Consider the following 72,089-nt stretch of genomic DNA (forward strand, 5'->3'; position numbering starts at 1 on the left):
AATTAGAGTTTAGACGGAAAAGTTATGCATGAAATACGAATAGGTGTCGGTTTTGGTTCCCGGGCATTTTCCTACGACAAAAAATTACCAAAACTTCATAAATAGTGCAATAAAGTTCAAGAATGATGATTTTGGCACTTTATTAAAATATTGGACAATTTTGGACATTTAATTAAAAATATAAACGGTAAACTCGGGTTAAACGTCCAATTACGCAGTTTCAGTGCGTAATCAAGGATGCATACAGGTGAGTATAGGGCTGGTTTTTCGGGTTGCTACCGGTGTGGTAGTATAGGACACCGGATATAAGATTGTTGCGCAGTACTAAACCACATGCCTTTGCAACAGTAGTATGGAGGAAGTAATCAGGCGACTAGAGGAGGTCACCAAGGGGGCACCGCGCAGGCGCGGGTGTACTCATTGGTGCCGGGGGATGTAGAGAACGTCGACAATGTGGTGACAGGTGCGATTTCATTTATGTCACATAATGCTATTATACTGTTCGACTCAGGGGTTACCCACTCATTTGTAGCTCAGAGATTTTCTAAAGTATATGGAGTTGACACCCAATTGCTAGGGGTCGAGTTAGGAGTAGCTAAGCCGACGAGGTCGGTTATTGTGTGCAGTAAGGTGGTTAAAGACCATCCGATAAAGATTCAGGGGAGAAAGTTGTCTACCAATCTCATTGTTCTGGAGATGTAGGGATTCGATATTATCTTAGGGATGAACTGATTTGCATTCAGCTATGCGAGCATAAAGTGCCAAAAGAAGGAGGTAGTGTTTAGACCTTTGGGGGAGAAAGAGTTTAAATTTGTAGGGTCTTGTGTGCACTTTGCACCACAGATCCTCTCAGCGGTGCAGGTAAGAAAGTTACTTCTGGACGGTTGCCAAGGGTATCTGGCATGTGTGAAAGCAGTACCAAAGGAAAGACTAAAGCTGGCGGATATTCCAGTGATACGAGAGTTTCCCGATGTCTTTCCCGAGGGCTTACCAGAGTTGCCTCCAGATCGGGAAGTGGAGTTCGCTATTGAGTTAGCACCAGGGACGACACCAATCTCCATGGCGCCATATAGAATGGCTCCAGCATAGCTAAAGGAGCAATTGTAGGAACTTCTGCATAACGACTTCATTAGACCGAGCGTATCACCCTGGGGAACGCCAGTGTTGTTCGTGAAGAAGAATGATGGGTTGATAAGGATGTGCATCGACTATAGAGAGATAAACAAGGTAACTATAAAGAACAAATACCTGTTACCATGTATTGATGACCTATTTGATCAACAGAAGGGAACTCGGGTTTTCTCTAAGATCGATCTGTGATCCGGGTATCACCAACTAAAGGTGAAGTCAGATGACGTATCAAAGATGGCTTTTCGAACCCATTATGGCTATTATGAATTTTTGGTTATGCCGTTTGGTTTGACGAATGTGCCTGCAACATTCATAGACTTGATGAACCGGGTATTCCACCAGTACGTGGATTGGTTTGTGGTAGTATTTATAGATGACATCCTGATCTATTCAAGGAGTCCTGTAGAGCATGAGACTCATTTGAGGCTAGTACTTCAGGTACTTAGAGAGTTGAAGTTGTTTGCTAAATCCAGGAAATGCGAATTCTGGCTTGAGCAAGTTGCATTTTTGGGACATTTAGTGTCTAAAGGAGTATCAGTAGACCCGGGCAAGGTAGAGGCAATAGTAAACTTGGTGAGACCGAGGAACATTCACAAGGTCAGAAGTTTCTTAGGTCTGGCAGGGTACTACCGCCATTTTATTAAAGGCTTTTCTAGGCTGTCAGGTTCGTTGACATAGCTTACAAAAAAGAATAGTAAGTTTGACTGGACTTATGACTATGAGCAGAGCTTTTAGGAGTTGAAGCAACGTTTAGTCATGGATCCAGTGTTGACCATTCCATCAGGGGATGGTAGTTATGTGATTTGTAGTGACGCATCCTAGAAAGGACTCGGGTGTGTTTTGATGCAGCAGGGTAAAGTTATCGCTTATACTTCTCTCCAACTCAAGGAGTACGAGAAGAACTATCCTATGCATGATTTAGAATTGGCAGTAGTGGTGTTTGCACTAAAGATCTGGCGGCACTACCTTTACAATGAAAAGTGCGAGATCTTTACTGACCATAAGAGTCTCAAATACTTCTTCACGCAGAAGGAGTTGAATATGAGGCAACGTAGATGGATCGAGCTGATTAAGGACTACAACTGCACCATTAGTTATCACCCGGAAAAAGTTAATGTGGTGGCTGATGCATTGAGCCGAAAGTCAGTGAGCGCATCGGTTTCAGCAGTTGTCCTATAGCATCAGATCGTGATGGATCTGGAAAGGTTGGGGGTTGAGTTGGTGGACAAAGATCCACAGGTGTTCATTGCCAGTTTAGTTGTTCAACCAACCTTGCAATAGAGAATCAATACAGCTAAGAAGGAAGATGTGGAGATGGTAGAGGTCATGAAAGGAGTGCACAATGGATTGAAGCAAGATTTCAACATCTCTGCTGATGGGATGTTGAGATTCCATACCCAGATTTGTGTGCTAAAGGGCGTCGATATTAAACAGGTTTTCTAGAGGAGGCTCATCGCTCTCTCTTTATTGTTCATCCAAGAAGTACAAATATGTATAAAGACTTGCAAGAATCATTCTGGTGGAGTAACATGAAGAGGGAAATTGCTAGATTTGTGGAGCAATGCCTAATATGCAAATAGGTTAAGGTAGAACACTAGAGGCTAGCAAGACCACTATAGCCACTTGACATTCCCAAGCGGAAGTGGGAGCACATCTCAATGGATTTTGTATCAGGGTTACTTACAGCACTGCATGGATAGAATGTCATCTGGGTTATAGTGGATCGGCTGACGAAAACTGCACGCTTCATTCCTATTAGAGTGAGCTATTTCATGAATAGGCTTGTAGAGTTATATGTGTAGGAGATAGTGCAGCTTCATGGTATTTTTGTTTCTATAGTTTCAAACCGAGAACCACGATTTATCTTTCGATTCTGGAAGGGCTTGCATGATGCCTTGGGATCGCAGCTCACTTTCAGCACCTCGTTTCACCCGCAGACGGATGGACAATCAGAGAGGACCATTCAAACCTTAGAAGATATGTTGCAGACGTGTGTGCTAGACTTTGGGGATAGTTGGATTTGGTATCTACCACTTGTGGAGTTTGCATATAATAACAGCTACCAGATCAATATAGAGATGGTAACATATGAAGCATTGTATGGTCGCCGGTGTTAATCTCCGCTATACTGGGATGAGGTAGGAGAGCGGTAGGTGTTGGGATCCAGCAAGCCTCCAAAAAGGTCGAGTTTATCAAAGAAAGGGTTAGAGCAGCTCAGAGTTGGAAGAAGAGTTATGTGGATACTCACCGACGGGAGTTAAAGTTTGAGATCGAGGATAAGATATTCCTAAAGATTTCCCTGATGAAATGGGTGATGAGGTTTGGAAAGAAAGGGAAGTTGAGCCCTTGATACATCGGGCCATTTGAGATCCTGGAGAGGATAGGTCCAATTGGTTACCGGGTAGCGTTGCCCCTAGCACTATCTAGAGTTCATGACACATTTCACGTATCTGTGCTAAGGAAGTACGTGTCAAACCCTTCACACGTGCTTAGTTATGAACCTCGGGAGATCAGAGACGCATGATCATATGAGGACGTACCGGTTCAGATTCTGGACCAGAAGGTATAGCAGTTCTGTACTAAGGAGATACCATTAGTGAAAGTACTGTGGCGGAACCACACAGTAAAGGAGGCTTCTTAGGAGTTAGAAGCTGAGATATGCCAGAAGTACCCATAGCTCTTCGGAGAGGGTTAGCTCTAGACAAGTAAGGCAGGTTGTGTGATTATTAGTTATTTTCATGTAATTGAGAGAGAGATTAGTATAAAAGTGTGATGTAATGGGACTTTATCTTGTATCACTCCGCCATAAGCGAGGGTATGTAATAATTTTGGGTTGGAGCCGCTATGTGGGTGGCTGCCGACTTTTCTATAGAGATGAGTTCTAATTTAGAGTACGCTCGGTATTAGTTAGAAAATTTCAAGGACGAAATTCTTATAAGGAGTGGAGATTGTAGAGACCCAAACTTGTAAAAATAAGAAAAATATAAAAAAGGAATTTTGCAAGCTTCGTCGACAAAGCCAATGTTCTCATCGACGAATGCCCTTCAGTGCTTCGTCATCGAAATTGAGAGTCTCGTCAGCGAAGAGATACCGACCAACATGAAAAATATCAGGCTTGGGTTCGTCGACGAAGGAAGAGGTTCGGTGACGAACAGTCTTCTATGTCTCATTGATGAGGGACCAATTCGTCAATGAGTCTGACTGTGACAACCCCAATAAAAATGGAATTTAGATAATAAAAGAGGAAGGGAAATGAAACCAGTAACAGAAGGAGGAAGTCAACTTCGTCGACGACATCGCACTTTGGAAGGAATAACCGAGGAGGGGATCATCAGGGCTTCGTCGACGAATACAGGGGATTCGTCGACGAGGGCTTAATAGAATTCATCGACGAAGATTGAATTTCGTCGACAAAGAAATATCGAGAGGTGTTTTGAGCCGATTGAATTTCGTCGATGAGGACTGAATTTCGTCAACGAAATTAATGAAGGATTCGTGGACGAATGACGTGGCTCGTCGACGAATCTAGTTTTATAAATAGAAAAATCTGAATTTTTAACTTCATTATTAAGCAAACTTTTCCCTCTTTTTCTCCCCTTCGGCCCTCTCTCTCTCTCTCTCTCTCTCTCTCTCTCTCTCTCTCTCTCTCTCTCTCTCTTTAATCAATTTTGGGCCAAATTTATGTCGGATCGACAATCCGATGTCACCACGACGCTCCTGGGGAAGTTCTTTCCAAATTTTCCGGAGCGGATCGTTTATGAAAGCAAGTTGGAAATCATCCCTGAGTTGAGGTAAGACTTTTTAAGTCAAATTAGGTCTTATGGTATTAATAAGGAATGATGTACACGTAGAAATACTGAAGTATAGTACTGTGAGTTTTCAGTTTTAGGGTATTGATCAGGAAATCCTACGGGGTTAGACCAAGATATTTTAGGAGCTTTCTCAGTAGCTAGATAAGGGAATAAACTAAAGCAATTATTTTCCATGCAAATTATTATTAATTATGAGTAGATCTATTTTCAGAAAAGCATATGTTATATTTATTTATTACGAATGAAATGTACGATTGAGAAAATACTACTATGATGTTAAAATATATATGTATGAGATGCCAGAAAATCATGATTTTAGAATATAAAGTATGACTTTAAACAGCACATGTGTGGCATGAATATTATTTTACGTGAAATATATTAAGATATGAAAGATTTTACGAGTAAAGCATGTTTTCAGGTATTTTGAAAAGATGAGTTATGTTGTGATGATTTTTACAAATATATGATAAATGATTTATTTTCAAAATGTATATGTAGCGACCCTCAATAAAATATAACATAATAAATCAAAAGTCAACCCGAACCCGTGGGTAACGGGGACACCTGTCAAACGCAGCAGAAATTTACGCAGCAGTAAACATAAAATTCAAACATCCATCATAAAATATAATACCAGAGTTATTTACATTCCAAAAATAGTGTATTTATTTACAATCTTCAAAAAGTCAAAAATGATACTAGAACCTTACAACGAAAAGTCTCCTAGTCCTAGTTCAACGCTCACCCTTCTAGTAGGGAAGCTCCACTCACTCAACGGTGGCCTTGACCCGCCAGTTTCTCTGGGTTTCCTGAAAAATGTGTTAATGTTGGGGGTGAGACACTTCTCAGTAAAGAAAAATAAACTAAATACAGTTGTGTGACAACATGAATATTTAAAGTGCTTATATAAATGCAGTACATTTCGTAATTCTGCAAATAATCATAATATCATACTAGATAATCATATACTTTCATATTTGCTAATACATCATAACATTCATAAGCATCTGTTATAACTATAATACTGAAAATATACCCAAGATAAATAGTTAGCTGGTGTCATGTATTACCCCCCATGACGGGCTGTGCAGCCCGAAGGCGAGACCCGACAATGGCTGGCCGACCACTGCCGAATCAAATATATCTGTAAGTACAATGGGCCCACCACACCCTGGTCCAGACTGCCAAGTGGACTTCCACACTCTATTGAAAGCCACATCGACTATCCATCTTCCATCCCCTCGTGGGATGGTTAGCACTAATCTAACGTAGATATCTAATCTACACAAATAGCTATGGTACCGAGCCCTGAACTGAACTAAACTAACATCCTGGTTGTAATAACATATAATACATAAACATACATAACATCATCACGGCCTCGTGCCAAAAACATAGATACGGCCTCGTGTCGAAATCGTAAATACGGCCTCGTGCCGATAATATAAATGCATGGTCTCGCGCTAGATACATTTCAGGTATTTATATTCTAAAAATAACTCATCTATCATATATTCGTCAAACTCAGTATAGCATAACTCATCTTTTCAAAATACCTGAAAATATGCTTTACTTGTAAAATCACTCATATCATGATTCACTTCACATAAAAATAATGTTCATGCCACACATATGCCGTTTAAAGCCATGTTTCATATTCTAAAATTATCATTTCTAGCATCTCATACATACATATACATTTTCATCATAATAACAGTATTTTCCAAACATACATTTCATATGTAATATACAAGATAGCATAGGCTTTTCTGAAAATAAATGTGCTCATAATTAATAATAACATGCATGTAAATAACTGCTTTAGTTTATTCTCTTACCTGGCTACTAAGAAAGCCCCCAAAATATCCTAGGCTAACCCCCGTATGACTTTCTGATCAACACCCTGAAACTCAAAACCCTCAGTACTAAACATCAGTATTTTCATGCATACATCAATTTCTAAAACTATCATAAAGTCTAATTTGGCTTAAAAAGCCTTACCTCAATTTTATGATGATTTTCAACTTTGTTTTCCTGACGATCCGCCCCGACAGACTTGTAGAGAACTTCACCAGGATCGTCGTGGTAGCTTTGGATCGTCGATTCGACGACTGGTGGGGCTGTAAACGAAAAGAGAAGGGAGAGAGAGTCGTAGAGAGAGAGAGAGAGGAGAGAAAGAGAGAGGCTTCTTAAAAATGATATTTTCCCCAAATTTTTCATACTTATAAAACAGAGGATTTCATCGACGAGCCCGACCTTCGTCGACGAGTCCTTCACAAATTTCATCGACGAAATTCAGGCTGCCTCAGAACCACTCTCGGCATTTTCTCGTCGAAGAAGCCCTGTATTCGTCGAAGAATTCTCTTAAGCCTTCATCAACGAAACCCTGTGTTCGTTGACAAAGTCTACGGCCTCCTTCTGTTCCTGTTTCTATTTCTCTCCCTCTTAATTATTCAAATTCTATTTTATTCTGGTTGTCACAGTATATACCTAAAACGATTCTGCGGCGAGGCCATGTACTTATGTTATCGGCGCAAGGCCGTATTGATGTATGTTATCGGCACGAGGCCGTACTTATGAAATTATGAAAGATGCTATATTACCATATACTATATGTTATCAAAACCTGAATGTTAGTTTAGTTCAGTTCAGGAGCTCGGTACCATAGCTATTTGCAGATCAGATATCTACGTTCAGATTAGTGCTAACCATCCCACGAGGGGATGGGAGATGGATAGTCGATGTGGCTTTCAGTAGAGTGTGGATGTCCACCTGGCAGTCCGGACCAAGGTGTAGCTGGCTCACCGTACTTACAGACATATTTGATTCGGCAATGGTCGGCCAGCCATTGTCGAGTCCCACCTTCAGGCTGCACAACCCGTCATAGGAGGATAATACATGACATTAGCTAGCTATTCATCCTGGGTATGTTTTCACTATTATCAGTATAACAAATGTTTTATGTACGATATGATTTATTAGCAAGTATGAAAGAATATGAGAAATTCAGTATATTATGATGAATGTCTACTGATTTATGAAATGTACTATATATGTATAATTGCATTAAATGTTTATGTTGACACATAACTGTATTTAGTTTATTTTCTCTTACTGAGATGTGTCTCACCCCCAACATTAATTAACTTTTCAGGAAACCCTGAGTGACCGGTGGGTCACGGCCACTGTTGAGCTTACTAAGTTACCTTACTAGGAGGGTAAGATTTTGTGCTAGGGTCCGAATTATTTTGTGTTGGATCCTAGAGTTATTTTGATGTTCTGGAGGATGTAAATAAATATAGTATTTTGGGAATATAGACAACTCAGGTATTATGTTTTATGGTTGGATGATTGAGATTTTATATTTGTTGCTGCTTAGGTTTCCACTGTGATTGACAAAGTGTCCCCGCTACCCACGTGTGACAACTCGAATAAAAATGGGATTTGAATAATTAAGAGGGAGAGAAATAGAAATAGAAACAGAAGGAGGCCGTAGACTTTGTCGATGAACACTCCCCATTCGTCGACGACATTGCATTTTGGAAGGAAAAACAAAAAGGGGATCATCAGGGCTTCGTTGACGAATCCCCTGTATTTGTTAACGAAGGCTTAAGAAAATTCGTCGACGAAGACTGAATTTTGTCGATGAAGAAATATCGAGAGGGGTTATGGTGCCGACTGAATTTTGTGGACGGAATTAGTGAGAATTCATCAACGAAGGATGCGGCTCGTCAACGAAGTCCCCTGTCTATATATGTGAAAAATCCGATTTTTAACTTCATTTTTAAGCTTCCTCTCCACTCTCTTTCTCCCCTTCGGCCCTCTCTCTCTATCTCATCATTTTTGGGCTAGTTTTATGCTGGATCAACGATCTGAAGTCACCACGACGCTCCTAGGGATGTTCTCTCCAAATCTATCGAAGCGGATCATTGGTGAAAGCTAGTTGGAAATCATCCCTGAGTTGAGGTAAGGCTTTTTAAGCTAAATTTGGTCTTGTGATAGTTATATTAAATGATGTACGCATGAAAATACTGAGATTTAATATTGAGAATTTTTAGTTTCAGGGTATTGAGTAGGAAATCCTACGAGGGTTAGGCTAGGATATTTTAGGGGCTTTCTCAGTAGTTAGGTAAGGGAATAAACTAAAGCAGTTATTTTCCATGCAAAATATTATTGATTGTGAGTAAATTTATTTTCAAAAAAGCATATGTTATATTTGTTTATTACGAATGAAATGTACGATTGGGAAAATACTGCTATGATGATTAAAATATATATGTATGTATAAAATGCCAGAAAATCACAACTTTAGAATATGAAGTATGACTTTTAACAGCACATGTGTGACATGAATATTATTTTATGTGAAATGTAATATGATAAGAATGATTTTATGAGCAAAGCATGTTTTTCAAGTAATTATGAAAAGATGAGTTATGTTATGATGATTTTGATGAATATATGATAAATGATTTATTTTCAGAATGTATATACCTGAAATGATACTGGCACGAGGCCATATTTATGTTATCAGCACGAGGTCGTATTATGTTTTTGGCACGAGGCCGTATTTATGTTTTGGCGCGAGGCCATATTTATGTTATCGGCACAAGGCCGTATTTATGTTTTGGAGCAAGGCCATATTTATGATTTCGGCACGAGACCGTATTTATGAAAATGATTGGCAGGAGGCTGCTATTATATCATGTATTATATGTTATCAGAACCCAGATGTTAGTTTAATTCAGTTTCAGGAGCTCGGTACCGTAGCTATATGTAGATCAGATATATACGTTCAGATTAGTGTTAACCATCCCACGAGGGGATAGGAGATGGATAGTCGATGTGTCTTTCAGTAGAGTGTGGACGTCCACCTGGAAGTCTGGGCCAGGGTGTGGCGGGCCCATCGTACTTACAGACATATTTGATTCAGCTGTGGTCAGCCAGCCATTGTCGGGTCCCGCCTTCGGGCTGCATAACCCGTCATGGGGAGTAATACATGACACCAGCTAGCTATTCATCCTGGTTATGTTTTCAGTACTAGTAAGCTATAACAGATGTTGTAACGACCTGCTCCTTTTTCACATATTTTTTTTTTATATAAATAAATTATCATCACATCATACATTCCAACTCAGCAGGTCACAATCCACCTGGGCCTGTGGGCACCAGGGATATAACAAAACATACAGCAAAGCCTACGCAGCAAAAAGTATAAAATCATATACATCTCATCATAATGTGCATAACACATACCAGAGTCACTACAATTACTATCTCATAGTATATACATCTCAAAAATGAAATCTAGGGACAATCCCCACAAAACCTAACTGTCCCTACCAAAAACTTACCCTTCCAAAGAGGGCAAACAACTGATCTAGATCAGCGGGGCTTTTCCCGTTCTCCTATCAGGGGCTCCTGAAAAATGTATAAGATTTAGAGGTGAGACACCTCTCAGTAAGGGAAATAAACTAATACCAGTGTGTGACAACATGAGTATTCTGTGTTCTACATATACCATACATAACATATTCAATACTGTTTATCAAATCTGGGAAAACATATGCATATCAAAACATGGCAGAACATACTGCATTTTCATAAACATTTCTCATCTCATATCATAATAATAATAACATAAAAACAATCCTGGTAGGTTAACTGGCTGTTATCATGTATTACCCCCACATAACTAGGTTGTGTGGCCCGAAAGCGGGACCTGATAATGGTTGGCCGACCACTGCTAAGTCAAATAATAGTCTGTAGGTCCGATGGGTCTACCCAGACTGGTCCATACACTAAGGGCGATAACAGCACCCTTCTTGAAAATAACCACATCGACCATCCAATCTCACACCACTCCGTACAACGGCGTTAACACAAATATCATGATCACGAGGACCGTGGACACATAGCAATGGTACTGTACAAGTGCTAGCTTAGACCAAGCCAACCAGGTTCTGATATCATATACATATACTAAAATCGTGATACATGGATATCTTATATCAATAATTATCAAATTAATCATATCATTTTTCACATATACATATTTCATGAAAATCATCAGCCCGTACGCCGGAATTACACATTTTATCATAGCTCGGCCCGTACTCCGGCAAATCATATAGCACAGCTCGTACGCTGGCAAATCACATAGCTCGGCCCGTACGCCGGCAAATCACGTAGCACAGCCCGTACGCTGGAAAATCTCATCCACATAGCACGGCCCGTACGCCGGCAAACATATCCACTTAGCACGGCCCATACGCCGGCAAATCACATATATATATATATATATATATAAATATCTCCGCCCGTACGCCGGTTTTCCATCATAGAAATCCATATCGTCCCCATTCCCAGAAAACAGTATTTCACAACATTTTTTATACTCATGCCACAGTAAACAAATTTTCCACGTATTCAACATATCATCATTTAAACAGTATTTTTCAAATATAAATCATATATATAAATATATTTATTTTTCCTGAAACCAGATGTTACATATATATACATGCATTTTCTCAAAACAAATTAGCTTAGTTTATCCCCTTACCTGATTCCTGAAAAGTCCCTAAGAAAATCTTCCCCGTACCCACAAGGTTCTCAACTCAATACCCTGAAAATGAAAATTCGCAGAATTAAAGTTTAGTATTTTCGTACGTACAACATTTTCTATAACTACCACTAAGTCAAATTCGACTTAAAAAGTCTTACCTCAACTTAGGGATGATTCCCAACGTTCCCAATCAACACCCTTAGAACTGAAAATTTCCAATATTAAAGTTTAGTATTTTTACGCGTATATCACTTTCTTCAACTGTCAAAAATCCAAATATTGAATATAAAGTCTTACCTTAGATTTGGGATGAAATCCAACTTCGTTTCCCTGACGATCCGCTCTGGCAGACTTGTAGAGAACTTCGCCAGGAGCGTCGTGGTGGCTTCGGTTTGTCAATCCGGCGTAAATTTAGCCCGAAATCGAAGAGAGAGAGAGAGTCGTAGGAGAGAGAGAGAGAGAGAGAGAGAGAGAGAGCACTTCCAAAAAATCTAAGCAAGCTTCTTGAAGAAGCTTGAGTTATATTTTATATATAGTAATCATCAATTAAAGTAAAGCTTCTTGAAGAAGCTTTCACACTTTCTATATATACCTTTAACCTATATATTAAATGCATATCATAATAACTTACTTATATATATATATATACACACACACACACACACACACATATATATATATATATATATATATATATACATGCTTCAATATATATATATATATATATATATTTGTTCCTTATCATACTATTCATTTTACTTGTTAATTTAATTAATTAATTTTATTTTATTATTTTATTATTATTTTAATTTTATTTTTTTTTCGGTTACTACAGATGTTTTATGTATGATATGACTTATTAGAAAATATGAAAGCATGTGATTATTCAGTATGATATGATGAATTTTTATGAAAATATGAAATGTATTGTATATGTATAAACGCCTTAAATGTTCATGTTGTCACACAACTGCATTTAGTTTATTTTCCCTTACTGAGAAGTGTCTCACCCCCAAATTTAATTAATTTTTCAGGAGCCCCTGAGAGACCGGCGAGTCAAGGCTGCCGTTGAGATAGTGAGGTTACCCTGTGAGGAGGGTAAAATTTTGTAATAGGGTCAGAGTCATTTTGTGTTTGACCCTAGAGATATTTTGATGTATATGAGGATGTATAGAAGTACAGTTTTATAATGTTATAGAAAGCTCTAGTGTTATGCTTTATGGATGGATGTTTGGATTTTATGTTTATTGCTGCGTAGATTTCTACTGTGTTTGACAGGTGTCCCCACTACCCACGGGTTCGGGTTGACCATTTTTATTTATTATGTTATGTTTTATTGAGGGTCGCTACACCACGGGTACAGGTTGAAATTGTTATTATTTATGTTTCATTTATGTTAGATTAAGTAGGTCGTTACACTGACCGGGTCGAAAGGCCTATAAATATTATTTTTCAATGCTTAAGGGTTAAGAAACCCAAATGTATCGACTCAAAAAATAATGATATTTAAATATTAAAGAGAGAGGGAAATGGAAACGGAAACGGAAGGAGGCAACAGGCTTCATCGACGAACTCATAAGTAGGCCTTGTCGACGAAGCCACGCCTCGTTGACGAGAAAATACTGAGAAGGGTTTTTGGGATAGTCTGAAATTGGTCAACAAGGGAGGAAGTTCGTCGACGAAATTACTAAAGGACTCGTTGACGAGGTGACGTGTCTCGTTGACGAATCCGGCTCTATAAATAGTGAAAACCCAGATTCTAGATGAAATTCAGCGTAGGAAATTCTCTTCTCTCTCTCTCTACGTCCATCTCTCATTCTCTCTTCGATTTCGAGCCTTTTTCTCACCAGATCGAAGATCTGAAGCCACCACGACGCCCTTGGCGAAGTTCTATGCAAGTTTGTTGGAGCTGATTGTTGGTGGAGTTGGCTTGGATTTCATCCCAATCTCAGGGTGAGGCATTTTATTCAGTATTTGTCTTTCCCTCAGTTATAAGAAATACAATACACGAAAAAATACTGATGTTTTGTTCTGGGAGAATTGATTTTCAGGGTATTGAGTGGAGAACTCTGCGGGTATAGGGTCAGAATTTAGGATGAGCTTTTCAAAGTTAAGGTAAGGGAAATATGCTATGTTAGGGTTTTAAGAATATTAACAAAGTTTTCATAGATACTTATATACTAGTTATTATGCAGTTTCTAGAGAACGAATGTTTTAATGTTGTGTGGCCTGAGTAGATATTTGCCTGATGTAAAATTTATACAGTACTTCAGCATATCATGTTATATAGCATGTATATACAGTTATTCATTGATGATTAACAGACAGATTTATATAGATTTTATTCAGTTCAGTATATCATAGTTTTTACAGAATGCTATGTTTTCCTGAATACCATAACACACAGTTTATAAAGATAGATTATACAGTTATAGCATCGAGATGCTACAGTTACTCAGATTTTACAGTACAAAATTATAGTGTTATGGTTATTTTGGAAACATAATGAAAACAACAAAGGTATATATATATAGATGTACTTATATAATATCAGATCCCTGTGGAGTTATTACAGACAGATTCAATTTACATAACACGATACCGTTGCTATATACAGATAAAGTGCAACCACATATCTCAGATAGTGTGTGGGTATCATCTAACCGTGCTCAGAGAGGATGCAGCTCCCCAGTACACTGGGTAGAGGGGGCCGATTAGACGAGGTAGCAACTAGTCCCGCACTTAGGAGTGGATGCAATTTAGCCAGGCTGAGGTAGTATAGAGTATGATGACTTACCTGGAGGGCCGACCAGGTTAAGTCCCGCCTACGGGCCGCACAACCCTGTTATGAAGGGTCAAATCATGACATACAGAGTCCTAGGGAAAGAACACAGTTATATATAAATATATATATATATATATATATATAGTTTTATAGTTTTTATTGTACGTAGTATGTTATAGCAGTATGAATGATAGAAAGTTCAGATGATACAAATGTTTTAAGTTTTTATACATGTGTTTTTATAGATTTTCCAGATCATACAGTTTTAAATATTATTATTATAATTTTATGACTCGGTCGCCTCACACTAGTAATAGCATATTTCCACTTACTAAGCATCGACTCACCCCATTACTTTAACATTTTTCATGTGAGCCAACTAGGCGAGCAAACCAGGCTCGCGGATAGAGATCACTTGGTCACCCTAGTTATAGGGTAAGTTTTGTGTAGGATTTTGTATTTTTGGGTAGTTGACAGTGGAGATTGAGATGTATTAAGTAGTTATGGTTGAAAATACTGAATTCTTGTATTGTATATACATGTATATGTGGTTATGTGATTTATGTTTTTCCACTGCATAGGGGTGCCAATTACATGCAGGTATTGGAGTAATTTATTAATAAAAAAAATGGTAAAAATTTTGAGAATGTTACAAAAACTCTCTCTCTCTCTCTCTAAAACCGGCGAGTTCAGTCTCTCTCTCTCTACCGTTCTTTGTCGTTCGTCACCCATTTCGACGATCGAAAGTTACTATAAGGATCAGGGAGCTAGGATCTATAGTTCTAGGGGATTAGATTTTTGATTTGGTGAAAAGGGTTGGGATTTGGTTTTCGAGCGTTTCGATTTCTATTTTGAAATCAAGTAAGGGGATTATGTTTAATGCAGTGTTGTATCATTTTTGAATCGATAGAAATGTTTACAGGATGAGTATGTTATGTTTTCAGTTGAGATTTTCATAAACCAACTTTTCAAAAAGGCTCATTTTTTAGCATAGGATATATTTTGAGTAGAAATGAATAGTGGAAAGATTGATTTGTTTCTACGAACCATTTATATAGTGTTTTCATGGTTGCCTAGGGGCTATGTTTTTAATATGGAAAACTGTGAGGCAGGTGAATATTATTTTGAGAATTTTGGAAATACCAGAATGGGTATGTTTGTGTAATACTGAACTGTTTGCGAAATAAATTGGAACTGTTTTAAGAAATGCAAGGATTTTATGAGAGGGCCGAGGCCCGAGTGTGCATTAAACGGTTGAGGCCGAGATTTATAAAATAACAGAATTGTATCCAGAGGCTGAGAGCTGAGTTGTAACAAAGGGGCCGAGGCCCGAGTTTGTACTTTATGAGAGGGTCAAGGCCTGAGATTGTATTAAATGGCCGAGGCCGGGTTTTATGAAATGAGTTTTAAAGTACAATTTTATTTACTTAAATTGCACGATATGCTTTAGGAAACCTATGAACACAGTTTTGTGAGCACGGTACTATTACTAGAGAGAGTTTCACCATTTGACCGTGTGCGCCCACATTTACGAACGTGTGGTGTTGGGTGGTCCTAACTGATTGACCTAGGCGCAATCGAGCCCATAATCGAGCTTGCAGAAGCCTGCTGATGTATATAGCAAGGAGTTGACTTGGCTTGGGTTGATCCCCTGGGTTTTTGTCCAACCTTCGGGCCGCACAACCCTGATCATGGGGGTTTATACATGGCGAGTAGTTTTAGGGCGTATCTTTTATGCATATCTGTATATTTATGTAATGATGTAAATGTTTTCCAGTATTGATATATGTTATGAGAAATGAGAAATGAATAGGCATACTATGTTCAGTGAAAGAGAGAAGTATGATTCTAGTATACACAGAAAAGCATGCTACCACACACTGTCATTAACTTAATCTTCCTTACTAAGAGGTGTCTCACCCCATTGTACAACACAAGTTTGGCAGGATCTAGGGGTGGATACTAGTTTAATTACCTTTTATGAGTGTCCTCAAGTGTTGGGAATAAGGAACAAATTCCTGAAACTTGTGAGAAACAAAATAGAAGAAAAATAACGCCAAAGAAAATCAATCTCATGCACAAGACAATATTTACGTGGTTCGGCAATTTTGCCTACGTCCACGGAGTTCCAGGGATTTCAATATTATCAGGAAGAAAACATAGAGAGTGTGGCGATACAATGTTCTCCCTTTCGCTCTCTCGCAGGTACAACCACGCAAAAAACACTAATCACCCGAAAGTAATCCCCTTTATATGTTGCGCCTAGGGTTCCGTTCCAAATGGGCTCCAAAATTTTTTAGCCTTCGCTCCATGGACTAAGCCTTAGGATAGAAATCTCTAATTAAATAAGGATCGGGTCGGCACCCAAATTAAAACACAACCAGGCTCCACAAAAGCCCAACATCAAGAACTCTGATATGAGTAGTTATTGTAGTAGGCCTTCGGGCTTGTATTTATGGTTGTGTGGACCGAGTTTGCTGACTTATTAGATTGAGATGTAATATGAGTATGGAAAGACCTGGATGTATGTTGAAATTTTGACTCTGATAATAGATTGTGGAGAATGTTTTATTTATTTCGCTGCATATTTTATATGTTGAGATGGTATCAGGTACACAGACGTCACAAAAGTAGCACCCTGGGCCAACGTGTCGGGTCAAAGCATTACAATATCAACAAGGTGCACCTTTATTTTCGGGAGCCTTCCTATAAGATCTCCACGGTTAAGCATGTTTGGCTTGGAGCAATCTTGGGATATGTGACCTTCTGGGATATTTTCTCAGGAAGTGTGTGAGTGAGGACAAAACACACTGAAAATGACACGTGTTGGTCTGTGGGGCCAGTCATTAGTCCAATAAGGTTAGGCCCCCTGTTGTATGATCCAGGTGGAGGAGACGAGACGTAGTGCTCCCTGACAGACCCAAGTTGGGGCATTACAAAATGGTATCAAATCAATTACCCAGTCGGAAGTGTGATGAGATTCACATCTCTTAGGTTTGGAAATGTAGGTTCGCAACGAGGACATTGCATTCTGTAAGTGGGGGAGAATGTGTTACCCCATGGAAGAAAGACTTAAAAGGATTAGATGTTACTACCTATATCAATAAGGTGCACCTTTCTTTCCGGAAGCCTTCCTATAAGAACTTCACAGTTAATCATGCTTGGCTTGGAGTAATCTTGAGATGGGTGACCTTTTGGGAAGTTTTCTCAGAAAGTGTGTGAATAAGGACAAAACATACTGGAAAAGACACGTGTTGGTCTATAGGACCAGTCATTAGTCCGATAAGGTCGGCCCCTCTTTTATTTGGTCCAGGTGGAGGAGGAGAGACACAGTGCTCCCTAGCAGACCTAGGTTGGGGCGTTACAGTTCCTCAGAATTGCTGCAGGAGTAGTACTGTACCCAAGCCACAAATCGACTATCCCGCATCACACTTTCATTCTAGTGTGATTACACTCACTGGCCAAAACATAACTACGGTACCGTGCTCATTATAACATCTGATCTCTTAGGGTTTTTAAATCATATATGGCAATTTACATAATAAAAACTGTAATTATGAATTCATTTTCATAAACTGTGTAAAACATCAACTGATCATTATTCTGAAAAATAACTATCATACACTATCACAGTATAAAACCAGCATATCATAATTCGGCATTCAGCCCTCATAACAAATCTCGGCTTATAGCCACCATATCACATTTTGTCTTATAGCCGTCATATCATACTGTATCATAACTATATAAACATTTTGTTCATTTATGTCATTTTAAACGGTTCTCATGTCATACAATTTTCATCTGATAAATCATAAATATAAATAACTGTTTAGGAAACATACAAGTTACTGAAAATAAAGGTATGAGCATCTCCAAGGTTTAATTTGACTCAAACTATATATTTTTACTGAAAATAGGAGATGTTCAACCCCTTCACGTTAGTTTTCCAAAAAAACATATAAGAGTCAAAACGAGCATTTTCATATGCCTGATTCATTTAAAAAATCATATAAATTGTTTCTGTACACACATACTTCAATTCAAACGGTTCATATTTCAAAAATAACTGACATAACCTAATCCCCTTACTAGTTCCTGAAGAAATTGCCTAAAACCTTTAGAACACAAAACCCTAGTCGCTCGAATCTGTCAAAGATCAACGGCCTACGTGTCGGGAGGAGGGGGAGAAAGGATCGAGGAGCACCCGAGAGTGATCCAGGAGGCTTAGGAGGGAGAAAGTGATGAGAGAGAGAGAGAGAGAGAGAGAGAGAGAGAGAGAGAGAGAGAGAGAGAGAGAGAGAGTGAGTGAGTATGGAATGAAAAAATAATATACAAACTTAACTTATAAACTCCGCCCTCACAGGAAACCATCGACGGTTTGGCCACTTGAAAAACCAAAAACGCCCTTATATGCTCTCGGTAGTTTGCCCTACAGGAAAACTGTCGACGATTTTTCTGAGTCTCTCCCAACCGTCGACGGTTTGGTCCTAGCCAAACCCTTTTTCCTTTTTTTTTTATTTTTATTTTCTTCTCTTCTCTTTTATTTTTATTTATTTCTTTTATTTTCTTGATTTGGGTTACTACATTCTCCCCTCCTTACAAAAATTTCATTTTCAAAAATTGCTAACTAACTTTCATCACATCCACTAAATTATCACTAATCTGCTGATCCGACTTTAGGAAGAGCCGGAAGCCACCCACACAACAACCCCGTCCCAAGTTTATTAACTATCCTCACTTATGACAGAGGAATACCGTGGTACAATGTCTCGGAAGATTACAATACCCATACAAAACTCTCCCAAAGACCATCCATAAACCAAAATAGAAAAAAACAGATAAACTAAACAAATTTACTCTAAACAACCTATATACCAAATCAAATACCTACCTATATTGTCATACTTACCTGTCTAGCATTGAGCTTCTCTGAATAGTTGTGAGTACTTCTGACGTACTTCCTCCTCTGATTCCTAGGAAGCTTCCTCCACTGCATGATTACGCCAAAATACCTTCACAAGCGAAATTCCCTTAATGCGTAGCTCCTGTTCCTTACGGTCCAAGATCTGAATTGGTGTTTCCTCATATGCCAAAATGTCCCTGATCTCCAAAGACTCATAACTGATCACATGTGAAGGGTCTAGTACGTACCTCCTCAATATGGACACGTGGAACATGTCATGGATTCTAGACCGTGCTAGGGGGTAATGCTATCCTGTAAGCCACCAGACTAACCCTCTCCAGTGTCTTCAATGGCCCGATGAACCTAGGACTTAGCTTACCCTTCCTTTCGAATCTCATGACCCCATTCATCGGAGCAATCCTAAAAAATATCACATCTCCTATCTCGAACTCTAGCTCTCGGTGGCGTGTATCCACATAGCTCTTCTATCGCCTATATGCTGTTTTAATCCTTTCCCTGATGAGTTTGATCTTCTTAGAAGTTTGTTGAACAAGTTCCATCCCCCAAATCCGTCGCTCACCAACCTCATCCCAATACAATGGAGATCGGCACCTTCAACCATGCAATGCCTCATACGATGTCATTCCGATACTAGCCTAATGACTGTTGTTGTAAGCGAACTCGACCAACAATAGATATTGAATCCAACTACCCCTAAAATCTAGCACACACGCTCGCAGCATATGCTCTAGAATATGAATGGTCCTCTCGAACCATCCATCGATTTATGGGTGAAATGTAGTACTGAAAGTGAATTGAGATCCCAATGCTTCCTACAAACTCTTCCAGAATCGGGACGTGAACCGCGGGTCCCAATCCAAAACGATGGACATAGGCACCCCGTGCAATATGACTATCTCCTAAACATAGAGTTCTACTAGCCTATTCAAGGAGTAATTGAATTTAATCGAAACAAACTGCGCGGTCTTAGTTCGACGATCCACTATTACCCATATAGCATTTTTTCCATGCACCACTAAAGCCAACCTCGTTACGAAGTCCATAGAGATATGCTCTCACTTTCACTTAGGAATACAAAGTGGTTGCAACAGCCCTACTGGCCTTTGATGCTCGACCTTCACCTGTTGACATGTCAAACACTGCTCTACAAATCGGACAATCTCTTTTTTCATGTTATTCCACCATAAAGAATCTCGTATATCCATGTACATCTTAGTGCTCCTAGGATGCACTATAAAGAGTGAGCGATGTGCCTCTTCCAGAATGGTTCGTTTGATCTCAACGTCATTTGGTACACATATCCTAGCATGAAACCTCAACACCCCATCATCTGAGACATTAAAATTTGTCCTCGAACCACTCTGTACGCCATTCACAATCTCTACCAGCTCTGCATCTCTTGTCTGAGCTACCCTAATCCTTTCCTATAAGGTCGGTTGAACTACTAGGCTAGCAATGAACGCCTAGTGATTACCTTCCAATAACTCCACACCCAACCTTTCCAGGTCCATCCTGGTCCGTTGCTAAACTACAACTGCTGAGACTGACGCACCCACTGATTTTTGACTCAACGCATCAACTACCACATAGCTTTTCTTAGGTGGTAACTAATGGTACAGTTGTAGTCTTTTATCAACTCAACATATCCGCTACCTCATGTTCAACTCCTTCTGGGTAAAAAAGTACTTAAGCCTCTTATGATCAATAAAACCTATCACCGTATAGGTAATGCCTCCAGATCTTTAACGCATAAACCACCGTTGCCAATTTCATGTCATGCGGGGAATAGTTCTTCTCATACTCTTTGAGATGGCGAGAAGTGTAGCGTCCTGACCCTCTCGATGGGCTCGAAGTGCCACTAAACATACGTAACATACCTCTCTCTGATACCATATATATATAACCCGCCCAAACAAGGGAAATATGGGTGTTCCATACATATTTGTATAAACATGCACAGCGAAAATACATACATCATCTAATACTTACCAGAGTCTCTAACTGTTTATCATATACATCTATACATAACTAAAAACATAATCTTCTATTACAATCTCCAAAAAGAAATGTCGCTACTATCTATAACTCATCGGTTCTCACATAATAACCGACGATTAACTACCAACCCGGTGGTACGCTATACTCGATCTCTCAGAGGACTTGAAACAACATTTGTATGCTAGGGTGAGACACCTCTCAGTAAGACGAATTATATTATCATCAGTGTGTGGCTAGCATGATATTTCATGTGTATATATACTGCTAACAATTAAATACATTTAATTGGCATTTTAAAATCTGTACTGCCTTGTAAATCTGAAAATACATACTGCTGGCTTAATATAGCCATTTCTATAGTAAATGTGCCCATATATGCCTAGAAGATACAACCCGGTCTATAGGACTAGCGTCGTCACTCCATCACATACACGTGCGACATGCTTCCCCTCATGACAGGTTGTGCGGCCTAGAGGCTGGACCTAGCAAACAGCCGGCCGACCAATGCTAAGTTAAACATAAAGTAGTACGATGGTGCCTACTCAATTTGTACTCGAAGGCTAAGTCAACCGGAATTACTCCTTCAGATGGGGCCCCAGAATTTTTCCTTGAGGAGTACTTTATCCAGGTCATCAATCACCTTTCTCATCCACACTCTATCTGAGACGTGTAGTTGCAACCCTACATATATATAGCTACGGTACCGTACTCTTACCATGAGATCATCATCATAGGGTTCTACTATCATATATGACAATTTACATCGTATAAAATTGTAATCATAATTCATCTCATAAAACTATAATATAACATAATCTGTACATATCTCTATAAAATATCTGTCAAATATGGACTCGGTAAAAACCTGCGTATCATAAACTTGGCTTTTAGTCGTCACATCTCATCTCTTGGCATATAGCCATCACATCTCATATCTCGACATATAGTTGTTACATTTCAGTATTACACAAAACTTGATCATTCAATGCCAATTAAAAACTATACTCATGCTACACAGTTTTCATCTGGTAACTCATAAATAAATCATCTGCTTGAGAACATAAATACTTCTGCTAAATTAGGGTATGAATATCTCCAGGTTGTTATTTTACTAAATATAGATATATAGCTAAATATAGGAAAAATAGAGATAATCAACCCTACGGTCCTTGGTTGATTTTAAAATAAGCTTATTGTTTGAAATAACAACTTTCCAACTGGCGGAAACGTTCATAAAGTCTAGTACTACACTTTAAAAATATCATACTTAAATTTAAATGGTTGGTTTAGAAAATAAAGTCAATTAACCGAACCTTGGGCCCAGAAACCCTAGAAAAGTCGTAACTGTTTATCTAAAAACCGTTTTAACATTTCATTTCGTTAGAACTCATAAACATAGTTGACATAATATAATCCCCTTACATATTTCCTGAAAAACAACCTGAGATGCTCGAAAACCGAACCCTAAATTTTTCCCAAGATTAAGAATCCACTCCGCTAGACCTGTAGATATTCACTCCCTAATCCTCGTGGTAACCTCTGATCGTCGAAACGGGCAACGGTTGGTGAAAGATTAAGGAGAGAGAGAGTGTGGGTGTCGGTTCTAGAGAAAGAGAGAGAGAGGGAGAGAGAGAGAGAGAGAGATATTTTAATTTCTTAACAATGAAGCAATTGAAAATCCATTTATAGATCCCTTAATCCGGTCAAATTCATCGACGAAATGGCGCCTTCGCCGACGAACTATAGAAGGTTGTTCTTCGACAAACTATAGAAGGTTGTTCATCGATGAAAGAAGGGCTTCATCGACGAACCCTAAGCCTGATATTTTTTTATCGTTTTGGATCTTTTCATCGACGATGCTCTGAATTTCAGCGACGAATCACATAAGGGCTTTTGTCGACGAGAACATGGACCTCGTCAACGAAGCCTGCTATAATCCCATTTTCCTTTTCTTATGTAATTTCCTTATTTTCCTGGTTCGGGTCTCTACAAGAAGTGTACGTGATGACTTTTCCCTACTACATTAAGACATACCCGAGTTCTTTCTGAGATGCATCACTGTAGATTACGAATCCACCATCTCCTGATGGAATGGTCAAAACTAGGGTAGTGACTAGTTGTTGTTTCAATTTCTCAACACTCTGCTCGCACTCACCAGTCCACTCAAGCTTCATGTTCTTCCTCGTAAGTCGTGTCAGAGGACCTAATAGTTTAGAAAATCCCTCTACGAACTGACCATAGTATCCTTTCAGACCCAAGAAACTTCTGACCTCATGCACATTCTTCAGCCTCACCCAATCAACGACCGCCTCTATTTTATTCAGGTCCACTGAAACACCTTCCCTAGACACTACATGTCCCATAAATGTAACTTGATCCATCAGGAATTTGCATTTCTTAAATTTAGCAAACAACTTCTTTTCTCTAAGTACCTGAAGTACTAGATGCAAATGAGCTTCATGTTCCTCAGAATTCCTTGAATACACCAAGATGTCGTCGATGAACACCACCATGAACTGATCTAAGTACTCGTGGAACACCCTGTTCATCAGGTCCATGAATGCCGCAGGAGCATTGGTCAATCCGAAATGCATAACCAGAAATTCATAGTGGCCATACCTGGTCTAGAAAGAAGTCTTCGATACGTCCTTTGATTTAACCTCCACCTGATGATGCTCGGATCGAAGATCGATCTCAGAGAAGACCTGTGTGCCCCACAGCTGGTCGAATAAAACATTAATTCGAGGTAACGGGTACTTATTCTTCACTATCACTTCATTGATTTCTCTATAGTCGATGCACATTTTCATCGACATGTCTTTCTTCTTCACAAACAATACTGGTGCTCCCCAGGGTGATATGCTAGGCCTGATAAACGCTTTGTCAAGAAGTTCCTGCAATTGCTTTTTTAAGTCCTTTAGTTCAGCTGGAGCCATTCGGTATGGAGCCTTAGAAATTGGTGCTATCCCTGGTAATAAATCAATTGCAAACTCCACCTCGCGATCATGAGGCAACCCTAGTAAGTCCTTGGAAAAACATTTGAGAACTCCCTATTTACAAAAATGTCCTCCAGCTTTAGCTCCTTCTTCGGTGACTCTTTCACAAATGCCAAGTACCCCTAGCATCCCCCCAAAAGTAACCTATTTTCCTGAATTGCAGAAAGAATCTATGGTGCAGAGCGTACATATAACTTTATGAACTTAAACTCTTGTTCCCCAGGAGGTCTGAACACTACCTCCTTCCTATGGCAATCAATACTCACGAAACTAGATGCTACCTAGTTCATCCCCAAAATAATGTCAAAATTATGCATGTCAAATACAATCAAGCTAGCAGGCAGCCTTCTCCCCCTAAATCTCCAGTGGGCAGTCTTTGATTACCTTGCTATGCTACAATTGACCCTGTCAGTGTAACTACAACTAACTCGATGTCTAACGACCAAGTCTCTACCCTGCACAACTTGATAAATCCCCGAGAAATAAATTAGTGTGTCACTCCTGAGTCAAATAGCACAATAGCTTTATCTAAAAACATGAAAATGATACCTGTCACCACATCCGCATTCTCAGCATCACCTAGAGTCAGAGAATACACTCGCGCTTGGGCAGTGCTCCTCTAGTAGTTCTCGCGCGGTGCCTAATTACCTCCCTGATACTGATGCTATGAGGGTGCACAGTTCATCATCGCACAAAAGTCCTACACCATATGTCTAGCCCTACCGCACCAGTAACAGCCACCTAATCCACCTCTACACTCCCTCAGATGCCTCTTGTCACATATAGGGCAAACAGGGTATGGTGGGGTACCCTGAATTGCCCTACCATCCATCCCTCGTCCCTGGCCTCCGCCGCTACCATACCTCCTCTACGGACCCAGCCTTGCGCCTGTGTGTGAACTAGAGAGCAAAGGCCTCTTCTTCAAGTTTGGTACCTCTATCCCCCTCTGTTGGCTCATCTCCTCCATGACGGTTTTATCTACCAGCGTAGAAAAATCCTACAATTGTAGCACCGCCACCTGCTCAAAGATCTCCTGTCTTAATCCCCTCTCGAACCACCGAGCCTTTCTGAACTCGTCGGGTACCATATAGGGGGCGAAGCATGACAACTCCACAAATTTGATGGTGTACTACCGTACCGTCAGATGTCCCTGAGTTAGGTTTAGGAACTCCTTTGCCTTAACATCCCTCACGGAGGCTGGAAAATACCAGTCAAAGAAAATCTCTATGAAGCTACTCCAAGTCAACGCCACAGGTACCGGTCTCTACTCCTCTAGCAGCTTTACTACTAGCCACCACCTCTCAGCCTATTTGGGCAGCATGAACGTGGCATAGAGCACTTTTTGGCTCGTCTGTGCATCGCATCACGGCCAAGATCTTTTCAATCTCTTGCACCCAATTTTTCGCAATGATTGGGTCGGCGCTTCCAGCGAAGGTGGGAGGAATCATACGGGTGAACTGTTCGATCATCCACCCCAGCTCAGTGGTGGGACAGTCCTACCCCTAGGAACTCTACATGACCTTGGCCATGAACTGCTAGGCGAAACCCCAAAGTGCTAAGGCTGAATTGCTTCCATCCTCATGGCCAACCCCTTCGATGCTACTCCCTCCGACATTAACATCACTGTCCTGAGGATCCATCCTGAGAATAAAATAGAAAGGAATTTAAAATTTGAATATCTTAACATGTCTGGTGCAATTATAATACTAAAAGACCCTTCTAATAGCTCATCTCTTAATATAAACTTCGATCACACGACACAGACACAAATTCATCGACTGTTTGCGAACTCCTTAGATAACCATCGATGGTTTGGCTCTTGCCTACTTCACTAACTCCTTTTCTTTTATACATTTAAACATTTCCAATAGCAAGCCTCAATTATCACAAAAAGATGACTTACCCAACTGATCTAACGTTCTAGTTCTAACTTTTGGAATTTCGGTCTCTCTACTCAAAAAAAAATTCAACGATGGATTGTCATGGTTTTTCTAAAATCAACGTTTAAGGAAAAACACAGAAGTCCGTCAAGGAAATTCTCCCTCCAGGCTACGAAACCAAAACCCAAAATTTCTACCCATCCTAACTCAATCCTATACTCTAGTAAGATCAGTAAGAACTCGAACCATGATATATGGAATTAATTAAGGAAGAGAATGGTAAAATGGTAATTGAGTAGGCTTTGTCGATGAAGCCAGAGTTCGTCGACGAAGGCCCTTCACAACTCGGCGACGAATTTCAGGTCCTCGTCAATGAGGAGAAGCTGAGAGATTTTAAGAAAGCGGGAATCTCAAGCTCATCGACGAGGCCATCGTTTCATCGACGAAGCATCTTCTTGGGCTCATCGACGAAGTTGCCATTCGTTGAATAGGTTTGCAATGTCAAACTACTATAAATATCAATTTCCTTTTCTTCTAAGCTAAGTAAACTAAAAATCTACTCTCTCTCTCTTTAGAACTTGAAGGGCACTCTCTCTCTCTAGATTTATTTTTCGTACGTTGCTAAAATCATTAATCTGATGTTACCACGAGGATCAGGAAAGGATTCTCTACAAGATTTGTGGATTGGATCTTTATTTCAGGTGTTTTCAGGTTTTGGCATAAAATTGAGGTAAGGCTCAGTTTTTATTTCCGTTCAAGTAGCTTTGTAGAGAATGGAGTTGTGAGTATATTATATATTGTGTTTTATAGGTTCTGAGAACTCGGTTCTCTGGTAAGGATCTGTAGAGTTCGGGATTTGATTTTCAGGAAAAGGTAAGGGGATTCTGTTTATGTCGGTTATTCTTGAAATCGGACTTGGTAGAACTTTGGTTCATAGTCCTGTGTGCGTTTTAGTTACTTATTTGAGGAAATCTAATGGGTAAAATTATGAGTTTTCATATTACAGTTTTGGAAAAAAGGAGGCAACAGGCTACATCCCTAGTTTTGTTGGAAAACCGTAAATGTATTGTGATATATATTGTGTTATAGGGATGGTCGTGCCTTGACTTGTTTAAACTGTTTATATTTGGAAAATCATGATTTTAGATTACCAAATGAGTGTGGTTTGTTTGGTTATATGAGCATGCATGGTTGTGTTTTGTTGAAATGCAATAGGAACTGGGTTCCGAGTTGTTCTAGGTACTGAAAGAGTGTCCGGCTCTATATCCGAGGGCATATGAAATCGCTGGCCATGTTTGGCAAGAGTATTCGGCTCTATATCCGAGGGCGTGAGCCTTTTCACCTGATCACCGAAGGGTGTGGATCCACCACTTGTACCAGTATGATGCCATAGGAGCCTGGGGCAACGCCATGTGCTAGAGATGCCATGTAATGCGGGCCAACTTCGGGCCGAAGGGTGTGACGACACTGGGTTGCTTGATCATGTGTGTGTGAGTGTATGCACTGTACTGTAACTATATTGTGAAAATATTGGAATTGCATTGAACTATGAATGTTTTATGCCATGATAACACTCATATGCCACACACCGATATAACCTGGATCTGCCTTACTTAGATGTGTCTTACCCCTACTGTAAGTACATATTTTTTAGTCGGTGTACTGCGGATAATGCTTGTGTAAGTACTAGGACTTTTGTTTTCGGGTTATCATTTTTTGGGATATGGTTGGCAACCGTGTTTCTGTTTTATGTTATGGAGTCTGGACTCCTGTTGTATAGACTTTGGTATGGTACTGTATATGTGTATAGAAAGACCTTTTCCCGCTGTGTATCTGTTATGTAAATGAATGTGCATAGGGTGCTTGGGAACCCCATGGGGTCGTATCCTCATTCATTTTGCTATTTCATTGGCTATTTGTATGATACAGGGACAGGTTAGGTTACTTATTCACCCCTGAGTCCCATTATCGGGTTCGGAGCATGACAAGATCATTTGACGAAGTCTGCAGAACCTAGCAACTTAGGCTCTAATACCACTTGTGACGCCCTGAACCCGAGAGTGGGTCCAGAGTGTTAATTAAAAATAAAAACTCTCTGATACCACAAATACCATAATCCGCCTAATAAGGGAAAATCGGGTGATCCTATTAATACTAAAAATAAAACCATACAACGAAAGGAAAACACCTTAATCACATTACAAGAGTTCTAACTGTTCCCAAGTACACATATACAACTATTTGTCAATATATTACAACCCAAAAATGACAAACATAATAGCTAGTGTCTCACCAGCTCTGTCTACCACTCCCAAAAGTCTACTCTCAGCCTCGTAGTAAGCTAGACATTGTTTCCTATAGGACCTGAAAATGAGATGGATAACCAGGTGACACACTTCTCAGTAATACGAACTAAGTTATTATCAGTGTGTGGCCAACATTAGTTTTCATGTGAATATACTTCTTTCATTATGTAACTATATCTAAAATGGCATTTTAAAACTATATTGAACTGTATATCTGAAAATGCATAATTTCTGAATAATATACTGTTGGCTCAATATAGTCCATTCATAGTAAATTTGCCCATATATGCATAAAAGAAACACCTCGTACTAGAAAACTAGCATCGTCATGCTTTCTCATTGACATGCTTTCCTAACGACATGCTTCCCCCCACGATGGGTTGTGCGGCCTGAAGGGTTGACCTAGCATATGGTCGGCCGACCATAGCTAAGTCAGAAAAAGGTAGTAAGTACAATTGTGCCTACCCTATACCCGCAACTGCATCGAGAGGGGTCCCCTAGAACTGCATCGGGAGTAGTACTGTACCTAGGCCACAAATCGACTATCCCACATCACACTTTCATCCCAATGTCATTACACTCATTGTCCAAAACATAGCTATGGTACCGTGCTCATTATAACATCTTATCTCTAAGGGTTCTTAAATCATATATGGCAATTTACATAATAAAAACTATAATTATGAATTCATTTTCATAAACTATATAAAACATCAGCTGATCATTATTCTGAAAAATAATTGTCATACACTGTCATGGTATAAAACCAGCATATCATAACTCGACATTCAACCGTCATAACAAATCTCGACTTATAGCCGCCATATCACATCTCAGCTTATAGCCGTCATATCATACTGTATCATAATTGTATAAACATTTTGTTCATTTATGCCCATTTAAACCGTTCTCATGTCATACAATTTTCATCTAATAAATCATAAATATAAATAATTGTCTAGGAAACATACAAGTTACATAAAATAGAGGTATAAGCATCTCCAGGGTTTAATTTAACTTAGACTATATATTTTACTGAAAACAAGAGATGTTCAACCCATTCACGTTAATTTTCCCCAAAAACATAAAAAATTCAAAACAACCGTTTTCATATGCCTAATTTGTTTAGAAAATCATATATACTGTTTCTGTACACACATACTTCAATTCAAACGGTTCATATTTCAAAAATAACTGACATAACCTAATCCCCTTGCCTGTTCCTGAAGAAACTGCCTAAAACCTTCAAAACACAAAACCCTTACCGCTCGAATCTGCCAAAGATCAATGACCTACATGCCGGGAGGAGGGGGAGAGAGGATCGAGGAGCACCCAAGAGTGATCCGAGAAGCTTAGGAGGGAGAAAGTGATGAGAAAGAGAGAGAGAGAGCTTCCGAAAACCCTAGGTTAGAGAGAGAGAGAGAGAGAGAGAGAGAGAGAGAGAGAGTGAGTATGGAATGAAAAAATAATATAAGAACTTAACTTATAGACTCTGCCCCCGTAGGAAACCGTTGACGGTTTGGCCATTTGCCAAACCAAAAACGCTCATATATGCTCTCGGCAGTTTGCCTTGCAGGAAAACCATCGACGGTTTTTCTGAGTCTCTCCTAACCATCGAAGGTTTGGTCCTGGCCAAACCCTTTTTCCTTCTTTTTCTTTTCTTCTCTTTTCTTTTTATTTATTTATTTTATTTTATTAGTTCGAGTTACTACACTAAAGGCTTTTTTGGTATCAAAAGTTCTAGTTGTTGTCTCTGTTCAAGCCATTATGAATCAACAAGTGAACCAAAAGAGAGATTCACTACTAGTGCTGAGAGGCACTCAGGTGCAATCAGCTCACTGCAAACTTGTTCTTCTTGTTGTTCTTCTTGAGATTATTGTACCACAACAATTAGTTTCAGCTCCAAATGCCTTCCTGGAACTAGAAATTCTAGTTTCTACTTTAACTCAAACTACTGGGGAAGAAGGCATATAGATATACATGAGCAAAAGAGATTTATTGAGATTGCTTGTGGTTACATAAAAAATCAGCTTCCGTCAAAAACCATGCGTGCTATTCCACAGGCTTCCCTGTATTGCATGAACTAGGATCCTATTACGAAAGTAGTTCCGATGCTAGTTTTATTATTCCATTCTTAAAGATAACTTCCCATGCTATTTTATCTTCATAAATAATTAAAGCAAGAACATGAAACTGAACATCATTCTCCATTTCAAACTTGGAATCATCAAGGAGTGCAATACAACATCAGAGGGTCGAGTTGCCAATGTGAAATCTTGAACCAAGTTTTGAGCAATACCATTTCTGATTTTAGTTTTGCCTATAATGAATGGTTTTTTAGGGAATCCAATGTCATCTAATAAGAATCATTCCTAGCAAAGGCTAGCACATCTCTTGAATGAATGGTTCCAAGTACATATTTAAAAGATGCATTTTTATCCTAATTATCCCCTGGCTCTAATGAAAAGTTTAGCATTTTAGAGTCTCCAGATATAACTAGGGAATGACTACCTAATGCATCTCCAATCCATGCATCATATCCATATGACAACTACTTTCCTACCTTAGGAGCAACCTATGGAGCTTCAAGACCAACCTCTTGTCCTTTAAAACTCTTCAAGCCCCTATTACTTGGATCAACCTCCCTACCCTTCATGGCATGCAATTGATGTAGTAAATAGTAATTTTGATGCAGAATGTTATTTGGTTTCAAAGAACGACCGAAGGCTTCAATATTTGTTTGGGTAGTAGTAGCAGGGTTTGTATGAAAAACATTAGAGAGATGCTTAACAGATTCCTTCACTTTTGATGCACTCATTGCCCTATGAGCTAAGTCAATGTTTTCAAATAACTCTTGCTTCCAGGTGCTTTCTTTTGATGGTTTCTCTTCCCTATGAACAATCCCTTATGAGTTCATGGAAAACTCACCAGGTTTAGAAGGAGCATTCTGTCCTTTACAAGTATCTTCATCATCTAGATTCTTTGTCTAAAAATCATTTCTGAATTATAGTCTGACTAAATATGGGATGTAAACATATTGGATGGATCATTGAGAGATTGGATGCCCAATAATTGCTACTGGGATGAAATACTGTTCCATGCATTGAGTAGCATTGCTGAAGCAGCCTCTCATTGAGAAACCCTAGACGTAAAAGAAGGTTGATGTACTAGACCAACAGCTCTCTTAAAGGAAGCAAGAGTGTTAGATGCACAACTTGTGAGAATACCTTTGGAAGGTACCTCATCTAGTCCCTTCATATCTTTTTGAAAATATGGTAATTACCCCTATTCGTTTTCCATAGAATTTTTGGGAATGTGACCTACAAATTGTGACGACCTAAAATACCCTTGATCGAGACTCTTTGATCATCAGGAGACTTGTTAGGGAAAGGCCTGTGAATGGGTAATATGTTTTGCTCCATAATAAAGTTTGACATCCATATCTAAATTTTCCATAGGATGGTATTGAAATTTTCGATAGCCGAAATTTTTTTGAACATGACCAGATGACTTTTCTTTGCCTCTAGGCAAAGAACGTGAATCGCTAAGATCTAACCAAACATTTTCCCTCATACCACTGGTGGTGGTTTGGTGGATAAGTTATAGAGATAGTTGTTGCTAGAGTTCTCTTTTTTATTATAGTTTTCATCCACTTCATGCATTTCAACAGACCCTTTGTTTGATGACGAAACCCAAAAATTGCAAGCTCCTATTCAGATGATGTTGGTATTTCCCTAAATCCTCATTGCCTTTGCATTTCACTGAAGAACCAACATTCCCCCAACAATCAAAGGTGATGACTATATGTACGATGTTGGCTGGTTCCTAGTTAACCTGTGGAGTACATAAGTCTTGTATTGCAACAACATTATTCAAGCTAGAATCTTCTTTATTAACTTGTGGATTCTCCATGGAAGAATTTACATGCCCAAATTCAACATTTGAATTAGAAATATAATTAGCTCTCCATATACGACCAGTACAACCCATATCCTTATGCACAACTCTTTTATGATCATTATGCAGATGTTGCAACAAGTTCACTGTAGTGCCCCAAACTTGGTGGGGTCCAGAATGCTATTTCCTACACATATATCTCTAAAACCATGATCATAACGACCCAAACCCAAATAGGGGGTCCTCGGTGTCCCAGTGTCTCGTTTACACTTATAATAACTCAATATAATCTAATCCTAACCCCGTAGCAAGTTAGGCTCAATTCCCTGTAGGACCTAAAAAATGAGTTGGGTATTGGGGTGAGACACTTCTTAGTAAGATGGATTAGATTAGCATTAGTGTGTGGCTATCATGAGTTTTAGTGTGATCATAAAACATTCATATATTTAACTTTAACTGAAATGACATTTGAAAACTGTACTCACACTTGTATAACTAAAAATACATAATTTCCTTGATAACATACTTTTGGCTCATTATAACCCATATTTCATAAATAACATATATGCATAGAGAACCCTCCTGATTGGACTATCATGTAACATCATATAACATCATGTATAAACCCTCATGATCGGGTTGTGCGATCCGAAGGCTGGACTTAACTTTGGCTAGCCTATCACCAAGCTAAGTCAACATGGTTCATCTGCAAGTATCTCTGCAGGAACGATTTGCCTTACCGCATCCTGGTCTAGACTCAGAAGGGTACCTCAACTCTTCGCAGGTCAAATCATCTATCTACTGCCTACACTTCTACTACAGTGTGGCTGCACTGGTCTTCCTTACTAGCTACGGTACCAAGCTTCCATAGTATCGAGTCTCTCAGGGTTCATAAACCATATATATAATTTACATAGTACAAACACTAATATGATCTCATTTTCATAATTCAATATAAAACCATCATATTCATAATTTTGTATAGAACCTATCATTTTCATAAATCGGTATAAAACCGTCATATCATAACTCTCGGTATAAAATCGGCATATCATAACTCTCAGTATAAAATCGACATATCATAACTTTGTATAAAAATCATCATTTCATAGATCCACATTATTCTTAACGTTTCCTGATATCAGTATAAAATCATATCGTTTACTATGTAATACCATAAAAACATCAAGTTTAATTACACAATAATAATGAATATTCTCATGCCGCACATTCTAAGTGAAACATCATAATATCATAAACTGTCCGGGGAAAATATACTTTACTAAAAAAAAAGGTATAATCATCTCTAGGGTTTAATTTAACTTGAATATATGGTTTATAGGAAAAAGGAGATGATTACCCTACTCACTTTAGTTTTCCCCACATACGTTTAATAACCAAAACCGACATTTTTATATACCCGATTCATTCAGAAAATCATATATAGTATTCATGTAATCGTATACTTCAGTTTGATCGGTTCACATTTCAAAAATAATTAACATAATATAATCCCCTTACCTGATCCTGAAAATATGCCTACAACATTCGAAGGATGGAAACCCTAGCTTCCTTAACTTGCCGAGGAAAGATAACCGGCAAGCCGAGAGGAGGGAGAGAGGACCGAAGAGTATGTGTGGAGAGATCCTGGGCTAAAGAGAGAGTGAGAGAGTGAAACCCTAATTTGGAGAGAGAGAGAGAGAGAGAGAGAGAGAGAGAGAGAGAGAGAAATATCAAAGTTATGAAAATTTAAGCTTACTTCTCACTTAAGTAAGCTCAGTCCGAGGAAAACCGTAGACGATTTAGTCACTTACCAAACCAATTTTCCTGGTTTCTTATATAAAAACTCTCGGTTGTTGAAACCGTCGACGGTTTTCTTAAACTCCCTGAAACCATTGACGGTTTGAACTTGTGCCAAACCTTTTTTCTTCTTTTCTTTTTCTTTTTCTTTTTCTTTCTCTTTTTATTTTCTTTTATTTTTCTTTTCTTGGTTCGGATTCCTACATTCACATGCTCCTAAATTTTCAATGCAGCATTCGGGCGGGGTAATACAGACTCAATAAAGTTCCACCCATTTTATTTGTTGCACAATTGGCCAGTGGATTTATATGGGGATATACCCTGTTGATGTATCCAAAGGCTAGACATGCTCTTTGCATTTAAGTCTGCACCTGATGATTGAATAGCATTTCCAAATGTCTGACTTGTTTCAGCAAGCAACTTTTGTAAAGGGCTGTGATCTAACCACTTGCCACCGACTTCCGAAGACTGATGAAAGGTTTTGTGAGAAGTACTAGCCTGCTATCTCTCCCCTTGATCATGTGAAAATTTGGGCTCTGATTGTAGATCTTTTGCACACTATCCAAATTAATACTTCTATTGGCATCATCAGACAGAGGTCTAGACCCCCATTGAAGAGTCTATTTGCAAGTTTTTTTTTTTTTTGTTTCTAGCCCAAACTGTTGTTTGCTTTCCCCTATTGTAGAATGCCAAAGGTTGATGATTGTCCATGGAAGGTTCAGCATTTTGGAAATTAGGACCACTCCACTCTTTTTGTAAACCCAAGTCATTACTGGCAGATTGTGCCACTGGGACTGCATCTGAGAACTCCAAGTCCCACTTTGGACAGTAGTAAAAGTATTAAAAAGATCTATACCATTCAGCATATTATTGGCATTCCTGCCGAAAGCATCCCATATATTATCATCTGTACCAAACAAAATCTTTTGTTCAATTGGATCTAATGTTGGCAGACTTTGTGAAGAAACCACCTACATCACTATTTTTCCTTGTGACATTTCTACACGAGTAACTTGAGAAGAGAACGGCAGCAGAAGAGCCACATCAAGATTAAAGCCTTATGGTATTTGGAGTTACTCTCTGACATCAGCGTCTTTCACAATTATAAGGTGAAATTGAGAGAACATTGGTCTCCATTCATTCATAAAAGATGTAAGATCATAATGAAGTGACGTATCACAATATCAACATCATCGTTGCTAATTCTTGTTTGAGACATTTTCCTATAATTACAATGAGTTGGTATTAAATCAAATTTTTGTTTAGGCCTCAAGAATAACTACTTTTTGAGTTCAATCTTTCACGCTCTTTCCAAAATTAGAATTTATCAAAGCATCTAATAGGAAGGACAAGAAGGATGATATGTTGAATGTTCATTGCTTGGATTAGTGAAAGAACTTCATCTTTCCAGTCGCTATGGAAAAATTCAAAATCTTCTGAGTCAATTTTTCAGCTCTCAATGTTTTCAAGTTGAACTCAAGAAGGATCTGTTTAGGTTGTAAAGAGCCCTACAAGGCCACAGATTTGGATGAAAGGCAGTGGACAATAGCTGGAATCTCTTGATGTTACCGCCTGTTTGGATGTCCAAAATGGAAGGAAGGTTGTTCTCAATGAAGTCAACAAAGTCAGGGTTGGTGAGAAGCCAGATTGGGGATTTTGATCACACCCAGTGGTTCTTTGAAACAAGGGGCACATATGGATATATAGGAAAGCAGGAAGGAAAAATTCTAGCTAGTTCCTTCCCAATTTCCTTATTTTATGATCTCATTGGAAATCATAAACAATTCTTATTTGATATAACTATCTTTATAAAGGAAGACAGAATGAATCTTAATAAATAAAAACAAAGTCAAATTATTACAAAATAAACTTTTCCAATGATGAGTTTACCTACAACGGTACCAGAGTGAATTTGATCTCCACCAGACATACGTAAGGCTATTCAATTACGACATCGTCATAAACAAAATGTGAAATTCTTGAGTAGTCTACTTCCCTTTCTAGACATGATAATTTTTCATCATCTAGCTCGAACAAAAATCAAAAGAACCAAATGAAAAAATAAATCCATCCCATGTTGTGGCAATTCCACCCAGAAGGTAATGAGTTACTCCTACAACACGTCCTTGTAGATAAAAATACATCCAGAAAGTAATGGCTAGGAAATAGATATCACCTCCTTTGGAAAGCCAGAAATTCACTTAGAGGCACGCTCAGTAACAAATTGTTTGTCGAAATAAAATGGATTGACCAGAGCGATTGGTCTCCCATAGCAGGTTCTGGTTTAGGGTTATGTGATGTGGCCATGGTCAAAGATGGAAAACCTCTTATGTTCTCACAGACTGCGACAATTGTTGTTGCCAAAAACTGGATGGCATACATGGATTGATCTTCAACCGTGACCACCTGTAAGAATTCAAACAAGAATGGCTTTGAAGGCCCGGGATATACTCCGAGGGATTGCTCCGATGCCTAAGTCAGGGACTGTGGGAGTTTTAGATTGAAACACTAAAGAAGAATGGATAAGAATGAGATGCTTATCTCCTCTTTGAGTACCCTTTTATAGTGGTGGAGTCATGTCTTCCGTTAATTTCACATTGATGGGTGCATTATTATGTTAATGGAAGGTTATGGATAATTTAAGGATATTTATGCGAAGATATTAATGGTGGTTTAATAACCGTAACCCTCATGAAAGTGCCTATTGATTTTGGTTATATCACCATTAATAATAAAAAAATTTATGTATAAATTGGTCCATTGGATTTATCAACAAACAAACTTATATTAAATCTACAAATTTTCATGGTTACTTTTTTTAATATTTAAAATAACTATTTAAGATTACACTAGGTTTAAGAATTAATAAAAGTGATAAGTTACTTCCTACTATCCAGCTTAACCCCGATGCAATCTTCCGAATATGGAAAAAAATATATATTTTAAAAAATTAAATTCTTTTGATTTAAAATCCAATAATGCTACTTAGTATTGCTAGGATTACAAGAAAATTTTATTCAAGTATTTTGCTTGATATAACAGCAAGAAAAATTTCGTTAACTCGTTTTCTATTATCAATTTTATTGCTTGTTTCAAAAATATTTAAAGGAGAATTCATAAACCAAAAATAATTCTAGCATTTCAAGTTTAATCATTTTCTATTATGTTATTGAATCTCATAAAGTGTGTGTGTGTGTGTGTGTATAAATAAGCACAAAGTGAGATTATAAAATAGAGGCTAATATAACCTTATCAAATATTTTTACAATTTAGAAATATTAAGGCTTTTTTATTTGTTTCAGAAAATCATACAATAAAAAGTCTTGTTACAATTCACTCATAGAAAAGTTTGCATTTTTATAATTCTTTGAAAAGTCAAAAATGAAAAATAAAATTTATTTTCTACATTATTGACAAACACTAAGATATTTGTTAGTTCACAGATTTCCAAGAATCGAAATAGTTTACACAAAAAGTATATTGTTAATAATACAAAAAATATTTATGATCGATAAAAAGGAATAGATAAGGAATAACTATTTCCAAATTTCACCACGAGAATAATTATTCCTTTCTTATTCTATGCATTAAATAAAATAACACAAACTTTTACAAGAATAGCTTCTTCATATTATATTACATATCAATACAATTTTTACTGCACATTTAGTACATAAGAATTGAATGGAATCAAATTTATCACTTAAAATTTCATTTTATTTTTTTCCTAGTGTCATTGCATCCACAAACCAAACATATGACATTTGCGTAATGAATGAAAATTTAGATGAATAGTTTGATGACGTAATTTTATTCCATTCCTCCTATTCCATTCTAGTCCAATGTACTAAACATGCAGTTATCATATTTCATTCTATTCTTAGCAATAGATATTAGGCAAATCAAAGCTTGAAAGAACATAATAAAAAAGTGGCTAATGTAGCCTCACAAAATCAAGAGGCCAAAAAAAGCCATCAAAATAAAGAAAATGAGAATACACCAAAAGAGACTGATTTAGCCTCACCAAATCAAAAATGAAATATTCGAGCTTCTTACAAGTGATCCCAAGTTATTAAGCTCAAGACCAGTGGGGCTAACAGCCGTGGAGTTATTAAGCTCAAGAACAAAGAACTGCTTCATTTCGAAGAGTCGAATGCATCAACGCATCAACAAAGTATCTTGGGCTATCCTGCGCTTAGGTAGATGTCTCAGATATCAGATAAAAACTGAACCAGAGAGAAGGTGGCTGGAAATCACAAGCCTTATCCCTAACTGGGATGGTACCCTGATCAAGTCACGGGCTATTTGGTTCATGGAATGGAATAGAGTAGAAAAGGAATGAGATGAAAATTTGCGAAATGAAAATATGCATGGGAGCCATGATGAAATCAAGTGAAAATTTTCATTTCATTCCTCCCAATTTCATTACATTCCTATGTATCAAACATGCACTCAGTGTTTATGGTAATACCATCGTACACCATGTCGGTTCTAAGTTACCTGAGGTCATCGGTGAAGAGTGGGGCAAGCTGGCTAGGGGCTTCAGGTGGAGTAAGTCGAGAACAAGAAGAAATCTGATTCGTCTCAAAAGCTTGGCCTGCTTGGGTATAGAGTATAGACTTCAGGAGAATGAAAGATACAAACAACTATTTTTCAGCTAAACTTAGTTGGCAAGTTGCTGCGGGGAAAAATATCAAATGGGTGGAACTCTTAACCCAGAAATATTGCAGAATGAGATCTTTTTTGAAAGTAGAGGAAACCAAGTATAATTCTTCTCAGTGAGGGATGGTCAAAACATAAACATTTTGGAAACCAAGTATAATTCTTCAAGTTGCTGCCAGATTTCATTCCCAAAACAAATACAGAAGAGGAAAGCATACCTTTATTGATGAAAGATATTACTTCAGCTGAAGATAACCAACGGAAGGAAGAGACTGAACATGCTATCTACAGTCAAACCTGAGACTGCATAATCCAAATTCCAATTGTCCAATGCTACTAGGAGGATAAACTCATATTAACTCGGAACAACGGTGGGTGCTTCTCCGTAATATCTTCTTATTGGCTGAATCAATCCAATTGGTTCTCACTAGTCACTGATACCCCTTTTCCCTAGAAGGAATTGTGGAAACTAGAGATTCATGAAAAGCGCAAGCTGATGTTTCCGAGAGTTGCCACAGACATTCTTCCCACAAAAACAAATTTAAAGAATAGGTCCTCTATAAATGATGATACTTGCCCCATCTGTGGGGCTATCCCAGAAACAAACTTGCATATGTTCGTGCGTGCAAGATCTCAAAAATGCTGTGTTTCAGTTTTTGGGGACTGAGTACAGACGTATTCAGACTCCTTCAGCTTCTTAGTGGTTGAAAAGACCGTAGATCCAACTATGTGGAACAGTTTCATAAAAATAAAAAACCTTCTCCACTTACTTGCAGCTCTATTTTTTTTTTTTTTTTTTGAGAAATTGTGGTTCAGCAAAAACAAATTGGTCTTTCAAAATATCCACCTGGACCATATCAGACTCAAAGCCAACATTCAATCAGCTATGCAGGAGTTCACTCACCTTTAAGATTCTCCGAGTCCCCCAATTCCAAGACCATAAGTTAAGTCGATACCTCCCCAAACCCCCTTCATTAAAATCAACTTCGATGCAACAATTAGGAGATCTTCATCCAAGGCCTTTTCTGCTTGCTTAGCTAGGGATGAAAAGGGCTAGACTAATGGAGCCTGGGTTAGAGCCTTCTCTACAGCTAATGTTCTGGTAGGTGAAACTTACGCTGGCATCTGCACCTTAAAAAGGGCTCAGGATGTTGGTTCGCCGCATATTCTAATAAAAAGAGACTCTAAATCAGTGATGGAGGAAATTAATAGCCACACAAAAGGAGCTTGGAAGATCCACCCCATTATACAGACAGTTAGGCTGTTATTTCTTCAGTCACTGCCCAGTTCGGTTTTGCCCCTAGAGATCAAACATGGCAAAACACTATCTTGCAGCCTGGGCAGCTGAGACATTAATAAGGAACTCCAGCTCTCCACTCATCCTCTTCCACTGCAAGTTGAGGCAGTGCTGTGATCTGAGACTCCCAGAGAAATTCGTTAATGGTTGCTGTTGTTTTTCTCTTTGTTCTTTTGTCTGTGCTTCTGATTTGTGTTGTGTTTCCTTGTAGCTGTTTGTTTTTGTTTGGTTTATAACCTATGGTCAAGCCAAAAAAAAAGTTCCATTCAGAGATAAATAAAAAGAAATTTGCAGAGCTTAAGCGCCAATTAGTACTGTCCTCAGCAACAGCATTAGGATAACGTAGAATGTCCCACCATTTTACAAGGCAATAAAAGTTCAAACTTCTAAGAATAACTAAATGGATGTCAAGACTCAAAGGAGCTTCTTATAAATCATCAACATCTTTCCCATCTCTCTTTGAAATTTGAAGTTATCACTAGTTACTTCTCCAAAAACATTAAACTGTCATTTTAACTGAACTGCAGTATAAATTTACATCAACTGTCATCAAACTATACACAGCTCCAACTCCGTACTCCCTACGTATATGTATTTGCACAAAGCAAAACATTATGATTTCAGTTAGACACGGGTCTCAATCTAAAACTAAATATCAGATATTGCCATCAAATTTTCAGGAGTACCTTTCACATACATTAAAAAGACCCACAGGATAAAAACCATTGCTACCTGAGCCCACCTCAAAAGAAAGCAGAGAACGAAACAGCAGCATGGAGGAAAGAACTGTTGCAGTCTCAATCAACTTTCTTCCTGGTATATTTGGGAAATTTCTCAAATCTATTCAAGCATTCAATAAGAATCAACTGAAAATGGGGCAAAACACATTCATATGAAAAACGATGATCACACCTGCTGCCTTAACTTGAGATTTTATAATACACAAGCACAGCCTGCAAAAAACCCATTAAAATTATGGGATTAACAGGCTTTAGAAAAAAAAGCATTTTCTAGAGGCTGAATCCTACATTATACACCTAATTACAAGAATAAGAGTCCAGAGGATGTTAGTTTAGAATTATCTTTGTGGGCAGGCAACCCCCTGGTGCTTGAGCATCCAACTTAGTCCCCTCACAAGCTACAAGTTTCACAACAGTATGAGTTGTGAGATTGTACCTCTTCCGAGCTTCCACAAATCCCTTGCTGAGAATCTGCTCAACCCAATCTTCCACCACCCTATCCCTTTCTGACAGACATGCAGCTGCAAGTATCTGCTCCATGACTTTCAAATCAATCTCTAGTGAACACTCTGATCCAACAATCTTGTGCAACTGCTCACTGATATCCTTCATTATGTTCTCAGCAAGTGTGTCAAAATCAAACGGCTTGAAAACCACTGTTTCATCCACCAGATCAGAGAAATCTTCCAACCAAGCCCTGGAGCTTTCAGAGACACAGTCACCATTAAAGTTTCCATGATCAGTATTTTGTGCTTCATTCTCTTCAGCTGGGAGGTTCAGATCCAGACACAAATTTGATGCCTTATGGGCCCGTTTGGCCGTTTCCAAGGTTCCATGCTGTTCAAAGGTTTCAGCATAACCAATCAGCTTCCTTTTATTCATGAAGACTGGGTTAGAGACGTGGCTTATTGTGCCTTTCCCATGAGCATGTACTAAAATCTGCATCGAGCAGCTCTTTGCTCTCAATATTCTTTCCAAAGAGTGGTTAGAGGATTCCTTTCCAGAGGGGAGAATATCATCACCCCTGTTGGATCTGGAAGCCGTCATCACAAAGATTGCATTATTGCTGCCAACTTCTCTACCATGAGAGTCTGGGAATTTACCAGTCATAATGGCACGGGACAAGCTACTCTGAGCCAGCAGATCAGCTTTATCTACATTTTCAAGGAAAACAATGGAGAAGGGCTTCTTGCTCAATTCCCCAACGATATAATCAATAACAGTCTTCCCTCTGGACTTTATATCGTAACTATTCATATCCTGGAGATCAATAGATGGATTTCTATGTAATATCCCATTTTGTGAACCTAGATCTACACAGATGAAGTTCTCCCTGCTTCCATATAAAATCTCAGCAAGTGCAACAGCAATTTTTTTCTTTCCAAACCTATCAGGTCCAAGGAAATTGAACCATATGTCTCCTCTGACACTTGCTCCATGGCGCTTTTCATTTGACGTCCTGCGGCGAGCTATTGTTTGGCAAATGACACCTAAAGCTTCAGCTTGCCACCCAACCCTTCCAGCAAGAGCTCTAGAAAGTGCCTTGAAATCTCTTGGATCAAAATGCCCAATGAAATCAACACACGAGCAGGATGAGGAGATAGCAGGACGGAGTGTGACACAGTCATTAGCCAAATCAACATTGGCAGAAATGCAACCTGATAAATTCTGCACATGCTCTGCACAGTTTCGTTTCATAGGCTTTTGCAGTTCTGTGATGGGTGGCACAGGATATATTCCCAACCCTAAATCAGTCGTCACAGAAGTTGCAGAAGTCGGAGATGTTCGGCCATCACCCACGCTTGAATTTGACAAACTGCAAGTAGAACTGAGGCCACCTTGCTCAGGATTTTCAGCTCTTGAAGGTTTTTCCCGTAGTTTGGAAAGGAAGTCCTCATTCTTAGCCTCGGAAGCCAGGGGAGGTGAAATGCTTGCTTTTGAAGTAGAGATCTTTCGTAAATCTGCAGATATACATGAATTCATATTTTTGCATTTATTTTCGTTCACAGATTCATTTATATTGTTTCTGCTGTTATTGTTAGCATTGTCCTTCTTGTCTTCAGCAAACTGGAGGCCCACGACGACTGGAACTTGAGAACCCACTTGATATATATCTGCCTCAGACAGTGGTTGAGAGTGATGAAGACGCTGGCAAATAGTGTCCCATTTCTTTTGCAGGCCCGCAACTTTTGCATTCAATACCATTCCATCATCTTTGGCCTGCACTGAAGAGACAAACAAGATTTTACATAAATGAGGTAAAAAAGTTCTTTCATTTACCTCTGTAGGTACTTAAAATAATTGCAAAAATTTTAACACTTTCTACAGTGGCCACAGATGAAATAATGCCACCACTACAAAATCTGAGATATATAAAAATAACATGGATAATCAACAATCTAAAACAATAGGCCAACTAAGCCACTCCCAAAGCAGTATATAATTCATTCAAACCTTTTTGTGTATGTATTTGGCATGTGCACATATGTACCATCTTCCCATTTCTGAGAAGGGGCAATTCCACACTTAAAAAAGTCAGGGTCTCCTAGGCCAACAAGGTCACTCCTAAAGAGGCATACAGTTCACTCATACCTTCTGTGTGTGTATTTGTGCATGTGTACATATGTGCCTACTTTCTATTTTTGAGAAGGGGCAGTAGGAGTTGGGGGAAAGCAATAAATCCTACATTACATCCCATTTTGATGCTTCCCGTGATATTGACATTGAAGAAACCCCTTTTTCATGTAAAAACATTTTGCCCCTGAAGTCAGGCTCCCTTATTTGGTAACCCATATAAAAGCACGCATATCTTTTGGCCATTCCAGAAGTGTAACTTGATCAGAGTTTGGACATAAATCTGAATACAATACACACCTTCACAGCATCCAATCCCTTGCTCATCCCAAATTCAGCCATCTGCAACCAAGAAGACAAGCTAGATCTGTACTGATCTGCCACTGAAGCAGTGAATACTCCCTTGGAAAGAGCTGTAATTTCTTGTTCACACTTCTCATTGCATGGCTGACAGCGGGAAGGATATTGATATGAACTGCTTACTCCCTTCATGTCAGAAGGGGTGGAAAAAAACCCACCAAATGGAACAAATGACTCCATTAAGCTGCAAGTGTATAATAAGCACAGGACTGTTAGTTCCATTCTATGGAAAAGGCTCAAAGTCAAAATTCACACTCACACACACACACACAGTCCAAACACATTACTACTCATATGAGACCCTCCCCAAGCTGGACGGATCAGATACAACCCAATGACCCATTTTGTATTCACAAATTGCGCACACACAAAAAATGTTGTAAGGTTTGGCTATGATCTCTCTTCATCTAGTGAGGTTGGGTGCATTTGAGGTTTAGAGTTGGAATGCAAGAGAGATGTTGATCCCCACTTGTCCATCTTTTTAAGTTATTTATTTTAGTGAAATTCTCTCCTCTCTCCCATAGGCATGAATCTAAGCTTCAAAGCAGCGTCACATAAATTTTAGTGATTGCCATTGCCCAATGTTCAATTTTGTTATCTACTTTACCATATATATGTTTTACCATTTGTATTCAGTTTAGGGTTTTTTTCATAAGATAAATAAATAAAATAAACCAAGGTCCAAACATGTGCTGCAAATGAGCTATAGTCACTTAAACAAAGCCAAGCAAAACAACGCATATTTAAGCTTGACTTGGTCTTTTTTTTTCTTTTCTTTTTTTAAGCTTGACTTGGTCAATAATCCACAAGCATGTGCCCAAGCAGTAGCTTGATTTGAGTTTGACAAGCTTGAACTGAGCCTTCAAGCATAATGCTGTATTGTAACATGATATAATATCACTAATATATATTATTGAATTATATATATTATTAATATATTATAAATATGTAGGCTTGCAAGTTGCAACCCTACCAAACAAAACCTTAGCTTGTTTGCACTTAAGCTCAATAAGCTTACCAATCTGAGGGTTTGGTTCAAATTTGGTAAAGTGTATATGACAAATGAGTAGAAAAACAGAAAATTTATATTTAGAAAAAAAAAGAAAAAAAGAAGCAAAGTTCCCAACAAGACCTGGCTTTAATTCCACACTAATCCCAGTTCAACAAAGGCTGTTACCAACAGTACAATAGTTTCAAATGGCCATAAAAGGAGAAAACTAAGGAAGTCAAGTTTAACATTGAGATCAGTCCTTTCCTTGGAGATTTAAGCTATTATTATTTTGACAGTTAAGAGGTACTGATATAGAGATACAAGGTGCAAAGGATGCATGTAAAAATATGAAGGGATCACCCCTGTCATGCAGTATTTGGATAGATGGCTTAGCAAAATCTTCATCTAAAATAGTTATAATTATATAGTTATTTCTGCGCATCATACTTCATTGACAAAGGCAATTTCCCAGAGTCCAGGCAGAGAAGCATGAATATTTTTGCATGAGGGGGCTGCTTTCAAGACAAACATGAGCACAAAGGCTTGACAACCCAAAAGTTTTGCATTGCACCTGGCCCCTGCAGCAGACCTCATTACTGAACAAACGTTTTGAAAGTGTTTAATTTTGGAAGTAAAAATTGTATCAAAATATTTTTGGGCCAATTACACCCTTGGTCCACTTTTTCAGGTGCTTGAACAAGTGCCAAAACATCATAAGAATTACCGTGTTAAGCTTAATATTTTAGTACCAACCCTTCTGACAAATGGTATTAGTTTTCCCCCTTCCGAAATTACCAGTTTATATTCTTCTACAAGCTTTGTCAGCTTTAGTCCCATCTTGAAGGTATTGATGCCATAACTTTGAACTTCATTTACAAGGCCTCCCTCAAGGATTTGCTCAATTTTACCCATAGAACCATTGAAAATATGTGCCATGCTAATAAATATAATAGTTACACAAATGTATTCAATATGTAAATAAATATTTAGAATTTTAAAACATGTTATCTTTTTATAATTCTCCTGTCACATTTATAAATAAAATTTTACAAGGCTTCTCTCAATGAGATGTTCATTTTTAATCACAGAACAACTGAAAAATAAATGCAAAGTTAAAATTTAATACAATATTTTACCAAACCAATATCTAGTTCATACATAAATAAACATATATAATTCGAAAACGTCTATTTTATAATTCCCATATTACATTTATACATAAACAGTACATGAAGCAAAGGTGATACTCGTTAGCACAATAATTACTACACTGGCTAATACATTATGGTTTAAGGTTTTCAAGAGTAGCCTCGGCCTTTTAGACATTCCAACAGATCACGAAAATTATGCAATGATCATGTTCACATGTAAATCAACATCTCATTCTTATGATCAAACTAAAAAATTTTAAACATCAGACTCCAGTCAATAGCTTGCAAATTACTACCACAAATATAGGGGGAGAGGGGAGCAGGGGAGGGAACCGACCTGGATCTGGAGTATGATTGTCCCATGGAAGATCTAAGAGAAGTGATGGGTAAAAGCTGAAGATCCCAATCCTTCTCAATGGAGGGAAACCTACTCATAAACATCAAATACGTCTCGTAACTCGCTGCGGCTCCCAGAATCCACACTCTCCGGCCGTGAACCTCCAACAACCTCATCAATTGAGCCACCACATGCCTCACGCCATCAACGGACGCAGCCTCACCGATGAACACCTTCAAGTCGCCGTAATTCACAACCAACCCAGGTCCCGAACACTGGTTCGCCATTCGACCCACCTCCTCAAACCTCAAATTCAACACCCCCTTATCGCAATTCCCACTAACGTATCTCAAAATCTCATTATCAACACAGATTATGCTCAATCCAGACACTTCGTCAGGCAACACGCCTCCTTTCCTTCTCTCCACGGTCTCAGAGAAGCTCCGAAGAGCATCGTTTGCGCATGCGCCGACTAGCAGAGGATTCCTACCCTTCTTCCTAGCAAGCACCTCCCCAATTCTCCTCGAATCCTCATCCAATCCGGAAAACCCAGAAAACGGGAACCCGAAATTCCGACGACCCGGGTCCAAATCGCCGGCAAAGTTGCAGAGAAACAGAGGCGGGCCGCGAGTACGCGGGTATCGCAGAAGTTGCGGGAGGGGACGGACGATAGCGAGCTTAATGTCGCAACTCCGGAAACCCGCTTCCCCGAAGACCCGGCTGACGACCGGGTCGTCGAGAATGGAGAGAATCATGTGCTGGAGCTCGACTTTGACGCACGACATCGAGGACTGCTGTTGTTGCATTTGCTGGTACAGGTGGAAGTTCTCGGGCTGCCGTCTCTGGTTGGCCTGCGAGCGTTTGATGGCAGCCATGAGAGAGTTGGAGACGGGCGGGTCGTCGACCCGCTGGGTTGAAGGCTGGCGATCTAAGGACACGCTGAGGCAGAGGTCGAGGGCCTTGAATTGGATGCGGGTGGAGAAGGCGGAGTTTCGGGCGCGGGAGCAGGCGTCGCGGAGGGCGGAGGAGGGGAGAGAGAGGAGGGCGGAAACGGCGTGGAGGGAGGTGGTCTGGGCGTGGCCGCGGCGGCGGGCGACTGCGACCGCCTCGTCGAGCGCGTGGGCTGCATCGGAAGTCAAGCATTGCCTGGCTAAGCTGACCGGCGTGGGCATGGCCGGCGAGCATAAATATGAATACGGAGAAGATATATAGAAGAGGATGGGAGTGACCTTTTGGGGTGGGGAGTAAAGAAGAATAAAAAAATGGTAATTGGGAGAAGTCCATGAGCTTTTAATTTATTTATTAAGGAGTGAGTACGATGATGGTGGAGAGGGACGGCGGCTGATGGTGGTGGTGGTGGTGGTGGTGGAGGAGGACGTGGTGGTGGAGGAGTGAGTTGGTGTTAGAAGGGACCCACTGGGGCATAAGAACGAACAGGTTGTGAGCACAGATTCTATAAATCTTAAGATCTTTCTCTTTCTTTCTCTTTCTCTTTCTCTTTCCATCTATCATCGTCGTGCTTTTTGAGAGAGAGAGAGAGAGAGATGCCGTGTCCACTTGCAGAGTGGGCCAATAACGACACCCAGCATCACGACTCGCTACGTGTCAAATGGTCCCTTCGAGAACCAGTTAGCCTAATGAGTCGGTTCGGTGCCGGGTCAAAGCGGGTCTACTCGGTGATCGCGAGTACAACAAATTTTTTTTTTTTCCCTTTTTTTTCAAAGGTAGTACAGCAAAATGTTATTGGAATTTAATTTTGGAAATTTTAAATTACTAAAATTACTGTTAAATTAAACAAAATGTGCTTTAAAAACTTTATTCTAATTGTTTCTTGTTTTTATAAGTTATTTTTAAGTTGTGATATTTAAAATCAAATAAAAAAAATTTATGTCTAAGTTTTTAAAATAACACTTACACTCGTTAAATTATTTGTTAACAGAGAATAGTTAAACTAATTAATTATTGTAATATATACAGCATATGAATGATTAATAGTTTTTTTACTCTTGTAAATTTAAAAAATACTAAATAAGTATGGCAAAAATGCCAATAAAAGAAAACAAGACAAAAAACTATTTTGGACTCTACGAAAAAAAAAAGTGAAATAGAAAGTTAGTTAAATTATAAAAGTAAGAAAATTGATTAAAAAAAAAATAAGGAATTAAATAATTAATTTATAAAATAAAAATATACTATATTCATATTATATGGGTAATATTGTAGGAACCCAAACCCATAAAAGAAAATAAAATAAATGAAAATAAAAAAAAAAACTAAATAAAAGAAAAAGAAAAGAAGGAAGACGGTTTGGCACAGGACCAAACCGTCGACAGTTTTGTAAAACTCAGGAAAACCGTCGACGGTTTCAGGTGAGCTAAGAGTTCTTAAGTACCAAGACAACATAAAATTTTTATAACATTCAAAACTCTCTCTCTCTCTCTCTCCTAAGCTCATTCGGGATCCGCTCTCACTCTCCGATTGTCTCTCTCTCCTCTCTCGTATTGCCAGCTGACTTTTCACAGCAAGTTTAAGAAAGCTGGGGTTCCATCCTTCGAGTGTTTTAGGCATAATTTCAGGAACAAGTAAGAGGAATTAATTATGTCAGTTTGTTTTCAAAATTAAACCGATTAAATTGAAGTTTATGATTTTAGGAATATTATGCTAGTTGTATTTCAAAATCCAAACTGTAACGTCCCTCAATAAAATATAACATAATACATAAATAGTCAACCCGAACCCGTGGGTAACGGGGACTCTTGTCATACACAGCGGAAAACCTAATAGCAGTAAACATAAAAATCCATACATCCATCCATAAAACATAATACCAAAGCTTTCTATTAACGTCAATATACTGTTCATATGTACAATCTCCAAAAAGTCAAAATAACACTAAGACTATGCAACAAAAATCTCCTAATCCTAACTCAGGGCTTACCCTTCTAGTAGAAAAGCACCAATCACTTAGCGGCAGCCCTAACCCGCCGGTCTCTCTGGGTTTCCTGAAAAATTTAATAATGTTGGGGGCGAGACACTTCTCAGTAAGGGAAAATAAACTAAATACAGTTGTGTGGCAACATGAATATTTAGAGTGCTTATACATGTATAATATATTTCATAACTCTAGAAATAATCATAATATCATATTGGACAATCATGTATTTTCATATTCGTTAATAAATCATAACATACATAAACATCTGTTATAACTCATAATACTAAAAATCAACCCAGGATGAATAGCTAGCTAATGTCATGTATTACCCCCCATGATGGGTTGTGCAGCCCAAAGGCGGGACCCAACAATGGTTGGCGACCACTGCCGAATCAAATATGTTTATAAGTACGATGGGCCCGCTGCACCCTGGTCCGAACTGCCAGGTGGACGTCTACACTCTACTGAAAGCCTCATCGACTATCCATCTCCCATCCCCTCATGGGACGGTAGCACTAATAAGGCCTCGTGCCAAAAACACTACGGTACCGAGCTCTTGGTCTGAACTAAACTACATCCTGGTTGTAATAACATATAATACATGAACATATGTAACATCAACACGGCCTCGTGTCGAAAACATAGATACGGCCTCGCGCCGAAATCATACGTATGGCCTTGTGCCAAAATCATAGTAAATATATATATACATGGCCTCGCGCCAATAACATAAATACGGCCTCGTGCCGATAACATAATAATACGGTCTCGCGCTGATAGCATAATAAATACGGCCTCGCGCCGATTGCATAATAAAATACAGCCTCGCGCCGATAACATCAATACAGCCTCGTGCTAAATCGTTTCAAGTATTTATATTCAAAAAAAAAAAAAACTAACTCTTTTATCATATATTCGTCAACTTAATATAGCATAACTCGTCTTTCCAAAATACCTGAAAATGTGTTTTACACGTAAAAGCATACATATCATATCTCATTTCACATAAAATAATATTCATGCCACACATGCTCTGTTAAACGTCATATTTCATATTCTAAAATCGTGTTTTTCTATCGTCTCATATATACATATACATTTCATCATAATAACAGTATTTCCCAAACGTACATTTCATCTATAATATACAGGTATATTATATGCTTTTCTGAAAATAAATTTACTCATAATCAATAATAATTTGCATGGAAAATAACTGTTTTAGTTTACTCCCTTACCTGGCTACTGAAAAAGCCCCCTAAAATCTTAGCCTGACCCCCCGTAGGATTTCCTAACTCAATATCCTGAAACTCAAAACTCCTAGTATTAATCATCAGTATTTTCATGCGTACGTCAATTTCTATAACTACCATGAAGTCTAATTTGGCTTAAAAAGCCTTACCTCAACTTAGGGATGATTTTCAACTTCGTTTTCCCGACGATCCGTTCTGGCAAACTTGCAGGGAACTTCGCCAGGAGCGTCGTGGTAACCTCAAATCTTCGATCCGGCGTAAAACTAGCCCAAAATCGAAGAGAGAGAGTGAAAGGGCCGAAGAGGAAAGAGAGAGGAAACTTAAAAATGAATTTAAAATAAGATTTTTCATATTTATAGGTGGCGGAACTCGTCGACGAGCCCGATCTTCGTCGACGAGTTCTTCATAAATTTCGTCGATGAGACCCTATATTCGTCGACGAAATTCAGGCTGCCTCAGAACCCTTCTCGGTATTTTCTCGTCAACGAAGCCCTATGTTCGTCGACGAATTCTCTTAAGCCTTCGTCGACGAAGTTTGGCAGCTTCCTTCTTTATTTTATTTGTTTCCATTCCCTTTTCTTTTCCTTCGAAAATGCAAGTCTACGGCCTCCTTCCATTTCTGTTTCTATTTTCCTCTCTCTTTATTATTTAAATTCCATTTAAAAATTCGGGTCGTTACACAACCGGTTAAAATTGAGTATGTGGATACAGGAACATCATATTGTACTTTTTGAAGGTAGCATGTGTATGAAATAGATGGTTATGGTAGTTATACACATATTTTGGGAAAAAATTAAACTGAGTAGGGTTCATCATCTCCGTTTTCTGTTAAAATATGCATTTTAGTTGATTTAGATTGTGGAGATGATCATATCCTTATTTTCAAGAAAACATATTCGAGTATACTATGATAAATTTTTGTTGGGAAATTTATTAAAGTAAGTTTTAGTATTTAAACCGTGCGGCATGAGATTAATTTCTATTATTAAACTGGTTGGGATTTTCATGATGTTATACTGGAAATGTATAGTATTATACTGATTTCTCTCGAAGTATTAAAAAGAATGCATAAATTGTAAATGGTTACAGTGGTGTATGGACCATGGAAATTGTAAATGGTTACGGTGGTGTACGGGCCACGATAATTACAGTTTGTTTTTAATGTAGTTTCCTTAAAGTTAAAGTAATGGTTATATCTTACCTATACTAAAACTCAAGTTAGTCATACACTGATATTAATCAATTCCTTCTTACGAAGAGGTGTCTCACCCCAATGAATGATTTAACTTTTCAGCACCTACAGGAGATCAGGCTTAGAGAGCTATGGGGAAAGGGGTTAGATATTGTAGTGTATAGTAAGTGGTTTGTAAATACTGAATTAAGTATGTTTTCATATGTCTTGGGTTGTAATAATGCTTCTTGGAAATGCTCATGTTTGTGATAGTATAGTACTCTGGTAATATAATTGAGGTTATTTAAATTATTTTCGCTCCTTGTATGATAATTGTGGTATCAGAGAAGGTAACATTTTGAGTCATTACAGGATATTTATTTTAAATAACACTCTGGACCCCATTTTCGGGTTCGGGGTGTTACAAGTGGTATTAGAGCTTTAGGTTGTTAGGTTCTATAGACCTTAAGCGTGTTTTAATATGAACCAAAGGCAGTAGGGTTGATTATCTCCGTTTTTCCTGTACTTACCTACGTACCTATGTTTTTAGTAAAATAACAATTTGGAGATACTCATACTCCTGTTTTCAGCACGGTGTCTATTTTGCAAACAGTTATTTTATTTATGATTTACCTGGTAAAAATTGTGCGGCATAAGTACAGTTTTATTTAGCATGAATGAACAGGTTTTGTGTAATACTGAATTGTAATGGCTAGATGCCGATATGTGATATGACAGTTAAATGCTGAGTCTGATATGCTAGTTTTATACCGAGATAGCATATGATAAATATTCCACAGAATTACGAACATTTTATGTTTTATACAGTTTTATGAAAATGAATTATGATTTCAGTTTTATGATGTAAATTGTCATATATGACTATAGAGCCCTGTAGATGTGACGTTATGTTATGAGCACGATACTATAACTATATGTTGGGAGATAGTGCAACCACATGTCTTAGAGAGAGTGTTTGTGTAACGACCTGCTATTTAACTTGGGGGGTTTTTTTTTTATACTGTAAAATTTACCATACTCGGATACCAAACTGAATTAAACCCAATAAGCAGCGAGGAGCAGAAATCAAATAAACATAACCATATATAATTATATACAATACCAAAGTGTTAAAATGTTTCCCAAAACATACATATATGACTATTTCCCAAAATACCCTCAACCGGCTAGGGTTATACAAAAATACTCCCAAAAATACTCACTCTACTGTCAGGGCAATACTGAGGCCCCTCTATGTGCGAGTCTGGTCTGCTCGCCTACCTGGATCACCTGAAAAATGTTGAAGTAATGGGATGAGTCAACGCTCAGTAAGACGAAATATGTTATTGCTAGTGTGTGGCAAGTGAGCTACATTTCCATAAAAATCCAATTCTATAAGAAATTGAATAGCTGAAATTGAGATTACCAATACATACACATATCCCACCTTTATTCACATTGTTTAACTTATCTGTCTATATGGGTTTACTATTCATAATACTTCTACTATACATAGGTATATTCTCTATTTACGTAAAACTGTATATACATATAATAACTAAAAATTTCCCTGTGGATAACTGTATGTCATGATTTAACCACTCATGACAGGGTTGTGCAGCCCGTAGGCGAGATCTACCCTGGCTGACCTGTAGTAACCCGAAAAAAAAAATATAATAATAATAATAATAATAAAATAATAAAATAAAATTAATTAATTAAATTAATAAATAAAATAAACAGTATGATAAGGAACAAATATATATATATATATATATAAAAGGTATGAAAGCTTCTTTACTTTACTTTAGGTTTATTATATATATATATATATATTATTAAATTAGCAAGCTTCTTTAAGAAGCTTTGGAAGGAAATCCAATTTTTGGATTTGTTGGCCGTGTCTCTCTTCTCTCTCACTTTCTCTCTCTCTCTCTCCTACAACTCTCTCTCTCTCTTCGATTTCGGGTTAGTTTTACGCCGGATCGACAAATCGAAACCACCACGACGCTCCTGGCGAAATTCTCTACAAGTTTTTCGGAACGGATCGTCAGGAAAACGAAATTGGATTTCATCCCAAATCCAAGGTAAGGCTTTATATTCAATATTTGGATTTTTGACAATTGAAGAAAGTGATATACGCGTAAAAATACTGAACTTTAATACTGGAAATTTTCAGTTCCAGGGTGTTGATTGGGAACGTGGGAAATCATCCCTAAGTTGAGGTAAGACTTTTTAAAGTCAATTTTGACTTAGTGGTAGTTATAGAAAATGTTGTACGTACGAAAATACTGAACTTTAATTCTGCGAGTTTTCATTTTCAGGGTGTTGAGTTGAGAACCTTGTGGGTACGGGGGAGATTTTCTTAGGGGCTTTTCAGGAATCAGGTAAGGGGATAAACTAAGCTAGTTTTGTTTAAGAAAATGCATGTATACATATATATAGCATCTGGTTTTAGGAAAAAATAAATATATTTATATATATGATTTATATTTGGAAAATACTGTTTAAATGATGATATGTTGAATACGAGGAAAATTTGTTTAGTGTGGCATGAGTATAAAAATGTTTTGTACTATTTTTTTTGGAATGGGGATGATATGGATTTCTATGATGGAAAACCGGCGTACGGGCCGAGATATTTTTATATGTATATATGATTTGCCGGCGTATGGGCCGTGCTATGTGGATTGCCAGCGTACGGGCTGTGCTATGTGATTTGCCGGCGTACGGGCCGTGCTATATTAAAATGTGTAATACCGACGTACGGGCCGATGATTTTTATGATACACGTATATATGTGAAATGATATGATTGATGCGAAAATAAATGATATGAGATATTTATGTATCACGATTTTAGTATATGTATATGATATCAGAACCTGGTTGGCTTGGTCTAGGCTAGCACTTGCACGGTACCGTTGTTATGTGTCCATGGTCTTCGTGATCATGATATCTGTGTTAACGCCGCTGTACGGAGTGGTGTGAGATTGGATGGTCGATGTGGTTATTTTCAAGAAGTGTGCTGTTATCGCCCCTGGTGTACGGACCAGTCTGGGTAGACCCATCGGACCTACAGACTACTGTTTGACTTGGCAGTGGTCGGCCAACTATTGTCAAGTCCCGCCTTCGGGCCACACAACCCAGTCATGTGGGGGTAATACATGACAACAGCCAGCTAACCTACCAGGATTGTTTTATGTTATTATTAGTGTATGAGATGAGATATGTTTATGAAAATGCAGTATATTCTGCTATGTGTTGATATGCATATGTTTTCCCAGATTTGATAAACAGTATTGAATATGTTATGTATGGTATATGTAGAACACAGAATACTCATGTTGCCACACACTGGTATTAGTTTATTTCCCTTACTGAGAGGTGTCTCACCCCTAAATCTTATACATTTTTCAGGAGCCCCTGATAGGAGAGCGGGAAAAGCCCCGCTGATCTAGATCAGTTGGTTGCCCTCTTTGGAAGGGTAAGTTTTTGGTAGGGACAGTTAGGTTTTTGTGGGGATTGTCCCTAGATTTCATTTTTGGGATGTATATACTGTGAGATAGTAATTGTAGTGACTCTGGTATGTGTTATGCACATTGTAATGAGATGTATATAATTTTGTACTTTCTGCTGCGTAGGCTTCTGCTGTATGTTTTGTTATATCCCTGGTGCCCACGGGTCCAGGTGGATTGTGTCCTGCTGAGCTGGAATGTATGATGTGATGATAATTTATTTATATAAAAAAAAAATAATATGCGAAAAAGGAGCGGGTCGTTACATGGCCGGTCAGGGTAAACCACTATACTCCCTAAGTAAGATCGGCCATTCCTCAACCCATATCTAATGGGGAGCCTGTCCACGTCTAGGCACGATCGACCTACTACCACATATTATCTGAATAGGTGGTTGCACTTTGAACTGAATATCAGTAGCTACAGTACCATGCTCTGCTGAATGGTCCAACAGGGTCTGATACTATATAATATATTATTATATACAACTAACTGTTTTACCATGATTCTGAAATAACTATATCAACCATGACGCTGTAATAAACTGTAACTGTATCTCTGAACTGAATGTGAAACTATATGTCATAGTTATAACTGTATAATCATGGTATGTTGTAATTACTATAAAACATATCAATTGGTTGTATATTCTGTAAAACATACCCTAAAAATACTGTAAAACATGTTTATGTACTATATTTATATTCTCAAGCCACACAGTAATTTAAAACATAATATTCATAATCAATAAACCGTATACAATTCTGCTGTGAATAATAATCTGGTAAAAATATACATTCCATACTGAAAATCATTTTAGAACTGCTTAGTATAGCATATTTTGTAACGACCTCAATTTCCTTACTATAAAATGAAACATAATAAATAAATGGTCAACCCGAACCCGTGGGTAACGGGGACACCTATCATTCACAGTAGAAACTTAAGCAGCAGCAAGTATAAAATCTCATACATCCAGTCATAAAACATAATACCAGAGTTTACTACATTATCAATATATTGTATATGTTACAATCTCCAAAAAAGTCAAAATAACACTAGGATCATATAACAAAAAAAAATCTCTTGATCCTAGTTCACTGCTTACCCTACTAACAGGAAAGCTCAACTCACTCAACGGCAGCCACGACCCGCTGGTCTCTCAGGTCTCCTGAAAATTAATTAAGTTCAGGGGTGAGACACTTCTCAGTAAGGGAAAATAAACTAAATACAGCTGTGTGGCAACATGAATATATATAATGCAGTTATACATATACAATACATTTCATATATTTGTGAACATACGTCATAACATATTGAATCATCATATACTTTCATATTTTTCTAGTAACTCATATCATTCATAAATCGTCTGTTATATCTGATAATATTAAAAACATACTCAGGATGAATAGCTAGCTGATGTCATGTATTAACCCCCCATGACAGGTTGTGCAGTCCGAAGGCGGGACTCAACAATGGTTGCCCGACCACTGCCGAGTCAAATATGTCTGTAAGTACGATGGCCCGCCACACCCTGGTCTGAACTGCCAGGTGGATGTCTACAACTCTACATTGAAAGCCACATCGACTATCCATCTCCCACCCCCTTGTAGGGTGGTTAGCACAAGTCTGAATATAGATATCTAATCTATATAGTAACGGTACCGAGCTCCTGAACTGAACTAAACTAACATCCGGATTTTGATAACATATAATACATGATAGTATAACATCTTTCATAATTTCATAATTTCATAATTACGGCCTCGTGCCGAACATTTCATAATTACGGCTTCGTGCCGAACATATCATACATATCATTCTAAAAATAAATCATTTATCATGTATTTCAAAATCATCATGTACTGCATTATTACGTAATCCCTGAAACCATGCTTATTCGTAAAATTGAAGTAACATAATACTTTTCATGAAAAATAATACTCATGCCACACGAAGTTGGGTAAATTATGCATTTCATTCAAAAATCACAATTCTCATACAACAACAGTATTTTTCCAGTAACACACATTTTCTCAATAATATTCAAAATCATACATATTTACTGAACATTCTTTTACTGGTAATAATAATAATACGTGTAGAAAAATAAATGCTTTAGTTTATTCTCTTACCTGACTACTGAGAAAGCCCCTAAAATATCCTGATCTACCCCCCCGTAGGATTTCCTGATCAATACCCTGAAACTGAAAACTCTCAGTATTAAATTTCAGTATTTTCGCGTGTACATAATTTCTTATAACTACCATAAGATCAAATTTGACTTAAAAAGTCTTACCTCAACTTAGGAATGATTTTTAACTTGCTTTCACCAACGATCCGCTCCGGCAGATTTGGAGAGAACTTCCCCAAGAGCGTTGTGGTAGCTTCGGATTGTTGATCCAGCGTAACTACGGCCCAAAATCGAAGAGAGAGAGAGAGAGAGAGAGAGAGAGAGAACCGAAGGGAGGAGAGAGAGAGAGGGAATGGTTGCTTAATCTTGAAGTAAAAATCCAGATTTTTTGTATTTATAGAACTGGATTCGTCGACCAGTCACGTTATTCGTTGACGAATCCTTTAATAATTTCGTCGACAAAATTTAGTCCTTGTCGACGAACTCTCTTAAACCCTCGTCGACGAATCCCCTGTCTTCGTCGACGAATTTTCTTATACCTTTGTCGACGAATCCCCTGTATTCGTCGACGAAGCCCTAGTGATTTCCCTCGTTATTCCTTCCCAAAGTGCAATGTCGTCGACGAACTTAGTTGACTTTCTCCTTCTGTTACTGTTTCCATTTCCCTTCCTCTTTATTATTTAAATTCAATTTTTATTCAAGTTGTCACATATTTCCCTTACCTGATTTCTACTAAAATCCCCCCACTGAGACGGGTCCTACTCCTGCAGTATTCTCCACTCAATACCTTGAAAACCATATATCCCAGAACAAAATGTCACTATTTCTACGTCTACAGCATTTCTTACAACCGCTAGAAAGTCAAATTCCGAATGAAATACCTTACCCTGGATTTGGGATGAATTCCAACTTCGTCCCACCGACGATTCGCTCCAGTAGACTTGTAGAGAACTCCGCCAGGAGCGTCGTGGTGGCCTCAGATCGTTGATCCGGCGACTGCCGGAGCTGAAATCGAAGAAAGAAGAGGAAAGAACCGTAAGGGAAAGGAAAGAGAGAGAGAGAGAGAGAGAGAGAGAGAGAGAGAGAGAGAGAGAGAGAGAGACTACAATCGAATTTCTGCGATTAAAATCAGTTTAGGGCTATTTATACTGCGGGATTCGCCGACAAGCCACGTTACCTTGTCAACGAGTTCTGTAGAAAGTTCATTGACGAACCTACACCCTCGTCGACGAATTTCAGACTTCCAAAAATCCTCTCTCGGCATCTTTTCGTTGACAAAACTTGCCCTCGTCGACGAGACCCTCTTGTACCCTCATCGACGAATCCCTTGTGTTCGTAGACGAGGCCATGAGAAAATCCCCTAGGTTATTATATCCAAAATGCAATGTTGTCGACGAAGTCGACTGCCTCCTTCTATTACTGTTTTCATTTCTCTCTCTCTTTATTATTTAAATACCATTATTCTTCGGGTCGTTACAGTTGGTATTGGATAGTTGATTGGAGATTTGGGTAGTACTCCCTGATGCAAAATTTCATAGCCCCATCCGATGCAGAATTTCGGGTGACCCTCTCGATGCTGAATTTCTAGTATAAGGTAGGTACAATCATACTTACTACTTAGTTTGACTTAGTTATAGTCGGTCGACTATATGTTAGGTCCAACCTATAGCCGCACAACCTGTCATGGGGGGAAGCATGTCATAGTAGTATGTGAACGCGTGGCAACGCTAATTCAGCAGTTTAAGTTGTGTCTTCTATGCCTATAGGCATATATGGACATATTTACTATAGAATGGGCTATATTGAGCCAACAGTCTATTACTCAAAAATTATGTATTTTTAGATATACAGTTCAATATAGTTTTAAAATGCCAGTTAAATATAATTAAATGTTATCAGTAATATGTTTACACAAAATTTCATGTTAGCCACACACAGATAATAAAATGATCTGTCTTACTGAGAAGTGTCTCACCTTATCATACAAATCATGTTTTAGGTCCTTCGAAAGATCGAGTCTAGCATACCGTCGGGCTGGTGATAAACAGTTGTTAGATATTGTCAGAGCTGGTGAGACATAGATAACAGTTTTTATGCTTTCGGGGTTTGTAATATTATGATATGGATTTGGTATGTAGTTGAGAACAGTTAGAAACTCTGGTAAGTGTTTGATGTATTAGAAATTTTTCCGTTGCATATGTATATGATGATCAGGGTGGAACACCCGTTTTCCCTTATTAGGGCGAGTTGTATTTATTTAGGGTATCAAAGAAATGTGTATGTTATGTTTTAATGGCACTCCGGGTCCAAGTAGAGGATCAAGCAGCTACATTAATAGTTAAGAAATGAGGGACCATTTTAACATGCATTTTCTTTTTATTCTTCATAAAATGTCCTCTTGCAAGTTAAAAAAAACTAAATTAAAATTTCAAAATAATGCATAGTTAGGGAATTTTTTTTTAATTATCTACAACTCTATTATCTCTAAACTTTCTAGTTATTTCTCTAATCATTCTAACTAGGCAATCATTATTTACCACATGCCTGGGAGAATGATTTTGCGCGTTCAATTTGAAATTAAATAAATTTGAACAAGATATAATATAAAATTATATTAAGTCTCGACCAAATCACACAGATTTAAATTCAAAACCCAAGAGAAAATTAAATCCTCCATACCGAATATATATTACGGAGATTTTGGACTTATGAAGATGGTTCGGCTTCAACTATGTGAGACACCATTTATAGGGCAATACCATGAGGCTAGTGAACCAAAACTAATGAAATCTCACTAAAATTAGGCTCGAGACCGTTACACTTAGTATTAGAGCTACCTTAGGAACGCTATCATGTACACAGATATTACACAAAGGTGCAAGCTACTCTAACGAAAGTGACAAATATGGGATGAAAAAGCATGTGACGATCTCAGTAAATCGAAGTAAATAATAACTAATAAGAGTTGGACTCGAAATCGTTGCACGAGCAACGATCATTTAATAAAAAATATTTTTATCCCAAAACTCAAGCTGTTAAATGCAAAGCCGGTTTCTTTCAAATTCAAAATTTATGGTACCAAAGTTTAGATGTGAAGTATCTAATGGGGAGGGGGGAGAAGTGAGTCAATGGGTGAGTTAATGATGAGTGAGGAGGGCGAGGGGTGACCAGGTGGGGGTCACTTGGAAAAGGGAGAGGTTGAAAAGTGACAAATAAGGGGGAAGGGAAGAATAAACCCGTACCCACCAGGGCACCACACCACCCACTGCACATATTTCGTAGTATCATTCACAATAATAATCACTTTGGGGAATAGGAATAGTAGGAAAGGGAGGTTGGGGGGATGGGAATATAAAAAAATTAGGTACATTTGTATGATGCGAGTCATTCATCCACACACCAACTGTCATAAAAATAGAAGGCCCTCTCCCTCCGAGTCTCAGGGCACCCTACCCTACGCTGGCCTGCTCTAGGGTGGTGGCCCTCCCCATCTAAGCCCACAGAGGTTTCAGAGGTTAAAAAGGTATTTGATTTGACGCCCTTCGTCTGTTCCCTTTTGCAACGTTTTCAGCCACTTTCCCACCCATTTTCCACGCTCCCAAACAGTCCACTTCCCATCCTCCATCCCTTCCTCTTTCTCTCTCATTCTCTTTCAATTCTTTTACTAATTTATCCCCCTTTTCACACCCCACCACCAATCCCCAAACCCAAAAAAAAAAAAAAAAAAACCAAACTCTAATTCTCCTACGCTAGAATTTTGCGAGAGAAAATCTGTCAGTTCTATTTCTTTTTTTCTTCTTTTAAAAATTCTCCCCATGTAATGAAAAAGTATATGGTGAAAATATAAAATTATAGACACTAATTTCATTTGATTTGATTTTTGCAAGTCAAATAAATTATGAGATGGAACGAACATTAATTGAAAATTTTAACCTTTTTTTTAAATGGATAAAATCTTTTGTTCATTCATTACCTCCTCCCTCCCTTTGGTTTTCTCATTCACAGGCATTTCTTTAGCTCTCTTTTCATCCCACAAAAAAATAAAAAATTTCAATTCACCTACTTGAGAATTTTGCGAAAGGAAATTTGTTAATTTCCTCGATTCTCTCTCTTTTAGTTTTCGCTATGTGAATTACTAGTATAATAGAAGAATTTAAGATAGAAATACAACAATCTTTCGTGAGATTTATTATCCTTTTTTAACCTTATTATTTAGCAATAAAGTTAATTCTTATACTTAAATATGAAAATAGTAGAAGATAAGTTTTGACCATAATTCGTGAGTTAAATTAAAGCTTGATGGCGAGTTAGGTCATTAATGAGTATGTATTTGAATGAAATTGGCAAAAGTGTACATTAATACCCCATTTTTTTTTTTTTATACTGTTTTGTTTCTTATGGCCCATATGATAAGTAAGAATGTTCAAATTTTACATTATAGATTGTGTCCAAGCTCTATCTCACTTCAAGTACTTGCATAAACTCTTGATCGCTCTTAAGGTTTTCAAATGCCTTATGTGGATGCCAGCTAAGCGACTACACTCTTTTAATTTCTCCCCTTCAATCAAACCCATAATTTTGACAGTGTGGTAAGTCATTTTCCAACTTAAAGAACTTATTCTTCACCAAAAATTGCTCGAGGAGGACCAGGCAAACAAGCCATTATTGATGTTTCCTATGCACCCGACTTGAAAAGGTGTAAAATCTACTAAGCCCTTTTATAGAAACCGAGCCATCCTCATCCATTCATAATGACACGCTTGTTTTATTTATTTATCTTTTTTTAATGCATCTATTATGAAAGCAAGAGACATGGATTGACCATAGTCCATTTTGTTGGAAAACTTATTTCCCTATCTCCTACTAGTTAATTCCATAAGTAAGAAAAAAACTCTAGAAAACTTTTTTTTTTTTTCCCCCAGGTCTAGCTTTAAAATGGAGGCTTTTTGAGTTAGCTAAATTGAATGAGAGAAGAATTCTATGAATGTGTCTCTGTACATGGAATGGATGGTTTTGGAAGGGAGTTGGAAAAGAGAATAGGAGCAAATAAAGCTAAACTTGAGAGAAGGGCCTTGTCATTTTCACTCAATGTTGCTACCCTCTCACCAGCCAAAAAGGCCACATGAGGCTCCACACAAAGTAAAGCTAATATGTACACTATTAATCAAGGCAAATCCTCCTTCTACTAATCTAAAATTAAAATAAAACTATGATTAATGGTTAATTAACCCGCAATTACAAATTATAAAATCGCTAAGCACGCCCTAGTTAGGCATTTATTAATAAAATTTGATTAAAAATAAGTAAGCAAAAAGGAAAAAGGAGGGTGGGGGGGCACAAAAATCATACATGCCCATAAGGGAGAATCTGCAGAGAGTGGAAGATCTATATTAGAATCTCCCACTTTTTGTCAAAAAAATTTGTGTAGTGTCTATTCCGAATGGAATTGGGCTTCACCTCCACTCACTATTTTGCCCACTTTTAATTTGTTGTTTTCGTGAGCAATGTAAGTATGCAGGCTATCTCATCAAGCACCTCATACTCCTCTCGAATTAAAAAAGTACCAAACCACAATCCCCAAATCTTAATGGGAATGCCTCTATTTAAGATGTTAAAAATGAGTAAATTATATGTAGTTATGGATTAATTATGTATTTTAAATATCTATGTGTTGAATATAACTATTTATAATTAAGTCAGGTACAGGGTATGTAGTATTTTCACGTTTTGGCATTAATCTTAATTAATACTTTATAAGAGTATTTTGGGAGAACCGAAAGGGATAGTATTTGATAAATTTTTCGTGGTCTATAGGTGAACCAACCTATATGAATTGTCTTAATTCAAGTTCTTAATTAGTTTTAATTATGTTTAAACTTTGAGAAAAGTTTTGTCCGTACACATCACTAACATTTAGTCTTTCTTAATTTTTAATTTTATTAGAAAAAAAAATTATTTTTAATAATATTCGGTATAGATAAAAAAAAAATACAATAAAAATATATTTACTTTTTTTATTAAAAAAATAATTTATTTTCCTATCTTTTTCTCAAACAAAATCTTCGATACAAGTCGAGCCTTAAGGAATCTTTAAGGTTTTATGGAACAACAACATGAATAACAACAAACCAAACTTTAAGTCCCACTAGGTGGGGTCGGTTACATGAATAATTTTCCATCAATTTATGTGATTATACACAATTTTCTTCAACAAATTCAGGACTATTATATCCTTACTCATTATCTCATTTCAAGTTATTTTAGGCTTACCACTGTCCCTTCTACTGCTTATTAACTAATTCACCTTTCCTCATTAGTGAACTATGCGACCTATATTACAAGTATCCAAACCATCTAAACCATCCCTTCTGTACATCATCTTTTACAAGAGTTATACTAAACTTATTGCGAATATGTTCAATTTTTTTATTTATCTTTTAAAGTTACACCACTTGTCCATCTAAACTTTTTTATCTCAGCAACTTCTATTTTTTAGATATGTTATTTCTTAGTCGCCCAATATTATAATTCATATAACATAGATGGTCTTAAAGTCGTATTATAAAATTTAACTACAAAGCACACTCAAAGTACTTCTTTGATTTACCTAACCTATTTTAACTCTATGCATTACTTCTTCTTCAATTTCTTTTTCAACTTGCATAATAGATCAAAAATGTCGAAATCTACTAGTGCTATTGATTTATTCATTATTAAGTTTAATTTTTGTCTTAAATATTCCTCCTCCTACTATTATAATTACATTTCATATATTTTTTTTTATTTCTACTTATCCTAAAGTTTTTAGGTTCTAAAATTGCTCTCCATAATTATAACTTAAAATCTACGTCACCCCTAGTTTCATCAATCAATACTATATCATCTACGAACAATATATACGATGGAACGTCATTTTGGATACTTATAGTTAGTTCATCCATCACTAAAATATAAAAAAATAGGTGCTCAAAGTAGATTCTTGATGTACACCTATTACGATTAAAAGTTCTCTAGTCTCTTTACCTATAGTCCTAACACACCACCTATCAGCTACCTAATGCAACCTTCCTCCTCTACCAGGGCTTGGGACCGATTATATGTGAAAAAATTAAGACATTAAATACATCACAAGCAGAGTTAAGGTTTTATGGAATTGTAAGTTAAAAATTATTGATGATCATATTTAATTGTAATCATAGTATTTTTCAGTCAAAAGTGGAGGTATATTAATAAATAAATAGAGGTGTCGCCCTCTTTTAGTTGAAAAAAAAAAATTATAATCCTGAGAACCTCAAAATACATTATAATTAACATATTACGATGAATTATGAGACACTCGTATTCCAATATTAAGAGTTACAACATTGCAAGTGAACTTAAGTTTTTATATTTAAGTGGAGAAGACTCGAGTGAGCCCGTTTTTTCAATAAATTACTCCTCTATCTAAAAAAAAATCTCAAAAGCCATCATTTATATATATTCTGATTATTGTTAATGATGTAGAATAAATGAAAGGCAGGGTTGGTCCTTTAGGGGACCAGCAGCTCATGTCAATTTCCTGTGTTTGATGGATTGTCACTCACAATATGTATAGTTATATATTCAACATTCCCACTTTAATTTGCTGTTGAAATCTCACCCATTACTTTTATACTCCATAATATATATGTACATAAAAATCTTTTTGTACAAAGAGTGCTACATTTAATTAGATTTGACTTTCATTTCATTTTACTAAAAAAAAAAATAACCATAACCAAAATTGGGGACCATCTTCCGTCTTCTTCTTCTTCTTCTTCAAGTAATGCGCATGCAAATTCAATTCCTTTTCCTGCCATCCTTTTCCCACTCAATATTCATATAATTCCATCTCTTAGCTTTCTGCTTTCCTAGTGGGTATTTCCTTTTCCTTTTTTTCTTTTTTCCTTTTTATTGAACGATGATTGGACACACAACGCACAAAATAAACAAGTCTTATTTAGCTCTTTATCATGAGTTAATTTTTTACTAATTATTTTTGGTCCATCAACTAAACAACTGGGCATCCTCTGCAATTAGGTATAATTAATTTCTAATTTTCATTCTCCTTTTCAAATGATGCACTCTTTTTTCTTTTTTCTTTTTTTGAATCTCTAATTAAACCCAGTACTTAATTACCCACTTTGTGCCCGTTAATCATCATTACAACTTTAATTATGTATATTATCCTGTCATAATAACCGTGCTTTCTTTGCAAAGAATTAATTAAATAAACACATCATATCTTATATGCCTCTAATATGTTCGTATTATCGTACACATCTACTAATTAAGAACTTTAATCTAATGATAAAGTGCTTAATTATTATATTATCCCATGCACATACCTACAATCAAGTATGCCCATTATTATAATAACATATAATAATAATCTATCATTTTCATAATACCGTCCCTTTTAATCACTTGCATATAATTAATAGTGCCCTCTCATTTTTTTTCCTTACTGTACGATGAAAAAACAAAGAATATATGCTACCCGAAAAATGAAAATGAAGATGAAGATGCCAAGCCTTTGCCTTTGGTTGGTGCAAGAAATTGTGATGATATAAGCATAATAATCTATTTCGTGTGTGACAAAGTTAGATATACATGTGTGTGTTTGCATATACGGAGAAAAAAGAGAAAGTAGTATGGAAATAGGAATGGGAAAGGAACTGGGAAATGGGAAATGGGGAATGGGGAATGGGAATGGGAATGGAGAGTTGCAAGTGGAAATGAGTGATGGAATTTAATTGGGAGGTGAAAGTGGTTAGGAGTAGTAGTACTGCATGCTGCTGGGGCTTTGCAGAATATATTCAAAGGTTCCTCTCACATCTCAATTGAAAAGTAGAAGCGAGAAATGCAAAGCAATATAATGCAAATGCAGCAATTGACCAGGCTTGTCCCCATAAAGGATTATCAGATTGGACTCCCACTTTTTTCTCACTTTCTTTCATTATTTCTCTCTCTCTCTCTCTCTCTCTCTCTCTCTCTCTCTCTCTCTCATACATATATTATGATCTCTCTTCCAAACAAAAGATGCTTTCTAGCTGCTTCTTCCCTCCCTCTCTCTTTTAATTTCCCTTTTGATTGTAGCTTGTGCCTTAACCTTGGTATCTCTTAGATTTAGCAAATCTTTTTTGCAGAGTCATGTTTGAAAAAGTAAAGTTTCAGTGATGGGTTTGAATTTATATGAACTTGAATAAAATTTAGGATAAAAAATACTCGTCTTTTATTATATTTGATAAAAAATAAGGACATCCCTTAAGATTTCAAAATTTTCATTGACTTCCGTTGAGTTTTTTGAAATGTCACTTACGTTTCTCAAGTTTTGTCAAAAAGACGCAAGTCTCCCCCTCAAATAACTTTTTTTTTTTTACCAAATACTAAGAGAGATTTGTGTCTTTTTTGTTAAATTAGGTTCCTAAAATTTTTAAACATGTTTGAGAAACCGGAGGGAAAGTCAGTGTCTTTTGCCTTTTTAATTATGCCTAAAATTATTAATGACATATTTAGTAGCAGAAAGTAGTTTTATGTTTTATTTTTAGAACCATAAAAATTGCCACCTTATTTTAAAATTTTTTAAATTATATATAAAAAATAAATAAATTTTAATATTTAAAGAATGAAAAATAATATAATATTTTTGTTATTTCTTGAAAAGTTAAAAATGAAAAATAAATTACTCCTCACAACTAAGCATACACTAATTATTTGTCAAATTAAAATACCATATTGAGATTTTAACATTATGTCATCACTAAGAAAACTAATTATATTTAGTCTATATAATAAAACACTTATCGATAGCCATGTCTTCGTCCCTCAATTTTGGTGACCTTAAGGTCTCAAGTTCGATTCCCTATTTGTGGTTTGCTAAAATATCAAGAAAACATCAATGGGCGGCAGCCATGTCTTCATCCCTCAGTTTTGGCGCTGCTTGGATGGGTTCGAAGCACTTGCTCATATTAGAGTTTCAAATAATAATAATAATATTATGAGTAATATGAGGCATCCATCCACCACTGTCCCCATGACACATTATCTTTGGATTAAACTAAGTGTTATTGCCTTCATTTCCATATTTGGGAGATCTATTCCTAGTGTGTTTTGCCAACCTCCACCCTGCTCCCACCCAAAATTGCTACCAACCATTTCTCTCTCCCTCTCTCTCTCTCTCTCTCTTTCCATATACTTATATATATATATATATATATATATATATATATATATATATATATGGGGGTGGCAATGTGGGGGTCTCTGTTCCTTGGTAGGAGATGCGTGTGACAATCTTCCATCCTTTTTCTTTCTCATTTGTACAAAAAAAGTTTTTTCTTTTCCACGTAAAGAAGTAATTATGAAAGCATAGAAAAATGCAAAATTTTCAAAACAGGGTGAATAAATAAATGATGAATGACAATGGTGGGGGTGGCCCTCCCCTGCGCCCTGCCCTCCTCTGCTCTGCTCTGCCCTGCCTTGCCTGCCTACAGCCTCCTTGCTTAGTTGCTTCTGGCTTGTATTTTATCAAAAGAGGAACTCGTCTTTTTTCCATTTGTATCTTGATTTTGACTTCTTTTAACTTTTTCCTCTTCAATTTTTTTAAAAATTAAACATTAAAATTGAATGTTCCAGAACAGTCAACTCCTTTTTTTTTTTTTTTTTTTTTTTTTTTGAGAGATGGCCGGTTGGATTTGACCATTGATTTGACTGCAATTATGGGTAGTGTTGAGCTGGGCTCCTTTTGGGTTTACTTTTGGGCCCTTTTTTCGAGCCCAATATTTGAACCCCATTTCTTGGGGAATCCAAACTTGGCTTGCTCTCTATTGTGCTTTAAAAGAGGTTAAAATTTCTCAAAGGTTTAAGCCCTAGTTATGATAGATGTAGAGTTGGGCTGGACCAAACAAAAAGAATCAATTAAAAGTAAAATGAAATGAAATTTTGTATGATCAATATATAAAATTATAAGAATTAATCTTATCTTTCTTCATTCTATTATTGTATATTAAATAAATCATTATGATAAATGAATGTAATTTGTAGCTAATTATGGATAGAGATTGACTCTTAATCTTTTTTAGCCATTATTTGTGTTCATAGTCCCATTCAAACAAATATTCCGAACATCAATTATACAAAGATAATTTGGCACCATTTTAATTGTCAAAAAATAAAGTGTAAAAATTTGTTTTATAAGAGTCTATGTTAGTATCGTACCCATCAAAATGTTACCTTCAAAATTTTTAAAAAAAATTGCACATAAAAAATAATAAATTTTCAAAAATATAGTCTAGCTTTAGAAAAAAAAAATGTAAGAATAGTTAAAATAAATTTATTTAACTATAAAATTGTTATTTTTGCATGCTACTCCTTAATATTAATTTTGGATTAGTCAATGCATTGCAAGTTGAGGAAACATAGAAACAATGAGATTTAATGGTTTTGTTAAAAAAATAAAATATTATGTAATTTATAATTATTTATTTGTGAATAAAATACATTGGTCTTTCTTGAATTTTATATACGATGAGAAATCTTATGAAAAAAAATATATATAAAATATTTTTTTAAAACCAACAAGATAACTTTATTGTGGGGTGAGAAATCTTGTAAACAAAGAAGAAAATATATTTTTCCTTTACAAATACAAAAATAAATGTAAAATAACGAAGTCAACTAATTACACTAAATATCAAAGAAAATCATATTGTTAAAATAAGTTGTAAGAAAAGATTAACATCAAGGCGTAAAAACAAATCTTATCCCAAATCAACTCAATAGATGAAGTGTAAATCTTAAAAAGTACGACGAACATTTCTTCCAAATTGATACACATATATAGTAATTTTTTATAAAAATAAAAATAAAAATGTCAAACACACAAAAGCATAGGAAGTTCAGCCACTAGTCTTAACAATTTTTTTGTTTTTTCAATAACGTGAAAACTCCAATCACCGACGAGTCTTTTGAATCTTTCGGTGCGGCACTAAATTCTTGGGAGTGAAGTGTTACCATTCACTTATTGGCACACCTCTGCTAATTTATCAGTATAATATTTTTTAAAAAAATTAAATTCATGACCTTGTGATGTCTAAAATATTTACCCCTCAATTTAATTAGTACATTTGTCCTTCCTATATTTAAGCTGTAGCATCAACAATGTTGCTTTTTGGCAGAAACATGGCTATGGGCCTATTGCCTAAATGTCTACCCTGGAATTTCTATGCTTTGAAATTTCTCCTTACTTGGATGTGATGGCTAATAGCAATAGCTAGAGTAGAGTAGCTATCTTTACCTAACTACTCCATATATCATCATTACCTAATCTCTGTGGTTACAACTTTGACATTCCTTTGATAATTTTGTTCCTTCTCTATGAAAGGTGTTGCAAAATTTGTGAATCAATGGATGCCTTTCACCTTTATTCATAACCCTGTCAGGTTAGGTTATTGATGACAATTTAAGTTACCTAACTTTAATCATTTTCTGCTTTTTCATATCTTTGGAGATTTACTTTTTTATTTTTATTTTTTAATAAAAATTTATTTGATTACAATTTACTCGATAAACATAAATACGTAATCATAAAATTTTTATATATACGTCATGCGTGTTACGTTGCTTAAGAAATCGTTTGAAATCACTTATACAGAAGTAATTTATAGAAAAAATATTGATAATAAGTATTAAATTAGAAAAATGCTAAAAGTTGTAAATGATATTTGATTATATTTAAAATAAGTGGCATTTAGACACGACTATAAGATTATTTTTAAATATATTTTAAATTACAAATTTTAATATTTTTAAATTATAACTTTATTAATAATTATTTATAATTTAAATTTAAAATTTTTTAATAATATACTATTATTATTTTTAATTAATAATAATCTTATATAGTTAAAGCTTCTTTCTTCTTCAATCCAAATTGAAATTTGGATTCTTGAGACTCTCTCTTTGTCAGTAGCTCTCACGCCTCCTCTCTCGTCAACTGTCTCTTCTTCATCTTCTCTCTCTCTTTCCTCAATTTTTTGATAAATATTCGATTGATCGAAAATCGAAAAATATCACTGGGCTCCATTCTCCGACATCGACATTTCTACCGAAATGGATTTGTCATAAGTGCGACGTAAGCATATCTCTTAGGATAAGATAAATTCTTACTCTTACCTCATTTTTTCTTAAATCTTAAGCCAAATTGACGATCAGACACCTTCACGAGAATTAGGGATGATTCTCTACAAGTCTAGCAGAGTGGATTTCTCGTGGGATCATCGTAGATATAGTCCCAAAACGAGGATAATAAGTTTATTTTGAGATTAATTGTTATTTAATTATTGTAAATTTAGAAATGTGAGAATATTGGGCATTCTGGGGTGAAAGTAGGATTTTTTTTTTGAATGCAGGGCTTTGATGAACACTGCAGGCACAGTTTTGGAAACCCTATAGGCGTGGTTCAGAAAACTAGGTAAAGAGAAATAAAATTATATCGGTATTTTATTAAGATGAACCGGTTACTTACGAGCATATGAAATCTAATACATATTTACATAATTTTCAGAACAGTTTGAGTATTGCAAAATGATGATTTTGTTTAAAATTTATATTTGGGATAATTGCATATGATATTAAATCTGTGTGGTATGAGAACAATTTTTCTTAATAAATTGAATATGAATTACTGAAGTATTTGAGCTTGCATATGGGGATGTTTGTAATAATTATGGCATGATGAATAAATTGTTATGTTTGATTCCTACGCGAAAATGTATTGATATGTTGAATTCCTATGTGGAAATGAATTGATGCGTTTGTGTGAATTACTTGGTGTGGTTATTCGTATGCATCACAATATAATGTTGGCATGAGGAGGTTGTTATATTGCCTAAATATAAATCATGATATGACATTGGTAGGCCAAGGAGTTCGTCATATTGTCATTTATATGGGATAGAACATTGACAGGCTTGAGAAACTTGTTCTACTGATGTACTATTGGTAGGTAATGGGGATTGAATATTGGTGAATAATGGTGCATGTATAGGCCACGTGTCGCGGAAACCGGAGTGGTGTCTGTGTGGGCCACGTTATATCTAGTGTAGATGATAATGCCTGTGTGGGCCATATTATGTATCCTGTGTGGATGATGGCGCTTGTGTGGGTCATGTTATGTATCCTGTGTGAATGATGGCGTCTATGTGAGTCATGTTATGTGTCTTGTGTGGATAGAGGTGCCTATGTGGGCCACGTGTAGATAAGAAATACATGAGTGCCTATGTGGGCCACGTACTGATATATACGCAGTTGCTCTATGTGGGCCAGTATGAGGACATTGGAAGACAAAGTATGAGATGCATGATTCCTATGTGGATGTGTTGTGTGCATATAAATTTAATTATGACATAATAATAATGGTATAATATGTTGTGAATGTATGTGTGTGTATGTGGTGAGGTAAACATACCGTCGAGGGCTTGTTAAGAAAGGCAAATGCTTTGATAGATATTTTTCCGGGATCAGTGCAAAGGGATGCTACTTGTATGGGCGGGTAATCATCCCAATCCTCGGAACCTTTGCTGTAACACCCCAACCCCGAGGGGCCTGGGATATTAACTTTTTACCATTGATTTATAGCGGAAGCAAATAAACTCAATTATTATTAAACCAGAGCACTAATTATCCATATTATAATTATTTATTTCAAAAGAAGAAAAATTACATAAGCATAAATATCTGGCATCATACTAATATTTCTAAACAATCTTTATTTTTCTATCCCCACCCGCATGCTTGCTAAGCCTGATTTCCAACATGGTATTCAGAGTTATCTGAAATAA

At 37.2% G+C, this 72,089-nt stretch overlaps 1 protein-coding gene across 1 annotated transcript; it reads right to left on the reverse strand.

Moving 5' to 3' along the window:
- Positions 1-40,955: 40,955 nt before the first annotated feature.
- LOC131165693 (protein SMAX1-LIKE 6-like) lies at positions 40,956-47,733 on the reverse strand. The gene is made up of 3 exons (XM_058123695.1): positions 46,216-47,733; positions 43,677-43,920; positions 40,956-43,022 (listed from the first exon to the last, which is right to left on the reverse strand). The coding sequence occupies exons 1-3, from the start codon at positions 47,385-47,387 to the stop codon at positions 41,130-41,132; spliced, it is 3,309 nt and encodes a 1,102-aa protein (XP_057979678.1). The 5' UTR covers positions 47,388-47,733; the 3' UTR covers positions 40,956-41,129.
- Positions 47,734-72,089: the final 24,356 nt, after the last annotated feature.

Source organism: Malania oleifera, chromosome 10 (assembly GCF_029873635.1).
Source record: "Malania oleifera isolate guangnan ecotype guangnan chromosome 10, ASM2987363v1, whole genome shotgun sequence".
Taxonomy (NCBI): Eukaryota; Viridiplantae; Streptophyta; class Magnoliopsida; order Santalales; family Ximeniaceae; genus Malania; species Malania oleifera.

Coding starts and splice junctions, on each gene's coding strand:
- LOC131165693 (XM_058123695.1), bottom strand. CDS start 47,387: ATGCCCACGCCGGTCAGCTTAGCCAGGCAATGCTTGACTTCCGATGCA. Junction 43,921..46,215: donor CAATCATACTCCAGATCCAG/GTCGGTTCCCTC, acceptor ATACACTTGCAG/CTTAATGGAGTCATTTGTTC. Junction 43,023..43,676: donor AGGGATTGGATGCTGTGAAG/GTGTGTATTGTA, acceptor TCTTCAGTGCAG/GCCAAAGATGATGGAATGGT.